Source organism: Lactuca sativa, chromosome 4 (assembly GCF_002870075.4).
Source record: "Lactuca sativa cultivar Salinas chromosome 4, Lsat_Salinas_v11, whole genome shotgun sequence".
Lineage (NCBI taxonomy): Eukaryota > Viridiplantae > Streptophyta > Magnoliopsida > Asterales > Asteraceae > Lactuca > Lactuca sativa.
The window spans coordinates 131,838,965-131,911,053 of record NC_056626.2 but is presented as its reverse complement, the minus strand read 5'-3'; the positions used below and the strand labels follow the sequence as shown (position 1 = coordinate 131,911,053).

At 40.2% G+C, this 72,089-nt stretch overlaps 2 protein-coding genes across 2 annotated transcripts; both read right to left on the bottom strand.

The window, feature by feature from the left end:
- Positions 1-24,378: 24,378 nt before the first annotated feature.
- LOC111904629 (leucine-rich repeat receptor-like serine/threonine/tyrosine-protein kinase SOBIR1) lies at positions 24,379-26,675 on the bottom strand. Its single transcript, XM_023900371.3, has one exon. It carries the CDS (start codon positions 26,456-26,458, stop codon positions 24,557-24,559), a length of 1,902 nt encoding a protein of 633 aa, XP_023756139.1. The 5' UTR covers positions 26,459-26,675; the 3' UTR covers positions 24,379-24,556.
- A 1,121-nt stretch (positions 26,676-27,796) lies between these two features.
- On the bottom strand, positions 27,797-46,045 carry LOC128133520 (uncharacterized). Its single transcript, XM_052770988.1, has 3 exons — positions 45,858-46,045; positions 45,514-45,756; positions 27,797-28,097 (listed from the first exon to the last, which is right to left on the bottom strand). The coding sequence occupies exons 1-3, from the start codon at positions 46,043-46,045 to the stop codon at positions 27,797-27,799; spliced, it is 732 nt and encodes a 243-aa protein (XP_052626948.1).
- Between the last annotated feature and the right edge of the window lie 26,044 nt (positions 46,046-72,089).

The following is a 72,089-nucleotide window of genomic DNA, read 5'->3' as shown; positions in this document are numbered from 1 at the left end:
CAACAATTGTTCAAATCTAAACACAAATTATTCCTAAGCACTAAAGAATACACTCTAATCTTGGTCACAGGCGACGATCTTCTGTTCCCCATGATTAGATTGATCCTTCCTTGCTCCACATCCCTACTTCTTCTTAGTCCCTTCACATTAGAACAAATGTGATAACCACAACCGGTATCAAGAACCCAAGAAATAGCATGATTAGAATCGTTAGATTTAATTGTGTATATACCTGCGGAATATGGCTTGATCTTTCCTTCCTTGATGGCTTGCAGGTACTCTGGGCAGCTTCTCTTCCAATGTCCTATCTTGTGGCAGTGGTGGCACTCTGCCTCCTTAGGGTTAGGGCAGGGCTTAGCGGGATCAACTTTGGTCCCACTAGAAGAGGCACCATCTTGGGCTTTAACCTTGCGATAGTTCTTAGACGAAGCCTTCCTCTTCTTTCCCTTTCCTTGACCAATAGCCAAGACAGGAGTAGCGGGTGGATTGGGAGTTGGTGCAACAGACTTGTCTTTAAAGTTGCTCTCAGCGACCCTCAAGAGACCTTGGAGTTTACTTAGGGTGACCTCCTCTTTGTTCATGTGGTAGGTCATCCTAAATTGATTGTACATTGGAGGCAAAGAGTGAAGCACCATGTCAATCGCCAAGTCTTCCCCAAAGTCAACATTTAACTTGCGAAGGCGGTCGACATACCTTTGCATCTTTTGCAGGTGCACGGTAAGAAATTCTCCATGACCCATCTTAGCGGAAATCATGTTAGTGAAAATCTCATAACGCTCTTGTCTCGCGTTCTGGTGGTATCTCTCCAATAAGTCTTGATGCATCTCGTACGGGTACATGTCCTCGTAGGACTTTTGGAATTCGGAGTTCATGGTGGCTATCATGATGCAATGTACCTTCGTTGCATCTCGCTCATGAGTTTCAAAAGTGGTGATTTCAGCCGGAGTAGCAATTTCAGGGTTGATTTTCTCGAGTTTCTCATCGAGGACATACTCCTTATCCTCATAGCGAGCAATGGTGCGAATGTATCTTATCCATTCGCTAAAGTTCGTTCCATCGAAGGTGACCTTTGGGCAAAGGCTCATCAACGTGAAAGAACTAGCAGCAACGTTGTTAGTGTTCGAAATCTACAAATAGAAAGGACAAAGATAGATTAGAATAAGAATCCCTAATTATCACCCAATAAGAAAAATTAGGGCTAGGATCCAACAATAACATTTACATACTAGAAAAGGGATGTCGTAATTTAACATGCAAATAAATTGAAGGTAAGTGAATGACGATTCACTAATTCTCCACCACCAAACCTAACTATTAGTCCTAAATGTTTTGAGAATTCCTAGGTTCGGATGAGATTCATTGAAACTATTCAATGGCATGTTTAAATCTTGATATGCCCCTCTTGTTTGTGACTGGGATACCGAGGATCACAAAGCGGGTGTGAATTACCATGCAAATTCACATGGTGCCTTCATTGTAATGATCACCTATTCGATATGCCGGTAAACCACACACGCTCCATCGAACTATGATAAACAATGAATCACCCTTTTCCACCTTTGCTTAGAACCAATTAGTGTGCCGGTAAACCACACACGCTCCACTAACTGCTTAGCAAGGGTGCAAAGTGTAATTTCATGGGGTTGCATCAATTCACTTTTCCTAAAGTAACTAAGATTGGGAAATTTTTAAAAAATGTGTAGTTACTTTGTATTACTTATTATACTTTTAATGAGAGGATGAGGTTGCCCTATCCTACCCGTTCGGCTAACGACCCTCCACCAATCAAGCAAGCGGTGGGTGTGAGTGTACACCCATTAAGCGCCATTTTATAGGCCGCAACCTTATACCCACCTTATAGATCGGCTTCGTGAATGAGGCCTACTAACGGTAAGACTAGCATTTAGTTATACATATATATATATATATATATATATATTATTCTAGTAATATCATATTAGTATAGGGTTGTATTTTAAACCTTTTAAAATCTAGGGTTTGAAATTTAAATTGTCTAAATTAAAACTTTTAATCACAAAATATAAATTTCAAAACTTGAGGGCAAGTTTTAAACATTTAAAACATGGAGGATCAAATAACAAATAATTTCAATTAACAAATAATTTCCTAATTATCTATATTTGATTTATTCAAGATTTCTTTCAAGATAATTACCAAAATAATCAAAATAATTAATTAATTATCATATAAAGAAATTAAATATTTTATTAGTTGATAAATATCTTTAATTAGATCAAGATTATAGTCATATATATCAAAAAATCGGATTAGGGTTGATCTAATATGATTAAGGTAAGTTTCCATAAGATAATCATGAAGAAATCCCGAATCTGGCCATTCCTGACGCTTGGACTCGCCGAGTGCACCAAGGGACTCGCCGAGTCAGGCCAACTCGCCGAGTCCACTATGGGACTCGCCGAGTCCATGACTCAGAAACACAAAATTTGAATTTTGCAGTTATGTTTCATACAAACAAACAACAATTTAATGAAAACCAAGCTAGGCTCTGATACCACTGATGGGTTTTAGCCATAAGAACTTTCCTATGTGCGCATGTAAAACCCTAATGCTCGGATCTAGGCTTTCTAATTAAACATGCTTTGAATCCAAGACTTCTAATGACTATTTTGAAGTAAGAACAATGTTAAAACAGATCTAGAATCATACCTTTGAGTTCCTTGTTGATCTTGTTGTCTTGGAGCTTCTAGAGTCACAATTGTCACTCCTCTAATGGCTTACAAACACCAAATAGCAAGGAGGATGATTTGGGAGAGAGGAGAGGGGAGGAAATCGGCCAGGGCTTCTCTACTTTAGGTTAGGTGCCGATTTCCTTATGCCATAGGGTCTATTTATACTTGTAGACTCCTTAAGGGTTACAACCTAAACCCTAATTGGATAATCTTCTCTTAAGGCTATCCAAATCCATTCCTTAGATAACTCTTGGACGATTTGAGCTATCCTTTCGCTTCTAGAATCCGCCTAATCCATATCTATATGGATTTACAGTCTAAAGTTTAACTATCAAACAATTGACAGTTTATACCCTCTTATTTAATTAATCTCTTTAAGTCACCAAATTAATTCCAATTAATTCTATGACTTATATTAATCAAATAACAATATATTATTCTTTATATTATTCTCATAATATACTAATAATATTTACTCTCTCTTAATAAATCATCCTATCAAGTTGCTATGGTGAAGGCAACCCAAAAGGACCATGCACAACCGGGTCAAATACTTGCCTAATATAGTTGCAGCCTTAGACACTATTCCAACAGTTCATACCCCTCTTTTTTCGGTTTTTACAAGTTTTATGGGAGAGAATATAAGTAAAATGTGTAGATCTATGTGTATGTGTGTGCTATGTATGATTTTATGCATGTATGTGTGATTGTAAGTGTTTATGTGGTAAATATGCAACAAAAAGAGAAGAAATCTCGAGATCTATGATATAAGAAGGAAAACAAACATGATCTAAGGTATACCACACTAAACAAGTCAAGAAAAATACCCTATAAGATTTAAAATAAACATATTGTAACATAAAACCAATTTTGGGGCTTAAATTGTCAAATAAACAAAAGTTGGGTGAAAAGTTGCCATTCACGGTTTTCTTGAGGGTAAAAGAGTCAAAACAGTTAAAAGAAATTATGCTCTTCAAAGGACTTGAACTGTAAATAATAGCTCAATGGGCCAATTTTTGGGCTTTTCGACCCATTAAGCCCAAAGTTGCGAAAAATATGATTTTTAAAGGGATAAAATGAAAAATTTCTCAAAACAGGGGATAAAAAGGGTAAACAAAATCATTTCAGGGGTTCAAATGCTTTTCTTTACCAAAAAGGATAAAAAATGTAAAGTTTTTGGATTTTGGGCCAAAATTATAAAAGTTGCAAAAGGTTTGGACTTAAACCGAAAAATACTTTTCTGGAAGGGCTGAAACTGATAAAAGTAAATTTTGAGCTAAAACCATCACTTAAACAAAGTCTATGGGTCAAAAATGACAAGAAAATGGTTTTTAGGGCCTATAATGTTTTTTTATATATATAAGGGGCTAAATTTGTCATTTTTATCAAAGAAGGGCTGAAATGGTAAAACCAATCTTTTGAGTCAATTATTTTATTATTAAGATATTTGGGTCAAAAATACCAAACCACAACGTATGAAAAATGGCAAGATGAATATACATAAATTTCCAAATATCGTTATAAATGACCAACCGGTCTCGTATCGATACAAATTTAACAATTGTTCAATTAAACATTCTGACAACCATACTATACCTAAGACAAGTAAACATTAAATTCTTTGGGCTTGAAAGTTCCAAACATGCTTATTGGGCCTTTGTGACCCATTAACATGATTTTTGGGCCCAAGGGATAATTATAAATGTTATTGGGCCTTCTATGACCCAATTTCATATTTAAGGGACCCTTAATGGCTTTTAAGTGCTATTGGGCCTTAGTGGCCCATTAGCATTGCTAGTAAGGTCCAAGTAATCAAATGAGAAATGGGTCAATGTGTCCTTCGTATACCCAACAGCCTAAAATAACTCACGAAAGTAGCAAGGCTTTGTATTCCTCTTCTCCTCGTTTGTTAGGCTTATGCGTAATCAAAGTAAACAAATACATGTCGATAATCAATAGTAATCAAAGTCAATTGGGATTTAGTGAGTAATAACAGGTGGCACCAACGTGTGCCGGTCGTAGTCTGTAGTTATTATCAAAGTCTCCTGGAGGGAGAGCGAGAGTTTGTGTATATATAGATCTATACGGGGGTGACTCCCCCACACCTCAACTGTTCGCTACAGTTAGACTTGGCCAGTCTAGGGTGAAAAAATCTTAAGATCAATTCCGGCGTTCACCAGAGTGCCAAGACATACGAACTAGTCATTATCATGTATGGTTATAACGACTCACTTAAATAAATCCAATATAAATCAAGTAATCAAGGTAATTCAAAATCATTCATGTGATGGATAACCATTCAAACCGTTATATGATATTTTTATTTTGGAAAACATCGGGTTTTCCGGGGAAGTTCAACATTTTCACTTCTACGTTTAATATGAAGTTTTTCAATCATACATGTTTTGAAATCACCATGCATATATTTACGGATCTTCACACCTTATTATAAACAATGGTCTTTTCAGAAAATATCGGATTTTCTGGGTTGTTTTCGTTCAAACTACACAAAACATTTTCATATCAAACCTACTTATGAACTCACCAGCATTCCATATGTTGACCATTTTTCAAAATAACTTGTATTCTCAGGTAACAGGTAAGTTGAGGAATAAGTACGAAGCACGTTAGTGTGTTTTGCTTTTGAAAACTATCAAACAACTTATGTATGGATTTGTAACGTTAAAACAATGTACTTGATGTGAACAATGTCAGTTGTAATATATTGATGCATGGTGATGTTTATGTTATGTTTCATGTATATTCATTGTGATGATATTCAATTTAAGTCACACGAGCCCTCGGACGTTTCCGCCGTCTGGTTCGGGGGTGTGACACCAAGTAGTAATCAATTGAAATCACTAAGCAAAGGTGGAATCAATGCAAAGTAAATCATGAACAAAACTCATAATAAACCCAATGCACACGATTATATTGATGAAATCGTCTAGTACAATGGAGATCTTCACAACAGTTGGCCTTCACAATAAAATGACCGAAAACTAGCTATGAAGAACCGACCAACCAAGTCTCACTTTATAGGGAACACAATAATACAAGGAAGCCCAATCGAAAACGCCTAAGGACCAAAGTCAATACTGATTTTGGTCCAACCCAACCGGAAACTCATATAAAGACCCAACAATGAATAACAAAACTTAACATGTATTAGCCTAGCACAAACCAAACAAAGTAGGACCTAACAATCTCCCCCTTGGTTTGATGTTGGCTTGATCTCAGGGCTTGTCAACAATCAGCACATCTGAGCTCCCCAAAGCACCTGCCCACATCCTCTTGTTGATGATTTCTGCAACCATACTAGTGAACTCTTTGGCAACAACCTCCAAAATATCATCTTTGACCATGATCTGATGACCTGCAAGAGTATGGATATCACACTCACCAAATTGTAAAAGATCCTTCATTTCAAGAAGACGAATAACACCAATCGGAAGCTTGATGACTGCAGTGGCTGTAGCTTCATCAAAGACTCAATATTCCATATTACACAGAGAATCTTCAGATGTATGCTGAACAGGAATTTGTTTCATTTGCTTGGTGGGAGGCCACATCACATTCTTCAGGGTTCGGTTGGTATTGGAATCAATTACACCTTTGGCTTTCTTTACGAAGGAATCTGTAATCTTCATCCCATCAAAATTTCTCTTCACTTGATTCTCCAAGAAGAGTTTAAATTTAGTTCCACAAGGATCATTCGATGGGTTGTGGAAGGGAGCATTAGCTAATTCTGAAAGATCTACCTTAGTCCAAGAACTAAAGTCACTTTGATGCTCGTCGTACTCCACCTTACCATTGTTTCTTTTGACAGCCCAAATATTCTTTTTATCATGAAATCCCCACACCTTAATACCCATCCGATATCCATACTTAGTAGTGAATCTCCTTTTACCGAGCTTAGTGACACTTAATTGGGGCTGATCTCCATGAACGTTTTGATCAGATTTTTTCAAACAAATGGATTGTGTTGGGTCCTAGCCTTAATATTTCATTTGGGTGTAATATTAAGTATTATCATCTAACCTAAACTTCGTTATTTTTTTAGATGTCTATCCCAAACAATTCTTACAACCCAATCCCTTCAGGCTCTTTCTCCTTCATGAACCTATGTGGGAGGGTCATTTTCGATGGCTCGAACTTCAATGACTGGATTCGAAATATCTGAATGGGTATTTTTTTATGATGACAAAGAATATGTCCTAGATAAAGAGCTCAAGGAGATTGATGTCACCACTGCTACTCCTGAACAAATCGTTGAACATACTACTCATGAGAGGGATGCGACAAAGGTGTTGTGTCTAATGATTGTTACCATGACTATTGAGCTGCAGAAGTCCTATGAGGGCTACTATCCTTTTGAAATGTATCAAGATTTGATGGAAAGATACCATCAGAGTGCTTGGAAGGAGAGGTATGAGATCATTGCCTCCATGATCACAACCAAAATGAAGGATGGTGAACCCATCATGGCCCACTTGCAAAATATGCAAAGATTTGTGGTCCACTTGCTTAAATTGAATGTAAATTTTGATGAAGAGTTGGCCATAGATATTATTCTACACTCTTTAATTTCTTGTTATGATCATTTTCGTATGACCTATCATATGAACAAGCCGGAGGTCACTCTTAGCAAGCTTCAAGGCCTTCTAAGAACTGCAGAAAGCAACTTGAAAGGAAAATCGGTTGTATCTACTCCTACTACTACTTCTGCCCCTGTTCTAGAAATTGGACATGGGAAGGGTATGAAAAGGAAGGATCCCTACAAGATTCGTAAGGGAAAGTCTGTTGATGGATCCTCTTCAATTGGGACCAAAGTTGGTTCTGCTAATCCCTCCTCCAATCCGAATGATGCAGAGTGCTTCCACTATCATGAAAAAGGGCACTGGAAACGAAGCTACCCCAAACACTTGCAGGACATAAAGGATGGAAATATCAAGCCCTCCTTTGCAGGTATTTACACTATTCAATCTAATAACTCATCACATGCTAATTCTTAGGTCCTTGATAAAAGTTGTGGATTTCATGTTTGTTCTGATTTGCAGGGACTAAAAAGAAGTTGGGATGTGGAGCACGGGAAGATAAACTTAATCATGGGAAATAGGAAAGTGTCGCTTGTAACCAAGATTGGACTTTATTCTTTATTGCATATTAATGGTTTAAATTTAGCTTTGAATAATTGTTGTTACTCGGCCGATATGGCGAGAATATTATTTCCTTTCACAGTTTGTATAAACAAGGTTTTACCTTTTCTTTTAATAATGAAATTGGTGGTATTAATGCTTATTACAATGGTGTATTTTAATTTGAAGCATTATCTTGCAACGGTATATATGAAACTGTGAAGGTTTTAGATAACTTAGGAAATAATGTGTTACACATTGATTCTTCCAACGATTTGGACAAGGCATGCTTGTGGCGTTGTCGTCTTGGACATATCAACAAGAAGCGCATAACCCAACTCCAAAAGGGTGGAATCTTGGAGTCATTCGACTTGAAGTCAGACAAAACTTGCGAATCTTGTTTACTTGGAAAGATGACTAATTCACCCTTCACTGGTACTTGTGAAAGGGGTGAAGGTCTATTGGATCTCATACACACTGATGTGTGTGGACCATTCAGAACCGCCACAAGTGATGCTAACTGCTTCTATGTGACTTTCTCTGATGATTATAGTAGATATGGATATATCTACTTAATCAAGCATAAGTCAGAAACCTTTGAAAAGTTAAAAGAGTTTAAGCAAGAAGTGAAGAATCAATTGGGCAGGAAGATAAAGATGTTGCGATCCGATCGAGGAGGAGAGTATCTTAGTATTGTGTTCCTTGACTATCTTAAGGAATGTGGAATTGTTTCACAATTGATGCCACATAGGACACCACAGCTTAATGGTGTGGCTGAGAGGCGCAATAGAACCTTTCTTGACATGGTTCGTTCCATGATGAGTCGAGCTTCCTTACATATCTCATTCTGGGGGTATGCCTTAGAGACTGCTGCCCATATCCTTAATCTAGTTCCTACCAAAAAGGTTTCCAAAACACCTCACGATATGTGGACAGGGAAGTTTCCCTCGTTAGACCACATCAAAGTTTGGGGTTGTGAAGCTTTCGTGAGACGGGAGACTCACAACAAGCTCGAACCTCAAAGTGAGCGATGTATTTTCATTGGCTACCCACAGAAGTCATTTGGATATCTCTTCTATAGACCGAGTGACAATGTTGTCTTCGTCGCGAGGAGAGGAGTCTTTCGGGAAAGAGAACTCATGTGCCAAGGGGACAGTGGGAGGAAAATTGACCTTGTAGAGATTCAAGAGTCAAGCGGTGAAGGAACCTCAAACACTAGCAATCAACCTAAGGAGGAAACTCTGGTTGAGCCAATTGACGAATCCGTACCTCTGAGGCATTCCAGTAGAGTTAGTGTTCCACCTATGCTACATGGTTTTCATATAACAACTGAAGGTGATACATTTATCAGTGATAACACACTGGTAAATCTGGACGAACCTAACAACTACAAGGAAGCCATGGCAGGCCCCGAGTCTGCAAAATGGAAAGAGGCTGTCGACAGCGAGATTTAGTCCATGTATGACAATCAAGTTTGGAACTTGGTTGACAATGTATCAGGCCGTAAGATAGACGGGTGCAAATGAATCTTCAAGAAGAAGACCGACATGGATGGGAATGTACACACATATAAATCGCGACTGGTTGCGAAGGGCTTTACTCAAACTCCGACAGTTGACTATGATGAGACCTTCTCACCAGTAGCGAAAATTAAATCTATAAGGGTTATGTTGGCCATAGTTGCATTTCATGACTATGAAATATGGCAAATGGATGTCAAAACCGTTTTCCTTAATGGAAACTTGGCTAAATATGTTTACATGAGTCAGCCAGAAGGTTTTGTGAATGCAAAGTACCAAAATAGAGTGTGTAAGCTTGAGAAATCCATTTATGGATTGAAACAAGCATCTCGCAGATGAAATCTTTGTTTTGATAAGAAAGTCAAAGAGTTTGGATTTTTGAGAAGCGAGGATGAGTCATGTATGTCAAAGCGAGTGGGAGTATAGTGATCTTTCTAGTATTTTATGTAGACAACATACTTCTCATAGGAAACAACATCCCAACCTTGCAGGAGGTTAATGATGGGTTTTGAGCATTCTAACACTTCCTAAGTGTACATGCAACCCTAATAACCCTTGGATCTATGTTTGTCTAAGATACATGCAAATAATTATTTTTCCAAGGTTTATATCCTAACTAGCATGGCATGGGGAACATGAATCAAATAAAGCTAGTAGAAATACTTACCTTGTAGTAGTAGTTGATTGCTTGGAGTTTTAGAGCCTAGCACCAATAGTGTGGATCCCTCAAATGGAAATCACAAATCACCACAAACTTGGAACTTTGAGAGAATAGTCACTACTATCTTGAAATCGGCCCTCTTGCTTTACTCACCTCAACTTGCATGATTTCAAGAGCCAAAGCCTCCTTTATATAGTGTGGTGGATTAGGGTTACATCCATGTAAACCCTAATACCCATGTCACTTCATTTCCATGAGATCCATGGGTTAAAGCTCCATGGAGTATCCATGGACTTTCCATGAAAGCCTAGCCCATTCCAAATAAGCATTAGCCCACACTATATAAATATAGAACCCCATATTTAATTAGTAATATCTTTGATCTCTAAATTAATCCTAGATTAATTATAGATCAATACTAATTAAATAATATGATCTTATATTAATATATTAGAGCTTATAATATATTAATAAATCATAACTAGTACTATTCTCAAAAGATTATCCATAAATTGTTCGGGTGAAGTGCAACCCAAATGGACCATGCCGGGTCGGGTCAAGTACATACCAAATATAGTTATGGACTTAGACACTATATCCAACAGTCTCCCACTTGGATAAGTCTAATAACTATAGTTGCAAGTATGACTTCAGGAACCGATCAACAATCGTAGCTCTTTAAACTCTGTTGAACTAGAACGCGCCATTTTAGATAAGTGATAATATAATCCTCTGTTCTAGATATCAGCCGGACAAATACATGGAACATGGTCTTACTTATTGTCCAACATTTGTTTCCCGATTTCCGATTTGTTTGACAAAGAACTTAATTGAACACATCAACTTAGTTCTGACCGGGACCGGTACATAGGTCAAACAAAATCATCGAGGGGCCCAGATATCAGCTTCTAATCCAAGAAGGAACAGATAAACTTCGACTCATATGTTTGTTCTACCACTTATTGAATAATACACAAAGGCACGTTTTATAACATCGAGTTACCAATGCGTTTTCGTATAATCAATGCATAACCAACTCGTAAGTAACAAATCATATCTCTAGGTTTGAAGACTTATATGATATTACCGTCTCATGATCACTTGAGATAAATTCCATGAAGTGATTCCAGTGAGCGTGGGTTGAGTCCAATGCTCAGAACTTATGAGCACTCATGATTGTTGTAGCCATGTCCAACACCTTGGACCTTTGCAACCAATCATGACAGTCTTGATTCATACCTACTTTTGACATATGACCGATTGTGGAGGTTTGAATAATATGATACACCAAACATAATTATTCTGGAAGTCAAAACATGCAAAAGAAATATAGTAAACGATCGACAAGAGATAACAACACTTTGCTCATAAATAAAACACCTTTTATTCATCATCTAATGTCAATTACACTTTATAAATTTCGAGATTATCTAACTACTAAAACTAATATCATCCTACAGCCGTATGCTCCAAGCATGCTAGAGATGCTTGGCCCGAGTCAGTCCCTTCGTGAGGGGATCTGTTGGGTTCTCATCCGATGATACCCTCTTTGCCACGAGGATTCCTTCTTCTATTCGATGTCTGATGAAGTGATATTTTCTGTCAATGTGTCTAGATCTTCCATGATCTCTTGGTTCCTTGGCTAAGGCAACCGCACTATTGCTGTCACAGAAAATCTCCATTGGCTCCTTTATAGCTGGTACAACTCCAAGATCTCCGATGAAGTTCTTTAGCCATATAGCCTCCTTTGCAGCCTCGCTTGCTGCTATATACTCTGATTCACAAGTGGAATCAGCCACTGTCTCCTGCTTAGAACTTTTCCAAGTAATTGCCCCTCCGTTTAGGGTAAAGACCTAGCCCGACTGAGAGCGGAAATTATCCCTGTCAGTCTGAAAGCTAGCATCACTGTACCCTACAACTCTCAAGTCATCACTCCCACCAAGGGTAAGGACCCAGTCCTTAGTCCTTTGCAGGTATTTGAGGATATTCTTTACCGCAGTCCAGTGTGCCTTTCCAAGGTTCCCCTGATACCTGCTAACCATGCTCAAAGCAAAGGCTACATCAGGTCGAGTACACGTCATAGCATACATGATCGATCCTACAGCTGAAGTATAAGGTAGTCAACTCATTTCTGCTATCTCAGCCTCAGTACTAGGGCTTTGTGTCTTACTCAATCTGGCATTACTCTGAATGGGTAACTCACCTTTCTTGGAGTTATGCATGTTGAATCTTTCAACACTTTGTCCACATAGGTGCTTTGACTAAGTCCAATTAGTCTTTTACTCCTGTTTCTCAAAATCCTTATCCCTAGGATATAGGCAGCTTCACCAAGGACCTTCATAGCAAAACACTTCCCAAGCCAGGACTTTACTTCCTGCAGGGTTGGGATGTCATTTCCTATGAGTAGTATGTCATCCACATATAGTACCAAAAAGCTGAATATGCTCCCACTAGCCTTGATATAGACACAAGATTCATCTTCACTCCTTGAAAAGCCAAATTCCTTGACTTTCTCATCAAAGTAAAGATTCCATCTGCAAGGTGCCTGTTTCAATCCATAAATGGATTTCTCGAGTTTACACACTCTATTGGGGTACTTTGTACTGACAAAACCCTCTGGCTGAACCATGTAAACATCTTCAACCAACTTTCCATTAAGGAAAGCGGTTTTGACATCCATTTGCCATATTTCATAGTCATGAAACGCAACAATGGCTAACAGAACCCTAATAGACTTAATCTTGGCTACTGGTGAAAAGGTCTCATCATAATCAAATCCTAGAGTTTGAGAATAACCCTTTGCAACCAGTCGTGCCTTATAAGTGTGTACATTACCATCCATGTCGGTCTTCTTCTTGAAGATCCATTTGCACCCAACTACCTTTCGATCAGGTACATTGTCAACCAAGTTCCAAACTTGATTGTCATACATGGACTGTATCTCGCTATCCATAGCCTATTTCCATTTAGCAGCCTCAGGGACTGCCATGGCTTCCGTGTAGCTGTTAGGCTCATCCAGAGTTACTAGTGTGTTATCACTGATAAGTGTCTCACCTTCTGCAGTAATATGGAAACCATAATAATGCTCAGGTGCATTCCTAACTCTGGTGGAACGCCTCAGAGGTATAGATTCTTCAGTTGACTCAACAGGAGTTTCCTCCTCAGGTTGAGGGCTAGGGTTTGAGGTTCCTTCATCACTTGACTCTTGAAGTTCCTCAAGGTCAATTTGCCTCCCACTGTCTCCTTGACTCATGAATTCTCTCTCTCGAAAGAATCCTCTTCTTGCTACAAAGACCACATTATCACTTGGTCTGTAGAAGATGTAGCCAAAGGATTTCTGTGGATAGCCGATGAAAATACGCCTTTCGCTTCGGGGTTCGAGCTTATCGTGAGTCTCGCGTCTCACGAAAGCCTCACAACCCCAAATCTTGATGTGGTCTAGATTGGGAACTTTTCCAGTCCACATCTCGTGAGGTGTTTTGGCAACCTTCATTGTAGGGACTACATTAAGGATATGGGTGGCAGTCTCTAAGGCATACCCCCAAAATGAGATTGGTAGCGAAGCTCGACTCATCATGGAACGAACCATGTCCAACAAGGTCTGATTGCGCCTCTTAGCTACACCATTCAACTGTGGTGTCCTAGGAGGTGTCAGTTGTGAGATAATCCCCCATTCCTTAAGATAGTCAAGGAACTTAGTACTAAGATACTCACCACCACGATCGGATCGAAGCATCTTAATGTTCCTGCCCAACTGATTCTTCACTTCTTGCTTAAACTCTTTGAATTTCTCAAAGGTTTATGACTTAAAATCATCAGTGAAAGTCACATAAAACCGATTAGCATCTCTTGTGGCAGTTCTGAAGGGTCCACACACATCCGTGTGTATGAGGTCCAACAAACCTTCACCCCTAGAAAAAGTGCCAGTAAAAGGTGACTTTGTCATTTTACCAAGCAAACAAGATTCACAACTATCATCTGACTTTAGGTCAACTGACTTCAAGACTCCATCCTTTTGGAGTTGGCCTATGTGTTTCTTGCTTACATGTTCAAAACGACAATGCCATAAAGATGATTTATCTAAGCTAGTGGAAGAGTCAATATACAATACATTATTTCCTCGATTATCTACAACAGATACAGTTTCATACACGCCATCACAAGGTTATGCTTTAAAATAATGAACATTATTAAAGAAAGCATCAATACTACCATTATTATTATCAAAATAAAAGGTAAAACCTTGTTTATACAATGCATGAAAGGAAATAAAATTTCTTGCCATTTCTGGCGAATAATAACACTTATTCAAATCTAATGTAAACTCAATATCTAGCACTAAGGAATAAACTCCTATCTTGGTGACAGGATAAGCTTTCCTGTTTCCCATGATCAAGTTTATCTTTCCTTGCTCCACATTCTCACTTCTTCTTAGTCCCTGCAAATCACAACATATGTGAATACCACAACCGGTATCAAGGACCCAAGACTTAGAATGAGGTGATTTATTAGACAATATAGTGTATATACCTGCATGGTTGGGTTTTACTTTCCCATCCTTCACATCTTGCTGGTACTTTGGGCAGTTTCGCTTCCAGTGCGACTTTTCATGACAATAGAAACATTCAGTCTCATTAGGGTTAGCAGAAGGAGTGACAAAACCTTTCTTGGTTTTGCTTGAAGAGGAGCCTTCAAGGGTCTTACCCTTGGTACCCTTAGAAGGGTTCTTTTTCTTCTTCCCTTTGCCATGCCCGATTGCCAAGACATTGGCCGTAGTAGGAGTAGGAGTAGGAGTAGTAACAACCGACTTACCCTTTAGACCACTTTCCGCAGTCTTCAAGAGTCCCTGAAGTTTATTGAGGGTGACTTCTTCCTTGTTCATGTGATATGTCACGCGGAATTGATCATAACACGATGGTAAGGAGTGCAACATGATGTCTATTGCTAACTCCTCGGGAAAGTTCACATTCAGCTTCAGTAAACGGTCCACATACCTTTGCATTTTCTGCAAGTGGCCCGTGATGGGTTCACCATCCTTCATTCGGGTTGTTATCATGGAGGAGATTATTTCATATCGCTCTTGATGAACACTTTGATGGTAGCGGTCCATCAAGTCCTGGTGCATCTCAAAAGGATAATAGTCCTCATAGGACTTTTGGAGCTCGGCTGTCATGGTGGCCATCATGATGCATGCTACTTTTGTAGCATCCCTTTCATGTACCTCATAATCAGCAAGCTCTTCAGGTGTAGCAGTTAGCTCGGGTACCTGTAGCTCCTTGTCGAGAACATATTCTTTGTTCTCATACCGAGTGACCATCCTGATGTTCCTGATCCAATCAGTAAAGTTGGATCCATCGAAGATGACTCTCCCACAAAGATTCATGAGAGAGAAAGAGCTAGTAGGGTTAGAACCAGAAGCATTGTTATTGGAAGACATCTGAAAGGAAGAGGGAATAAATTAGATTAGATTTAGAGATGGTCCTTAATAAAACACCCAAATGTAGTATTAAGGCTAGGACCCAACACAATATTTTATAACTTAGAAGAGGGATGCCGTAATCTAAGCTATAAGATATTTGAAGGTAGGTGAATGACGATTCACCAATTTTCACCATGAAAAACGAAATTTTAATTATGTTTTAATTGGTTTAGAAACTCCTAGATTCTTTGAGATTCATTGAACTTTCTTCAATGGCATGTTTCAATCTCGAATGTGCCCTTCAGGTTTTGTGACTGGGATGCCGAGGATCACAAAACAAGGTGTGAAGTAACCATGCAAATTACTTGGTACCCTTAATGTACTACCCCTCAATCTATGTGCTGGTTAACCACACACGTTCCATCGATACTATGATAAACATTAAGTCACCCTTTACCTACCTTGTTAAGTTCAAGTTAGTGTGCCGGTTAACCACACACGCTCCACTAACGACTTAAACAAAGTGTAAAGTGTAATTCCATGGATTAGCACCTTATTCACATTTTCCTAAAGTAACTAAGATTGGGAATTTAATAAAACATTTAGTTACTTTATAATTATCATTATACTTTTAATGAGAATTTATAAGTCCTTGTCCTACCCGTTCGGCTAACGACCCTCCACCAGTCAAGCAAGCGGTGGGTGAGAGTGGACACCCATTAAGTTGTCATTTTATAGGCAACAACCTTATACCCACCTTATAGACTAGCTTCGTGAATGAGGCGTACTAGCGGTAAGACGACTTTGATCTTATACATACATATATATATATATATATATATATATATATATATATATATATATATATATATATATTATTAACTTATAATATTATAAGTATAAGGGTTGAATTTTAACTATTAAAATTCTAACGGTTGGAACTAAAGTTTTTAATATGACTTTACTTGTTCCAAAACTTGAGGGCAAGTTTTGTAAACTTTCAAAACTTTTCATTTCTTGTAACTTATGAGTTAAATAGAGTAATAAAAATGAAGACTCTTCATTTTTCTAACTCTTGTGTTCTTTTAATGGTTTTAATTCAAATGTGACTCTTGGTTTTCCATAACTTGAGGACAAGTTATGGACTCCATTAAAACACATTATGATCAAGAATTAAACTACCAAGTAGGTTACAAGTAACTCCTATGATCATCTAAATTCATAAGATCAAGAACATGAATACCCATATCATAGTTTCAAGACCATATGAACACATATAATCATGAAAAATTGATATTAGCCATTGTAAATGGATTAGAACAAACATTACACCATCTAAAACAAGTTTTATAACACCAAAACAGTTTAGGGTAATGTTTCTAGTCCATTTCCAGCAGCAAAAGTCGAAAATCTGCACTCTGTGGTTCCTACTCGTCGAGTGCACGAACCTACTCGCCGAGTAGGATGAAGATACACATGAACTCGGCGAGTCCCCCCATGGACTCGGCGAGTTCATCAGGCAGACAACAAGTTTTTTCGACTTTTTCCAATATTTTGCATCAAGTATCAAACAAACAAGCCTAGGCTCTGATACCACTGATGGGTTTTGAGCATTCTAACACTTCCTAAGTGTACATGCAACCCTAATAAACCTTGGATCTATGTTTGCCTAAGATACATGCAAATAATTATTTTTCCAAGGTTTATATCCTAACTAGCATGGCATGGGCAACATGAATCAAATAAAGCTAGTAGAAATACTTACCTTGTAGTAGTAGTTGATTGCTTGGAGTTTTAGAGCCTAGCACCAATAGCGTGGATGCCTCAAATGGAAATCACAAATCACCACAAACTTGGAACTTTGAGAGAATAGTCACTACTATCTTGAAATCGGCCCTCTTGCTTTACTCACCTCAACTCGCATGATTTCAAGAGCCAACGCCTCCTTTATATAGTGTGGTGGATTAGGGTTACATCCATGTAAACCCTAATACCCATGTCACTTCATTTGCATGAGATTCATGGGCAAAAGCTCCATGGAGTATCCATGGACTTTCCATGCAAGCCTAGCCCATTCCAAATAAGCATTAGCCCACACTATATAAATATAGAAGCCCATATTTAATTAGTAATATCTTTGATCTCTAAATTAATCCTTGATTAATTATAGATCATTACTAATTAAATAATATGATCTTATATTAATATATTAGAACTTATAATATATTAATAAATCATAACTAGTACTATTCTCAAAAGATTATCCATAAATTGTTCGGGTGAAGTGCAACCCAAATGGACCATGCCGGGTCGGGTCAAGTATATACCAAATATAGTTATGGACTTAGACACTATATCCAACAGTTAAGTCCTGGCTTGGGAAGTGTTTCGCTATGAAGGACCTTGGGGAAGCTACTTACATCCTTGGGATAAGGATATTGAGAAACAGGAGTAAAAGACTAATAGGACTTATTCAAACTACCTACTTGGACAAGGTGTTGAAACGCTTCAGCATTGAGGAGTCCAAGAAAGGCGACTTACCTATCCAAAGCAATAGCAAACTGAGGAAGACTCAGAGTCCAAGTACAGAGGCTGAGATAGTAGAGATGAGTCGAATACCATGTGCTTCCGCAGTTGGCTCGATCATGTATGCTATGACTTGTACTCGCCCTGATGTGGCCTTTTCTTTGAGCATGGTCAGCAGATTTCAAGGGAATCCTAGTAAATCTCATTGGAATGCGGTTAAGAACATTCTTAAGTATGTTCAGAGAACTAAGGATTGGATCCTTATCCTCTGTGGGAGTGATAACTTGAGAGTGACAAGGTATAATGACACCAACTTTCAAACCGAAAGAGATAATTTCCGCTCTCAGTCGGGCTGGGTGTTTACCCTGAATGGAGAAGCAGTGACATGGAAAAGTTTCAACCAGGAGACTGTTTTTGATTCAACGTGCGAATCAGAGTACATAGCAGCAAGAGAAGCATCGAAGGAGGCGATATGGTTGAAAAACTTCATCGGAGACCTTGGAGTCATACCATCCATAAAGGAGCCTATGGGGATTTTCTACGATAATAAAGGGGCGGTTGTCTTAGCCAAGGAACTGAGAGCGGTTAAGAACATTTTTAAGTACCTACGGAGAACTAAGGATTAGATCCTTATCCTCGGTGGCAGTGATGACTTGAGAGTGACAGGGTATAATCACGCCAACTTTCAAACCGAAAAAGATAATTTTCGCTCTCAGTCGGGCTGGATGTTTACCCTAAATGGAGGAGCGGTGACATGGAAAAGTTGCAAGTAGGAGACTATAGCTGATTCAATGTACGAATCAGAGTACATAGCATCAAGCGAATCATCAAAGGAGGTGATATGGTTGAAAAACTTCATCGGAGACCTTGGAGTCATACCATCCATAAAGGAGCCTATGGGGATTTTCTGCGATAATGAAGGGGTGGTTGCCTTAGCGAAGGAACCGAGAGATCATGGTAGATCCAGGCATATCGAGAGAAAGTACCACTTCATAAGACATCAAGTAGAAGAAGGACACCTCGTGGTTAAGGGAATATCGTCAGAGGACAACCCAACAGATCCCCTTACAAAGGGACTGACTAGGGTTAAGCACTTGCAACATGCAAAGGGCATTGGGCTAATAGAAGATATTAGTTTTAGTGGTTAGATAAATAGAAACTTATAATAGCTAAATTGTAATTGAAATTTGATGATTAAATAAAAGGAGTTTCATTTATAAGCAAAGTTACTGTCTTGTGTCAGTTATTTATTATTGTTTCACTTTGCATGTTTTGAATTCCAGAATAATAAAATTATTCAGAACATCCACAATCAATCATACTTTGGAAGTAGGTAATGAAAGTAGACTGTCATGAGTTGGCTTGTAGATTGCCTAAGGTGTTAGACATAGCAAAAGTTTGTTACACAATTCATGAGTGCTCTTGAAATAAGATTTGAGTATCAGATTCAACCCGTGCTCACCTGAATTACTTTATGGAATTTATCAGGAGTAATTGTGAGACGATAATATCATATAATTTTCAAACCAAGATATATAAGTTTTTGACTACGAGTTGGTTGTGCATTGATGACATGAAAACGCATCAGTAACTTGATGTTATAAAATGTGTCGTTGTGCATGATTTGATGAGTAGTTAGTACAAGCATATAATGTTGAATTTTATATGTTCCTTTTATCCTAAGAGGATTAAAAGCGATATCTTAGGCCCCTTGATGATTCTGTTCTGACTATGTGTCGGGCCCGGTCAGAACTAAATTGATGTGTTCAGTTATGTTCTATGTTAGACGAATCGGAAATCTGGAAACAAATTGCAGGACAATAAGTATGACTATGTTCCATGTGTTTGTCCGCATAGATATCTTGAGAACAGAAGGATGTGTCACTGACTAGGTCAGTGTTCGACAACGAATTTTGAAAGCTTACGATTGCTAAGTCGGATCCTGAAGTCACATTGGCAGTTATAGTTATTACACTTATCCAAGTGGGAGACTGTTGGATTTGGTGTCTAAGCCTATAACTATAACTGGGATGTACTTGACCCGATTGTAGCATGGTCCTTTTGGGTTGCCTTCACCAGTGCAATTTGATAGGATGGACTTTTGAGAATAAGTTTATTTATAATTTATTAATACATTATAAGTATAATATATTAATAGGAAATCATATAATTTAATTAGTATTGATTAAGAACTAATTTGGAGTTAATTTTTGTGGTCAAAAGAGACTAATTAAATGTATGGGGATTGATTATGTAAATCAATGATTCTTATAGTGTGGGTCAATGATCCGTGATTGTTTAGATGGGCTAAACCAGCCAATGAGATAATCCATGGAGGTTAAACCCATGGAGCATAAGAATGTGAAAGGTCATGGAGCATTAGGGTTTGCATGAATGTAACCCTAACTTAGCAACACTATAAAAACACACCCCTAAAACAAAAATCGCTGACACCATCATTCTAAGAAGTTTGATATTGATTTTGTGCCAAGTAACTTATTCTCTCAAGCCTCCTCTTGCATATTGGTGTTTGTGAACCATTAGAGGCATCATACTTAGGGTGCTCAAGCTTTCAAAGGTCAAGAACTACAAGTCTTTCTAAGAGGTAAGTCATCTAACTAGTTGTATTGTTCAACTGTTCAATTGTTCAATTGTATGCTAGTTAGGGAGAATGCTTTAGAAAAATTGAAAATGCATGTATAATTAGAGAAAACATAGATCCAAAGCATTTAGGGTTGCATGTGCACCATAGGAGTGTTATAGTGCTCAAAACCCAACAATATCCTCCTCTCATGGCTACTCTAGTTTATTTTGATAATGTTAGCATTGTATACATATCCTCTAACTGGGTTCAACATCAACGTTCGAAGCACATCGATAATGACATTCACTTCGTCTGAGATAAAGTTGCCATGGGTCAGGTTTAGGTTCTACATGTTCCATCTTCGTCCTAGTATGTGAATATCTCCACCAAAGGACTACCCTTATCGTTGTTTCTTGACTTCAGATCCAACCGTCCGTTCTCATCCTCCCGTACCGACTGGGGAGAGGGGGTTGTTAGACGTATTTATATGTGTATGTGTTATATTTATGTGGCCCATTGTGTTTAGCTCACTTAGGTTTAACTCATGTCTTTATATGTATTGTATATATCCGTATATTGTATCACTTTGAAGGTAATGAGAATTACACATTGTAACACTTATCTCCCTATTCTAATAAAAGAATAGGTTTATTTTCTTTTTGTCATGTGTCATCCTATTAGGTCCCCTAATTAATGTCATGTCACTTGTCAATCTATTAATTCTCCATTTCAAATTTTAAATATTAAAATTTTCACTCTAATTACATTAAATTAAAACATCATAGTAAAAGTTAAATTAAAGTTAAAACATATTATAAGATTATATAATTTCATGTATTTATTTAAATCAAAGATTATAATTTTATATAATAAAAAATATCTCTTAAATTACAATTTATTTAAAAGAATTGATTAATATTTTTGAGTTTTTAATATGAAAGTTTAATTAATATTGTAATAATTTATTTAATTAAATTTGTAACCGTAGTTCACACGTGTTATAAATTAGTGTGTTATAAAATGATTTGGAGAAAAATCGCAATGGTAATTCATTCCCTTTTCTAACTCATTTTCAATCCACTTCACAATCAATTTCCCTTCTCATCTGCCATTCTTTTAGTTTGCTTTCGAATTTTTTAATTTTTTTTAATCGACAAATATATATTAAAGGAACTCATGTCTAGCAAGAAACTAGACGGAGCGTAGAAGGCGCAAAGTACAAATAGAGTACGAACTTACATAAAAAAAAATTAGGAGTAAAATCACCGACAAATGCTAGGGCATACACACTAATCAACCCATTTATACTGACAATGAGTTCTCCTATGTTTTATCCAAGTGAAGGATAAAGATTTAACATTATCCGCAACCTTGACCGGGGAGATCCATCTCTGTTTGAAGATCCTATCACATCTCGCCTTCCAAATAAGCCATATGGTTCCATAGCAAATTGTAATTAAGTCCTTCTTCTATTTAGGATTCCCACTCCAGCTACCAACGGAGGAGATAAGTTCAACCATCGAAATAACCTGGGGGATGTCCACTTTGCACCACCGAAGGGTCCATTCCCACACTTCTTTCGCAAACACGCACGTCACCAGAATATGATCAGCATCTTCTGCCTCACTGGAGCAAAAACTGCACACAGAAGAACCTAGGTTCACTCCCCTGCTTAGGAGAGCACAGGCGAACGGAATTCTACTAAGGTGAGCACGCCAAACAAAACATAGTACTTTTGTTGGAACTTCATGTATCCAGTCTATGCAGCGAATACTAGGTGGAGTAGAGGTCATGTCAATCGCATGCCACAACATATTCACATAATATTCACCATCGGTGGATATCCTGCATTTCCAATGATCACGCAAGGCAGAGGGTTGAAAGTAATTAATCCTAGACAACAAGGATGCCAGCTCATGGGCCTGAGCATCACTGAAATGTATTGTGGACCAATTCCATGAGAATCCGCCGAGCATTATTCTGTCAGCCACTTTGCACTTCTTGTTCCGATCCAGGTCATATAAACGAGGGAAGGATGATATCAGGGTTTTAGAACCGCACCACAGGTCTAACCAGAAAAGAGTGTCATTACCATATCTACTAGCAATTTCAATGACCTCACCATATCTACTAGCAATTTCAGAGAAATTCTTCTCCCCCAGAGATTGTGGGGGAGCCCAACAATTCTAATCCATGCCACCCTATCCATGCTAAGGCCCGACTTGTCTCTCCACCTGACCCACTTCAGATTGTCTTTCCATCTATCCTCGTTTTCCATGAACTGTCTAGCAGAATTTGAGCACCCAAAGTCAAGGAGAACATTAAGTCCCCCGATATACTTAACCTCAAAGCTAGGCTCATCTTTGATAAGCAATAGTTTCGGGAGATGCCTAAGATGGGAAAGAGACCTAGCTTCACAAATCAACGATGTCTTCCTCCACAAGTTGTACTCACCCAGGTCTGGACGCAAAACAATGGGAGGAGGGGGAGGAGAGAGGAGATCATGGCTTCCAAGGGTTGCTTGATGTCGGGATTTGTCCGGGTTTGTGACCTCAGCGAAGGATTTGTGGTCCCGATAACCCCAGTTCGATGTCGGCGGTTGGGGATGCATTGGCCCCAAGCCACCCTTCCAGTATCTCGTTTCCTACCCGTCGGGTGATTGTGAGGGACTTCCTTTCTGTCATATCTTGCCAGATTAACCTCTAATAACATTCCATTCAGAGCTTTGCCGACAAGTCTCATTTCCAGTTCGGTATTCACAACATCCAAGAACCGGATGAAAGCATAGTTTTTGTCATTCTTACCTTTCTGCTGTCCCGTGAGTATGTCGGATAATCTCCCGTAACTTGAAAAGATCCTTCTTAGCTCACATTTTCACGTGTTATCTGGAACGGTTGACACGAAATAAGTAGTCTCCACCGCTCTTTTGCACTCTTGGGTTTTCCTTCTTCGAACCTCCATCCATGCAAACGCGCCTCCGCTCATGGCTTATGGTGTGAAAATCAGCTATTTTAACATAAAATTGCACCGGAAATTAGTTTATGCAAAAAATTTGCTACCCGATTTAGGTTTCTAATTATTGTCAAAAGTTCATAAGCATCTTTCATGTGTCAGTTTGTGATATATTATGACTAGGTGTGAGACCCGTGTATTACACGGGTTTATTTAAAAAAAAATTAAATATTAAATTAAAGTGTAAACATAACATATTTTGTAATGTACAACTTTTAAAATAAGAAAGGAATAAAACATATTTATTGCAATTTAATATATATATATATATATATATATATATATATATATATATATATATATATATATATATATATATATATATATGATATTTAATACTTTAAATATATAAGTATATGATTTTAATTTTAAAAACTGAAGCAAATAAAAAATTGACAAGTGGATAATATTTATTTCAAAAATACCACAAAATAACAAATGTCAAAACTCATGAGAAATTAACATATGGCAAAAAAAACCTTCTTTTATTAAGGAGGATTTTGATATTAAATTGCTTCCCTTTCCAAATATTTTCCACTAATGCGAGGAAACGGAACGGATTATGAGATGATTGTTAATCAGCAAGTGGTGTGTTTTCACTTCGTTGTTGTGGGTCAACGGTGGCCTTACAATTAATATCCTCATAATTATGATAGAATGACTTTAGAAGAAAGACGACTTTTACCAAGTCTTCCTTGCTTTGTTTACCAAAGAAAACAAAATCTTTATGAGAAAAAAGATCGATTTGATATAAATCTTTTTAAGGATTCATACATACATATTTGAGATCCATTTTAGATATCAAACTTTTAGAGAAAATTATTCATTTGATATAAAACTTGTTACATATTTCCTCACATGGAAATATTTAAAACATTTACTATAAAAATTAATACAATTTTTGGTACATGAAACAACTATATATAATTATAAACACTTGATATAAAAACTAACACATGTTGATGCTAATTTCCACACTGGTTACTTAATGATTAATCTGAGCCAACATCAACCTGGCATCTTTACTGTTGGGCCTTTCTTTCGGATTATCCATGGTACAGAAGCAAGCAATCTTAAGAACAAGAAGCATCTGTTCCTCATAACCATTCCCCAAAAGCTTCGAATCAATCGCTTGTTTTGGATCCTCAGAAGTAATCACATTTCTCATCCATTTCACCAAACTCATCTCAGATGTCCGCTGGAAAAACTCATCCGAAGGAAGCTTCCCCATCACCAGAACTGCCAACAATATCCCAAAACTGTAGATATCACATTTATCGGTAAATTTCATAGTCTGGTGATACTCCGGCGCGATGTATCCTAAAGTTCCGGCGACATTTGAGCTCGTCATGTGAGTATCGGCATCTGGGATTGATTTCGCAAGCCCAAAATCAGCTATCCGAGCTTCCATGTCGTCGTCAAGAAGGACATTGGCTGGTTTTAAATCTCTGTGAACTATACGAGGAGTGTGACTCATGTGAAGATACTCCAGTCCGGCAGCTACTCCGAGCGCCACCCTGTGTCTCGCGGGCCAATCGAGTTCCCGGCTACCTTCTTTGACTTGTTGTAAAATGTCTTGTAAACTGCCGTTCTTCATGAATTCGTACACTAGGTAGTGACAATTTGGCCGGGAAACATGAGCTAATAATGGAAGTAAATTCCGGTGTCTGATTTGGCCGACGGTTTGGATTTCTGATTTGATTTGTCGCATTTTCTTGTTGAGAAGCTTTGTGTCTTCTTCGGCGAGCTCTGTGGCATCCTTTGGAGGTTGTATGATCTTCTTAATGGCAATTGTTTTGACTTTGCTTTCTGGCAATTCGCACTTGTATACTTCTCCACAACCACCTTTTCCGATGATTTGTAGGGATGCAACTCCGTCGTCTTTCTCAAGAAAAGCGAGTTCTTCGGCTTTAATAAGTTGACTGAAAATGGCAGGCCCGGAATCATTCGGTGTGCCTTTGATCTTATTCAGAATCATTTTAAAGAGTATTGACACGATGGTTCCGCATATAATTCCTGCTATGACTCCTGCTAAAAACCCAAGTGCCCAACGTATGATTTTCTTCGTCTTGCTCTTATGTTTTTTGCTTGGCTCATATGTCGGAGCTGGCGCCGGAGCTTGGAGATCATCAAATCTAGAACCGCTGTTTGTCGTTTGATTTCTTACCGGTGAAGAAGTGTTGTTTGATTCCGCAAAGACATAACGTCTAGGAACGAGGTTCTTGTTTCCGTTTTGTAACTCCTCCGATGGAGATTCGAATTGCTTCATTGTCGGCATTGGGCCTTCCAAGAAACTATTGCCGGAGATGTTGAAGAATCGGAGGTTTCTGAAAGACCTCAAGGAGGCTGGTACTTTTCCGACGAACATGTTATTGGCAAGGGAAAGCTTTTCAAGATTGGGGAAATACTTCAAGAAATCCAGATCGCCGGAGAACTTATTAGAGGACAGATCTAGAACCCGGAGACGGACTAGGGAAGACAACCCGGCGGGGACTTTCCCTGACAGCCTATTGCTATGAAGGTCGAGAACTTCCAGTTTCCGGCAATCGGTGATTTGAGTTGGGATTTGGTCCACAAGATGGTTGTTTGGTATAGAGAGCTCTTTAAGCTCCGAGAGCTTCCCAATTGCCGGAGAAATAGAGCCTCTCAAGCGGCGAGGCTTGAAAACAATACGGGTTACCCGGAGGACATATGAGTTGTTGGAGATCCTCCGCTCGCAGAATACTCCGGCGGCGTTGCAAATGTTGTCTGTGCCGCTTGAAACACCCAAATCTTTGTAGACTTCCAACAGAGCTTCATGGTCAGTTGGGTGGAGATTTAATCTGGCATGAACCAATAGGATTAGAGTGAAAAAAGAGAGGATAGAGAGGTGGCGAGTGGTGGCCATTGCCGGTGGTCGCCGGCGGTGATTGAATAAGGAAGAGATATGATTATAATGAAGAAAATAGAATCTCCTCCAGCCCTCATATAAGATAGTATTCGTCGGACTCGTGGAAATTGGAAGTCTGGTCAGTAGCCGTGTGGAATAGGGTGGGGTGAATGATGGATCTCTTTTTGACTATTTGACTATTTGACTTGGTATTTTCCTGTAATTTTCTGCAATCAAAATTTCCAGATTACCCTTGCCTCCATAACAAGTATTCCCATTCAGTGATCCCTAAACTTACGAGGGTTCTTTAGACATTTTATACTCATAGTTTATCTTTTTCTTGATTTATTGAAAAAGAAAATGTGAAATGGCCGCGTCATAACAATACAATTTTTATATACTATTTTTTGTCCATATTAAAATTTTATGTAACCTTTTTAGCCCATGAATTACACGTTCATTAAAAATAAACTTTAAATTCATGTAAAATAACAATTTCTCATCCATTTTCGTGGTATATTTCTTCAATCACAAAACACCAACACCAATGATTTTTAAGACAAAACAAACATACGAAGTGGGGAGAAGGCTTCCAAAACTCGTCCTAATATTTTCTGGTTCGGTCTTAACCGCTGAATTCAAGTATTTTTGTTATTCATAACTTTTCCCCACCTCATATTTTAACGGTTTATCTATCAACCTAGCTACTTTCTTAATTTTTTTTATACAAAATTGCAAAAATGGTCCCTATGATATGCATTTTTTGGGGTTTTAGTTCAAAACATGACATTTTGGATTGATGGTCATTTTGAAGTAGTTTCGTTGAGTTTTTTGGTCCCACTGAACAGTGAAATCACTGTAATGTCCTTTTGATATATATATATATATATATATATATATATATATATATATATATATATATATATATATATTGTTTTTCTATTTAATTTAATGTTTTATTAATTAAAAATATGGGGTCTACCTGCTCTCTCTCTCTCTCTCTCTCTCTCTCTCTCTCTCTCTCTCTCTCTCTCTCTCTCTCTCTCTCTCTCTCTCTCTCTCTCTCTCTCTCTCTCTCTCTCTCCTCCAAAAACGAAATCAGCCCTTGTCATTACCTAATCCTCCAAAAACGAAATCAACATTCTTCGTCTTCTCTATCTCTCGTTCATCAGAAAGGTGTCGACTTCAACGATTCTTCTTCAGATGATCTAATCCGGTGGGAAACTCCAACAACAGCTTCATCATCGTTGACTCTTTAGCTTTCTCCTTTGCTATCTAAGTTTGTGGGTAAAGGTAGAAGTTGATATGAGTCCATCAGCCGACAAGAGGAAAGGGGGCAGAGTCGAGCGGTAGGTGTCAATTGCTTGCGATGATGAATGTTTTCTTCTTATTCTTCCAGATGTTATTGTACATTGCCATGGCTTCTGCAGCTATTGTTCCTTCATCAAGTAATGAAGCATTTACCATGGGTAAACCAGTAAGATCTGTTACCATGGTTTGGAAATTAAGCAGGGATTCGAGCCTTCCCTGTGCAATTTTAGCCTGGTAGGGAGTGTATAGGGTGTACCAACCAGGGTTTTTTTCCATAATATTCCTCAAAATCACAGGAGGAATAGAGGTGTTGTAATAACTCATACCAATAAACGACTTATAAACCCTGTTTGTTGGAAACAAACCCATGAAAGTTTCTTTTTGATCTAACAATTCTGTCACGAGAAAGGTATGGAGATAACGAGGAAACATACCTCGAAGATGAATACAACCCATGGGATGGTGAACTTCGCTTGGTTTGTGAAACCAGGCGCTTGAGAATGGCTTTGTTTGCTAGCAGAGATTATTTGGGGAAGAAGATGGATCGTGTGTTTTTTTGACTTTTTGGAGAGAGAGAGATAGAGGGGAGGGAGAGAGAGAGAGAGAGAGAGAGAGAGAGAGAGAGAGAGAGAGAGAGAGAGAGAGAGAGAGAGAGAGAGAGAGAGAGAGAGAGAGAGAGAGAGAGAGACCCTTTTTATTTTTTTAATTATTAAAATAAATCAATTAGTATTAGATTTAAAAATAAATGAAAGAAAAATGGAAAATAAATAACTCAATGGCATTACAGTCATTTCACTATTTAAAATGACCAAAAACGCAACAAAATTAGCTCAAAATGACCACCAATCCAAAAAAGTCGTGGTTTGAACTAAAACCCCAAAAAAAATACATATTACAGGGACCATTTTTGCAAATTTTTTTTTGAGGTTATAGAAGAAATGACTCGCCTTAGGCTAAGTCGTCCTTTTGGGACTCCGCTACTAGGGGTGCAAACGAGCCAAGCTACTCGCGAGCTACTCGGGATCGGCTCGCTAAAAGCTCGACTCGAAACCGGTTTTAAACGAGCCCGAGCCGAGCTCGAGCTTAATATTAAGCTCGTTTATTAAACGAGCTCGAGCTCGAGCCTATGTCACTAAGCTCGATAAGGCTCACGAGCCAAAACGAGCCTTTATATAATATAACTTATTATTATTTTCTTATATTAAAATAAAAACATATTTAGGAAATTATGGATTTCGGGTATTAGTAAACGAGCTTCTTAACGAGCTTGAGCCGAGCTTAAGTTTATTTAGGCACATCAAACGACAAACGAGTCGAGCCCGAGCCCGAGACGAGCTTATATAATTCTTTACGAGCTCGAGCCGAGCTCAGTAAAAGAAAGTTCGAATCGAGCCGAGCTCGAGCTCGAGCCTAGTATAACTTAAACGAGCCCGAGCCGAGCCTGACCAGGCTCGGACTCGGCTCAGCTCGTTTTCACCCCTATCCGCTACCCATCCTACTCAAGAATCTAACCGTAAAAACTGCACATAAAAGTTGTAGGACTAGTATTGGCCATAGAAAATGGTAATGAGACGGGATTTAAGATTTGCTTTAAAAAATTGTTAGTATTTTATGTTTATGGTATATGTGTTACATAGGCCCACTTAACCGATTGGAGAACCATTTAAATTTTTTTTAATATTTATATTCTAATCATTAATAGACAAAACTACAAAATTAGTCCATGTGGTCTCACAAAAAGTGTGGATATGGTCCAAAAAAATTTCGATTTGAATTGAAGGTCCAAAATCAGGAATTTACTTTGATTTTAGTCCTGAAAATGTTGAAATGTCTATTTACCCTTATTATTTTTTTCTATTTTTTTATTTAGTTTAGTATTTAAAAATTATTATTATTATTATTATTATTATTATTATTATTATTATTATTATTATTATTATTATATATCACACTACCCCTCTCTATGACTCCACCCACTGTACCCCTTCTCCCTTCTTCTTCTTCTTCTTCTTCTTCTTCTTCTTCTTATTCTTTTGATTCTTCTTCTTCGCCTGCAAATCAAAAAGAAAAAAAAACTCGATTTTTTGCTACAGATTACACGCATAAGGAAACCCCCCAAATATATGGTTCTCCAATTTCTTTTGCCCACCTTCAAGAACCAACTCCTATTCTTCAGTGATCAAACACAAACACCCCAGTTTTTAATATATATATATATATATATATATATATATATATATATATATATATATATATATATATATATATATCATGTGTTTCTCCCAAGCCCTAGATTAGTTTTCCCTCTTCCCTGTTATTGCAATTAAAGGTGGTGGTGTTCCCTCATTTTGAGTTTCAATTCACCGATACGTATTCATCCCTAAATCTCCGCTTATAAATCCACCATACAAAATCTATATCCTAAAACTCACAACACAAACGATTTTTTCACACCAATGGTAATGTCGACTGCATCTGTATCTTTCTTATTTACTTCCCTTAATTTTTCCCAAAATAGAGAGTTGAGCAGGGAGTTCGTCTCCGGTGAGATTTTCCGACGAATACAGGAGGAAGAGAATGCAGTTTGATGTTGAATATGGAGGAAACATGAGGGTGGACATGTATTGGGCGGTATTGTACCTCTCGATTTAGAAGAGCTGAGAAATCAAACCCAAACAAGACCCTATCTCCCTTATTTGGTGTATGCAAATCTATAACCCTATATCTTCATGTACCATTAATCTGGAACACATCAATTCTTCATCATCCGGATGATTAGCGTCGTCCGAGAAGTCCACTGTGAACCGCCTCCATCTACCACCGGAGACTACCTCCCTCATCTTCGTCTCTCGTCCAGTCAAATCAATTATGGTTTCCGATCGATTTATCTATTTTCTAAAATGAACTAGAAACAATTGACTTTCAAAGTATTTGGGAACAATCGATATTCTCAAAATCAAAATGATAAACTTTAGGTGTGTCTCTATTTATTTGGATTCAGGTGAAATGGAGGGTGGGTTCTTGTGATGCATACAACACTCTGTATATATGTGTGTGTGCGTGTGAGAAAGGGGGTAAGGAAGAAGAAGATGGGGGGACCAGGGGTGTAGTTATGGGGTGGGTCTTTTTTTATTAATATTTACAAACAGAAAATGTAAACAAAAATACAAAAAACAAATTTAAAGGGCAAAACAGTCAATTCAAGTGCGTCATGGACCAAAACCACAAAAGTTTCTTAATTTTAAGACCAAAACTAAAGGAAAACCTTGATTTTGGACCATCCATGCAAGTTGAAAACTTTTTGGACTGTAACAACCCGTTATTTCCAGGCATTATAAACCGAGTCTTGTAAACCCTTTTGAATGTAATGGGCATTTTATCGATAAATGAATTATTCAAAAGCTCTGATTTGGTATACGCTATGTGGTAGATATCGTCTTAAAGGTTCCAAATAAATAAAGAAACACTAAAATCTGAGTTATGGCGAAGAAGCTATGACCATTCTAAGATTTCTGTCAAAACCGACAACACCGATCAAACGAAAAACGCAAAGTTTCAATACGATAACATTTAGCCTTAGGTATCTAAATGAAAGTCGTAGATAACATTAAACCGTGAGCGTACACAAAAAGAACGTCCGAATCTGACTTCGCATGAGGAAGTTATGATTTTTCAAAGAAATTCCTTAAAAACGATTAGTTATAAAATAAATAATAAAAATAATTTTGGAATTTGCCAACGGAGTCTAAACGAAAGTTGTAGATCGTAGTCTCACCTACGCGTGGATATAAAGACCATCGAAAACGGAGTTCGTATGAAGAAGATATGGATTTTTGAAGTTTATTAAATAAATTAATTAATTATTTAATTCAAAATTCGGATATTATCCGAAGAGGAGTCAGCGTCCTTCTCCGAAGTACGCGCTGCGTACTCCTGTACGCCCCGCGTAACCGAGAGGATTGGCCTCGGATCGTCCACGTCGCCATATCCGAGGAAGCCGACCCGTCCGACCCGTCCGACCCGTCCGATCCGACGTCCCATCCGACCCGACGTCCCATCCGACCCACCTCCCCAGCAACCCGTCCCATCCGACCCGATAACCCAAGAACCCGTCCCATCCGAACCGAGGCAGTCGAGGCTTCGGTCATGCATGACGTACGCGTACGCAGCGCGTACGAGCGTACGCCCCGCGTACCGAGGCAGACTTGCCTTCCTATAAATAGAATGCGAGGGTTTCCAAAGAAGGGGTTCATTTCTCTTCTCTCTCTCTCAGCATTTCCTCGTTTTCCGTGTCCATTCAAACCCGAAGCTCTGGTCTTTTTGGCTCAAGTCCCGAAGGCCGATTCTACTCCCGAGATTCCCGAGAATCCCAAGAAAAATCAGTTTCCCGAGACGAAACTCTGCTCGGTTTTCCACCTCACAATCTTCAAACTATCAAGTGAGTTCATATCCCCTTCGAACACTCTTTAAATACATTTTAAATGTTTTATACTCTTTTTGGGGAGGAATACAAGTAAACACACGACTAAAATCGTGTGAAACACCGATCTTTTGCTATACTTTTCATACTGTTGTTTTAACTATCTTATGAAGTTATTATGATGCAAAACACCTCACAACACAGCTTTACCCTCTTGGGATACAATATGTTTATATATAGAAATATGTTTTATCTATACTATTACATACAAATACATCATATCAAGGGTAACATTCTTTACTAAATCATTTTCTGCATTCAAAGAATTTATGATTTATGCTTTGTCAAACATTGTGAAAGAAGTTAAACTTTGCATACAAACTACTACTTTAATACAGACTTAGTTGAGAATCCATGAGTCGTGTATATCTTCAAACGTTACTTTCTTTATTAGAAAATAATGCTGCAAGTCCTGTCTATAACCAGAGTCTCCCGTTCGGAGAACGTGTCAAATGTGTATAGATCTATACGGGAAGTCATGATCCCGCGCCCTGACTGTTAGCTACAGTCCGTCTTTTGGGGTGACAGTTGTCATAACGCTACGACGCCTGAAGAACGTCGCTACAGGCATATTATGTTTAGTATGGTTATAAAACTCATCGGATATACAATTATTATGGTATTATGCTTTTATGAAAGAGTAGCTTTTAAAACTATTCTTCATCTAACAAATGCGATCTTCGTATAGCTTTATTATATAAAACTATGCCACACCTTTCGAGCACGTCGGTTGCTTGCGATTTTCGGTCTTAGAGACTGCCAGTTATGTCAAGAAAATAAGGGTTTTTCCTGTATACAAACCAAACAACTAATAGGAAAATAAGGGATTTTCTCGGTACAATTAGTTGCAATTTACATCACGAACATTCATATGCATTGCATACTTTTATAAGAAAATAAGGGTTTTTCTGGAAAACATGCAAACACTTTCGAATGGCATACATCTTCTCAAAACACTACTTATGAACTCACCAACTTAAATGTTGACACTTTTTCTTTGAAATAACTTGTATTCACAGGAAACCGCTAGCCAGGTAGCAACTACTTCTGAAGACTAACGCATTGGCGTTAGTAACATATTTTGGATCACCATTTTATATTTGATTTCTTTTGCAAACATGTAACACCTACGATTATGTAAACATTTTGGAAACTTTAATATATATATGGTGGTGTGTACTTTCCTTTCTATGAACTGTTATGATACTGAATATGACGTCCTCCGCCCCCGAACGTTTCCGCCGTTCAGGTTTGGGGGTGTGACAGATTGGTATCAGAGCTTCGTTTATAGTGAATTAAGTATATCAAAACCATTTTTATACAACTATAAACTCAACTGGGCAAAAACACTCTGAGAAGAGTCATACTTTTGAAATTAAATCTATTTAGTTTTTGTAAGTAAGCATGCATTCATTTAGTAATAAATAACAGTTCCACATCGTACCATATTAGAAGTATTATTAATGAGTTGTGCAGTACAGGTACGCCTTGGGACACGTAATCGGAACTGGGAAGGATATAGCCTGATCAACTATATTTGTCCGAGAGCCGACTAACGTGTGCCGAGGGGTGTCTGCAGTGGACAACAAATTTTAAAAACTTACCAAACCGTTATTAGAATCAAACACAATAATTTAAATACTATAGGAGTAATTGCTATTTAAACTAACTTACATGTTTTGCATGTTCCGACTTTATTCAATTCTTATGACCCTATTTCTCGTACAGTCAAATGGCTGGATTTCACCACCCCAATGACCCCTACTTTCCCAACCAAGGCAACGGAGGATGGATCGAAGATGATCCAGAAGAGGATGAGGAACCCATAGAATTAGGTGATGACTCCGGTACTGACTCAGAACCTGAAGTGATCGATCCACCACCCATTCAACCTCCTGTCCATGTGAGGAACTTCCAAGGACCCACTCCCGTCTGGGGAAGTCACCTACATCATTGGAGCCAACAACAAGGCATACGCCCTCCCTACGGCATGTGTCGGGACTTCTACGATGTCCGCGGTGGCAGTTCGGCTGATCGAGCACTCCCGGTAATGGTTGGTAAGTTAGCCAATCAGTCCTATCAGTCCGGAGTACAAGCAAGCCGACTCCGGGATATCAACGTGGAAGTGCAGGTTCACACCTCCGATATCCGTAGACTGGACAAGATACAAGATAATGTCCAACTCCAGTCTGAGGCATTTCAGGCACAGATAATTGCAGCCCTAGCCGAGTTAAGGGAGCAACAAGCCGCTTTTGATCGACGCCTAATGGGATCGAAGAAATCTGATGCGGAGTCAAGCTCCAAGCGCAACCTACGTCGCAAGTAGTGCCTGCCAGGATTTCAAATTTTGTTATAAATTAGGACTTCGGATAAGAATTTCCTTTTCGTTAAAACTTTCTGTAATCGGAGACCTTTAGAAAGGTCAAAAAGTTTTGTCTAAACTCGGATGTAACACGACTATATGTTTTATATATATGGGGCATACCCCCCCCTTCTCTGATTTTGAATATGTGTATTCCGTTCAACTCATAAGTGCATCCATTCAAACGTTATTAATAAATCAAGCTCAAAACCCATTGTTGATCAAACCAAATTCTTAATCTATTTAAGGCAGTTAACTCAATGTCATTCAACTTTGAACTGCCAAAACTTATAATTTCCTTCCATATTTTTCTTTTGGCAGCAAGATGCCTCCTCGTCCAAACTTAAGGCCCAGGCCGGGCACGGCACCACCACCTCCACCACCAGCTTATGATCCGGCAATGGTTCAGGCTGCTATCACAGCAGCGGTAACCGCAGCCCTCTCGCAAATAAACTCCCAAGGGAATGGAGGGGCGGGAAGCAGCACGAATCATCCAAATCATGGCACTGGTCATGGCCAAGGAAGAGAATGTACCTACAAGGAGTTCTCTAACGCTAAACCAAAAACTTTTAATGGAACAGGAGGAGTCATTGCACTAATGCAATGGTTCGAAAAGACCGAAACTGTCTTCGAGATCTGCTCGTGCCAAGAAACAAGCAAGGTTAAGTTCGCTGCTTGCACCTTCATAGATCGAGCCCTCACTTGGTGGAAAAGCCATGTGAACTCAGTGACGCTCACTGTCGCTAACGCCATGAGTTGGGAAGAACTGAAGGTACTACTCCTGGAAGAATACTGCCCAAGAGGTGAAGTGCAAAAGCTTGAGCAGGAACTCTGGAATTTGAAAATGGTCGGGTCTGACCTAGTCGCTTACACAGCTAGGTTCAACGATCTCGCTGCTTTGTGCCCTACCATGGTCAACCCAGAATCAAAGAAGGTCGAAAGGTACATTTGGGGGTTGTCACCCCAGATTCAAGGGCATGTCCTAGCCTCCAACCCTATCACCTACAACAGCGCTAAACGCCTGGCACAACGACTCATCGATCACGGAGCAAAACAGAGTACCATCACGACAGCCGCAAATCCACCTAGGGAGGCTCAGGGACAGAGTAGGACTTGGAACAAGAGGAGGGGACAAATCCTCCAGGAGAACCCCAAGAAACAACAAGTGATAGCGACCCACGCTATTACTGTACCTACCAACTCTGCCCCCACAAGTTCATACAATGGAAAGCTACCGAAATGTAACCAGTGCAACTTCCACCATCACGGTCTCTGTAATGGCCTTCAATGCACCAGGTGCAATAAGAAGGGTCATACAGCCCGCTATTGCAAGGAGCCAACCCAACAATCCGCCCCCACTGCTAATGCCGGAGTAAGCCGCGCATGCTTTGAGTGCGGAAGCACAGGGCACTACCGCAAGGACTGCCCGAAGGCAAACAACAGGAATATCGGCGGGAGAGGCCGAGTTTTCGCAATGGGACAAGATGAAGCCATTGCGGACCCTACTGTTGTTACGGGTACGTTTCTTCTCGATAACTCGTATGCATGCATTTTGTTTGATAGTGGAGCGGAAAGGAGTTTTGTGAGTCACGACTTTAAAAGCATGCTAAAACCATTACCACAATCATTAAGTGAACCGTTCATAGTAGAAATGGCCAACGGGAAAACTGAAAGCACTAAAGAGATATACTTAAACTGCACCCTAACTCTAAACGATAATCCCTTTCAAATCAACCTCATGCCAGTCTCGATTAAGAGTTTCGATGTCATCATTGGCATGGATTGGCTGAGTTCACATCGTGCGGACATTCTATGTTACGATAAGGCCGTTCGCCTTAATCTGCCAACCGGCGAAACTTTCCTCGTCTTGGGCGACAAACCTAATACCACTCTTAGAATCATCTCAAGTATCCAAGCTCAGAAGCACTTACGAAAGGAGGGTCACGCATTTCTTGCACATGTTGTAGACGTGGAACGCGAAGTCCGGGACATCAAGGATGTGCCCGACGTATGCGATTTTCCCGATGTGTTTCCCGAGGACCTTCCAGGGATACCACCTGTAAGACAAGTCGAATTCAGAATCGATCTGATTCCCGGAGCTACCCCAGTGGCCAAGGCACCCTATCGATTAGCCCCGGCAGAGATGCAGGAGCTATCCAGTCAACTGAATGAACTACTGGGAAAAGGATTCATCAGACCGAGCTTCTCACCATGGGGAGCACCCGTGTTGTTTGTGAAAAAGAAAGATGGATCGTTCAGAATGTGCATCGACTACAGAGAACTCAACAAACTAACGGTCAAGAATCGTTATCCTCTACCGCGCATAGATGATCTATTCGACCAACTGCAAGGGGCGAACTATTTTTCTAAGATTGATCTGAGGTCCGGGTACCACCAGTTACGAGTGCTAGAGGAGGATGTGCCGAAGACCGCCTTCCGAACTCGTTACGGACATTACGAGTTCGTGGTGATGCCATTCGGATTGACCAATGCGCCCGCAGTCTTCATGGATCTGATGAATAGAGTATGCCGACCTTACTTGGATCAGTTCGTCATCGTTTTCATTGACGACATCCTGATCTACTCCCGAAGTAAGAAAGAGCATGGCGATCATCTGCGACAAGTTCTAGGGATATTACGAAAAGAGAAACTTTATGCGAAGTTCTCGAAATGTGAATTTTGGATCCGAAGAGTTGAATTCTTAGGACACGTGGTAAGCGAAGAGGGAATCCACGTGGACCCATCCAAAATTAAGGCCATTGAGAACTGGTCAGCACCGAAGACTCCTACAGAAATTCGCCAATTTCTAGGTCTCGCTGGCTACTACCGCAGGTTCATTCAGAACTTCTCACGAATAGCGAAGCCTCTTACAACCCTAACCCAGAAAGGTGTGGCCTTTGACTGGGAAGAGAAACAAGAAAGAGCGTTCCAAACGCTCAAACGAGCCTTGTGCACCGCACCAATACTATCCCTTCCTGAAGGAATAGAAGACTTCGTAGTTTATTGTGATGCATCAAACCAAGGACTCGGATGTGTTCTGATGCAGCGAGGTAAGGTCATCGCCTACGCCTCGAGACAGTTGAAAACACATGAGGTTAACTACACGACCCACGATCTTGAACTAGGAGCAGTAGTGTTTGCCCTGAAGATCTGGAGACATTACTTGTATGGAACGAAGAGCACTATCTTTACCGACCACAAGAGCTTACAACACATTTTCGATCAGAAGGAGCTCAACATGAGACAACGGCGATGGGTCGAGCTACTCAGTGATTACGAATGCGATATTCGCTATCATCCGGGAAAGGCAAACGTCGTAGCCGATGCCCTTAGTCGAAAGGAGTACTCAGGCCGGAGAGTGAAGTCATTAGCTATGTCGATCCATTCGCACCTATCAACGCAAGTCAAGGAAGCTCAATTAGAGGCCTTGAAACCCGAAAACGTGGCAGGTGAGGCCCTTAGAGGAATGGACAAGAACTTAGAAATCAAGAGTGACGGAGCACGCTACCTCATGAACCGGATCTGGACACCAAAGTTTGGGGGATTCAGAGAGGTAGTTATGAACGAGGCACACAGGACCCCATACTCCGTACACCCAGGGTCAGACAAGATGTATCTAGATCTCAAGCAACTCTACTGGTGGCCAAACATGAAAGCGGAGATCGCTACGTACGTGGGCAAGTGTTTAACTTGCGCCAAAATAAAAATAGAACACCAAAAACCCTCAGGCCTACTCCAACAACCTGATATACCTGAGTGGAAATGGGAGCAGATTTCCATGGACTTCATAACCAAACTGCCCAAAACTCAGAGTGGCCAAGATACTATTTGGGTAATCGTCGACAGATTAACCAAATCAGCCCATTTCTTACCTATCAAGGAAACTGATAGGATGGAAAAACTATCAAGAACCTACATCCGGGAGATCGTACGACTTCATGGAGTACCAATGTCCATCATCTCAGATAGAGACAGCAGGTTCACTTCCAGATTTTGGCAATCACTGCAAAAATCCATGGGAACAAGGTTGGACATGAGTACAGCATACCACCCTCAAACTGACGGACAGAGTGAGAGGACGATCCAAACCTTGGAAGACATGTTGCGAGCATGTGTAATCGACTTTGGCAAGGCATGGGATATTCACTTGCCTTTGGTCGAGTTCTCTTATAACAATAGTTATCATACTAGTATCAAGACCGCTCCGTTCGAAGCCCTTTACGGCCGTAAGTGCAGATCACCCCTGTGCTGGACGGAAGTGGGCGACACCCAATTGGCAAAAGGTCTAGTCACTAAGAGCACCCTTACTGGCCCAGAGATCATCAGGGAGACAACCGAAAAGATCGTGCAAATACGAGAACGACTGAAGTCCTCAAGGGATAGACAAAAGAGCTATGCCGACAGGAGACGTAAACCCTTGGAATTCCAGATTGGCGACCGTGTGCTACTGAAGGTCTCACCCTGGAAAGGCATGATACGCTTTGGGAAGCGTGGAAAGCTAAACCCCAGGTACATTGGACCCTTCGAAATCATTTCGAGAGTTGGTCCAGTGGCCTATAAACTCCAACTTCCAATCGAGCTTAACAAAGTACATCCAGTATTCCACGTGTCGAACCTGAAAAAGTGTTTGTCCGACGAAACACTTGTAATCCCACTCGATGAAATCGCGTTAAACGAAAATCTCAACTTTGTGGAAGAACCCGTCGAGATCATGGATAGGGAAGTTAAAAGGACCAAACAGAGTCGCATCCCAATAGTAAAAGTTCGATGGAATGCTAAGAGAGGACCCGAATTCACATGGGAACGGGAAGACCAAATGCTACAGAAGTATCCGCATCTCTTCCTCAGCCCCTAAAACTCTTACCTTGTATTAAATTTCGGGACGAAATTCCGTTTAACGGGGGGATGATGTAACAACCCGTTATTTCCAGGCATTATAAACCGAGTCTTGTAAACCCTTTTGAATGTAATGGGCATTTTATCGATAAATGAATTATTCAAAAGCTCTGATTTGGTATACGCTATGTGGTAGATATCGTCTTAAAGGTTCCAAATAAATAAAGAAACACTAAAATCTGAGTTATGGCGAAGAAGCTATGACCATTCTAAGATTTCTGTCAAAACCGACAACACCGATCAAACGAAAAACGCAAAGTTTCAATACGATAACATTTAGCCTTAGGTATCTAAATGAAAGTCGTAGATAACATTAAACCGTGAGCGTACACAAAAAGAACGTCCGAATCTGACTTCGCATGAGGAAGTTATGATTTTTCAAAGAAATTCCTTAAAAACGATTAGTTATAAAATAAATAATAAAAATAATTTTGGAATTTGCCAACGGAGTCTAAACGAAAGTTGTAGATCGTAGTCTCACCTACGCGTGGATATAAAGACCATCGAAAACGGAGTTCGTATGAAGAAGATATGGATTTTTGAAGTTTATTAAATAAATTAATTAATTATTTAATTCAAAATTCGGATATTATCCGAAGAGGAGTCAGCGTCCTTCTCCGAAGTACGCGCTGCGTACTCCTGTACGCCCCGCGTAACCGAGAGGATTGGCCTCGGATCGTCCACGTCGCCATATCCGAGGAAGCCGACCCGTCCGACCCGTCCGACCCGTCCGATCCGACGTCCCATCCGACCCGACGTCCCATCCGACCCACCTCCCCAGCAACCCGTCCCATCCGACCCGATAACCCAAGAACCCGTCCCATCCGAACCGAGGCAGTCGAGGCTTCGGTCATGCATGACGTACGCGTACGCAGCGCGTACGAGCGTACGCCCCGCGTACCGAGGCAGACTTGCCTTCCTATAAATAGAATGCGAGGGTTTCCAAAGAAGGGGTTCATTTCTCTTCTCTCTCTCTCAGCATTTCCTCGTTTTCCGTGTCCATTCAAACCCGAAGCTCTGGTCTTTTTGGCTCAAGTCCCGAAGGCCGATTCTACTCCCGAGATTCCCGAGAATCCCAAGAAAAATCAGTTTCCCGAGACGAAACTCTGCTCGGTTTTCCACCTCACAATCTTCAAACTATCAAGTGAGTTCATATCCCCTTCGAACACTCTTTAAATACATTTTAAATGTTTTATACTCTTTTTGGGGAGGAATACAAGTAAACACACGACTAAAATCGTGTGAAACACCGATCTTTTGCTATACTTTTCATACTGTTGTTTTAACTATCTTATGAAGTTATTATGATGCAAAACACCTCACAACACAGCTTTACCCTCTTGGGATACAATATGTTTATATATAGAAATATGTTTTATCTATACTATTACATACAAATACATCATATCAAGGGTAACATTCTTTACTAAATCATTTTCTGCATTCAAAGAATTTATGATTTATGCTTTGTCAAACATTGTGAAAGAAGTTAAACTTTGCATACAAACTACTACTTTAATACAGACTTAGTTGAGAATCCATGAGTCGTGTATATCTTCAAACGTTACTTTCTTTATTAGAAAATAATGCTGCAAGTCCTGTCTATAACCAGAGTCTCCCGTTCGGAGAACGTGTCAAATGTGTATAGATCTATACGGGAAGTCATGATCCCGCGCCCTGACTGTTAGCTACAGTCCGTCTTTTGGGGTGACAGTTGTCATAACGCTACGACGCCTGAAGAACGTCGCTACAGGCATATTATGTTTAGTATGGTTATAAAACTCATCGGATATACAATTATTATGGTATTATGCTTTTATGAAAGAGTAGCTTTTAAAACTATTCTTCATCTAACAAATGCGATCTTCGTATAGCTTTATTATATAAAACTATGCCACACCTTTCGAGCACGTCGGTTGCTTGCGATTTTCGGTCTTAGAGACTGCCAGTTATGTCAGGAAAATAAGGGTTTTTCCTGTATACAAACCAAACAACTAATAGGAAAATAAGGGATTTTCTCGGTACAATTAGTTGCAATTTACATCACGAACATTCATATGCATTGCATACTTTTATAAGAAAATAAGGGTTTTTCTGGAAAACATGCAAACACTTTCGAATGGCATACATCTTCTCAAAACACTACTTATGAACTCACCAACTTAAATGTTGACACTTTTTCTTTGAAATAACTTGTATTCACAGGAAACCGCTAGCCAGGTAGCAACTACTTCTGAAGACTAACGCATTGGCGTTAGTAACATATTTTGGATCACCATTTTATATTTGATTTCTTTTGCAAACATGTAACACCTACGATTATGTAAACATTTTGGAAACTTTAATATATATATGGTGGTGTGTACTTTCCTTTCTATGAACTGTTATGATACTGAATATGACGTCCTCCGCCCCCGAACGTTTCCGCCGTTCAGGTTTGGGGGTGTGACATGGACCCTATCAGATAGACCAATTTTATAGTTTTGTCTTATTAATATTATATGATTTTGAAATTATATTAGAATATTATATTTTACTTCAAATAGAAAGTTTGTTATAAAATTATTGTTTACATCTTAAAATAAGATTACAAATATATATACTTTTCTAATTATTTATGTTATGATATAGATTAGTTTATTAGGTATTTTAAAATTTGTATTGTGATGATTATATTTATGTAATATTTGTGAGATATTAAATTTGTTAATGTTGTTAAAAGTTGTCAAAACAAATGCAAACACATCAACAAAAAAGATTTGCACAACTTCAACTGTTCTTTTCATTAAGAACTAGTTGGTTTTCATAAATACTTACATCGTAAACCTCACTATATAAACACTCTTCTCTAAACAACGATCCTCATTACAACTCATCTAGCCTACACTCAAAAGAAAGTAGATTAACAACAATAAAGAAAACCTAAAACGACGAAGAACCCTAATCTATCTATACAAAAGACAAGATAGAATGAGAGCTTAGTATGTGTAAAGTGTGTATTATTACTTTAGGAACACATACATAAGACTATATATACAACTGGGTTACAGAATGGATCAATCACGGATAAAACCAGACTTAAACCAAATCGGGTATGACCCACATGTTCCTTCTAAAATTTGGACATAAGTGTGCCGCAACCCACTTAAAACAACATCTTTATAGATTTAGTCCTCCTGCACAAAAACTTAACATAAACACAAATAAAAAAAAAAAAATCCAAAACAACCCCATAAATTAAAATAAATACAATAAAAGGATATAGAATTATAAATTTGATTATTGATATTAAACCACATAATTCAACAGTTGAAAATATTAAACTAGTTTAAGTCCTTTTTTGAGATTAGATTGTGATTAGCTTTTATGTAATCGGAATTTCAATGATAATGATGTGTCTCTAGGTTCACCTCCCATGGGTTATAGTAGAGAGCTGATCTTCAGAGATAACGAAACCCGGAGACACAAACAAGTCATGAGCCAATGACCACGAGGAGCTCCCTGGCCAACACTCCAATGATAAAGTCATAGATATATTTGAGGAACATATCGTAATTCTTAATGCATTTCTTTGGGTGATATCGTAGCTTGTTAAATGGTCTGGATGACGATTTATATTCGATGTGAGGGTGGTAGGTTCTTCCTCTACCAAGCAGGTCGAATTTCATATCGCATTAATGGTTTTGGATACTGAAAGTACATTAATATGTCCTTTATAACCGTTTGCCAGCTGTTTCTCGTGTATCTAAGGATTTGTCAAGTATCAATCATTATAAAGACTATATTGTGAGTTTCAATGCTCCTTGGTACTTGTTTACGATGACATTTTGTACCTTAGTCGTTATCTTCAATGTTCAAGATAGATGTGTGGTTTGAAATATGGACATTGTTCGGTGTATTCGTATGGTTTGGTATATCCATATGGTTCGATCTAGTGAGGGTATAAACCTAAGTTTGAGTTGTATACCCTATTAAGCCCCCCATTTGGATTATTACTATATTCGAAAGTAATAATTTAAAATTTTCATCTCAACGACGTAACCGTTAAGTGGATAAGGATAGCCACCTAAATTTTGAATTTGATATAACGATTCGACGACTATAACGTTCATCATTACCTATATAACCATATCTTCAGATCTTTTTAATTTAAGAGTGCAATAGTATATAACCGTTGTTTTCTCTATTCTATAAATGAACCCTTTATCTACTTCAATACGCATTGCCTCTTCTTCTACTATTTCTTTCATTTCTCTCTCTTGGATTAACCTTTCTCCCTTATTTTTTGCTAGCGATTAAATCTACTTATGGCCAACAAAGGCATTTCTAGCATCCATATTGTGATGTCCAAACTCACCCTCAAAAGTTTCGCTGACATAACGAAGAAGTACGATGCCGATCCTCAATTTCAACATTGCTTTTCGGAACTAGGAATTACCATTTCTAGCATCCATATTGGGAACATGTGTTTCCTTTATTCAAGTCTGGTCTTCGGTTGCTAATCTTCGATTTCCTAAGGGTGGTGTTAGATTATTACTGCCTTCACATCACACAAATTACTCCGCATGGATTCCGAAAGATGATATGTTTTGTCATGATATGTTCTACTCTAGATATCATTCCTACCCTCATGGTATTTTCTCATTTTTATGTGACCATGTCCACTGATAATTGGTTGTCTTTGTCTCTCCGCCATGTTTTAGTAAAAATTTGCGATGTTCTTCTAACTTCTATCAAATATTGGTAGGATGAGTTCTTTTTTATCCGTTCATCTTCTTTTCCTGGGCCCATGACTTACGAAATTTCTTATGATATGGCTCATGATCCCACTATGGAGTTAACGCTCGAAGAATGAATCATCACTAATCTCTTATCTAAGAATTTTATGAAATGGTTAGATCCTGAAGAGACCATGCTGGGTTGGCAGTTGAGTTCTCATTGGAACAAATTAAGGGAACGACCTTTGGAAAACCTAGGAGGTAAAACGGTTACTCTTCTGGAGCATTTGCACATGAAATAGCTTGCAAGCACTAGCTTGGTGACAAAGGAAACACATGTTCCCGATTCGCCTTCTCGCTCGGAATCTAGCATTGTAACACCTGTTCCAAGAAGGTACACTTTTTACCCTAAATTTTAATAAAGGGGTGGCATTTTGGTCCATACGCCATGTGTACTCGGGGTGTACGCATGGCGTACTCATGCATGAGGAGGCGGTCTAGGACACGTATGTCAGGCGTACTTGGCAAGGTACGCCGTGTGTACGCTGTTCAGACCAAAACCCTAGTTTAAGCGTTTTGCACCCTATATAATCCCCTTTATGGCCCATGACCTTCACCTCATCATCCTCCACCTGAGAAAATGTCCCTCTAGCTAACCCTAAGTGAGAAGAGTGCATATGGAGCTCATTTTTGTGTTTTGGTGGTATTCTTGAAGAAGAAGAAGAAGGTGGTGGGAAGACCTTGGAGCTTGGAAGAAACTTGGATCTGGGATTCTCTCCTTGCTAGCAACATCTAGGAGGTAAAAAGCTCATAGTGTGATCATCTTATCTTATAGTGTAACATCCCATTTAAATAAAGTAATTAAATAATAAATCGGGAACCCCAGGGAGTAATTATTATGATTATTTTATATTATTATAGCCCAAGATCGAATAATAATTAGTGGGGTGTTGGTTTCGGGGTGCCAAATGATATACTTTTGATTTTTGAGGGTTAAAGAGTAAGTATCGGACTTATTCTGGGAAAGATTCTTGAAGCCAGGGTGGAAATGGTAATTTTTGGATCTTAATTGAGAATCCTTTGTAGAGGAGGGATTGTTTTGTAACTCTTGGATTTATATTGAAAAGAATTATGAGAGCAATGGCCAAATGGTAAATGTTGGGATTTGAATTGAAAAGAATAAATGAGGAGGGACTGAAAGTTACAATATGGGCCAATGTTTGAGAAGTGTGCGGGACTTATAACCCGTCACTCCCCTTGTCCTAACCCTAAACCTAGCAACATACTATAGCCGCCACCCTTATACCTCCCTCTCATTTTCAACAGCCGCCACTTCCATTGCTGCCATGTCCGGCAGCCTCCCTGCCAACCGGTGTCGCCGATCGAAGCCAACATTCGGGGAAGCCATGACAGCGGCGAGGAAGTCAAGTGACGTCGGTTTAGTGGGTCGTCGAACCACTTAGTGCTGCTGCTATCGAATTTGTACTCCGGTGGAGGCGCAGCCTCCATTCTCCATTGCAACTGCCTTCTTCTACGACTTCTGCCGCCACTGTGAAGCCATAAAAATCACCAAGAAGTCATCGTGTTGTCTCACCGCATCACCATGGTCGCCACTGCTGCCATCATTTCACACCACCATCGTTGTTTTACGCCACTAGATGGGATGGCTGGGCTCGTGTTCGATCAAAAGAGTGCACATGTATGTTCTGGTTGTTGGTCTGTGTAGCTGCGTGTTTGGAAACCAAAAGAGACCACTGCCACCACCGTGAGGTGGTGGCTGCCATTGTGAGACAGCCGCTGTCGCCGCCAAATGCCACCAGGAAGGTGGCTGAATCCATTGCAAGCAAGAAATGTGTGGGTGTTTGTTTCTGATGTAGTGTGTGTTGTGTGTGTAGTTTATTTGGCTGGAAAACCAAGAACCGCCACCACCACCACCGTGAGGTGGTGGCTGCCACCATGCACCATCGTGTGTATGTGTGTGTTAGTAGGTGTGTGTGTTTATTTGAGTTTTGGCATTGTAAAGTGTAATTACAAACTGGAATAATGAAAGGAAAACTAAAAACCACCACCGTGAGGTGGTGGTTGCCGCCACCAACCGCCGTGTTGGGTGGCGGTGTGCTTTGATTGTGTTTTGACTCGTTTGGATGTTTCGACAAGGGACTAAGAAACCCTAATGGGCCCAATGAGGCTTAATGGGATTAATAAACCCTAATGGGCCCAATGAGGCTTAATGGGCTTAATAAACCCTAATGGGCCCAATGAAGCTTAATGTAGCACTTGGTTCTTGGTATGTATTCTGTTATTAAATCTCCATTTATTTTTGCATTTTTGGCCTTGGACTCGGTGAGTCGAAGGACTGACTCGCCGAGTAGAAGCGGGATGAGGCGCGGGGTTTAAGCTGCGGACTCGGCGAGTAGCCGCTGTTTGGACAAAAACCCTAATCCAGAGGTTTGCACCCTATTTAAACGACCTTATGCAGCCTCCTTTCCCTCTTTATGCTCCCAAACACTCCTCATAGCAAACCCTAGCCGTTTTGTGAAGATCTAAGGCCTTTTGAGTGATTCTTGTGAGTTTTGATCTCAAGGAAGAAGGAAGAGCATAGAAGGATCAAGAGGGGACTGAAGGATTCGAGTTTGGTTCACCTTTTGCAGTCTTTGGAAGGTATAAAGTCTGAACCTTGTTCATTCTTTTGTTAGATCCCTCTTTGGGGTGATTTAGGGCTTTTATAAGCCATTTTTGGTGGCCAACCATGTTTGCAAACATGGTTGGGGGTTTGGACTTCTGTATCATGTCATTTTATGAGCCACAAGTCAGATTTAGGTTGCTTTTTGCACCAAGGAAGGCCCCATGCAACAAAAGAACCATTTTAGAGCCTTTTTAGCTCTATTGTCCCATGCATGCACGTAAAGTTTGTAACTTTACGTGCTAGATCGAGTTTGGGGGCCAAGATCTATCATTTGGTTAAGTGTTGTACATCAGAAATCGAAGTTCTTAGTAAGGAATGTGATAGAATCAACGAGTCCATTCCTGGACTCGGCGAGTCCAAGGGTTTTGGTCCCATATCAGTGAGGGTCATAAGGACCAGTTGAGTGTGGAAGGGTTTTAGGAGTCCCGGGGAGTGACCCAACGTTCTGGACTAAGCAAAGTGTTATGGGAATTCATGGTACTCGGCGAGTGCATGAACGGACTCGGCGAGTCCAAGACAATCTTCATGGAACTCGGCGAGTTGTTCATCAACTCGGCGAGTCGAGGATAGAACGTGTTCATAAGATGAAGAGTAACTCGACGAGTTGTTCATACAACTCGGCGAGTCAAGTCAGGACATGAGTATCAGTTGATGATGAACTCGACGAGTTGTTCATACAACTCGGCGAGTCGGATGGGGATTCAGTCGGTGTTCATTTATAAGGAAAACTCGTTGAGTCATCGCCTAACTCGACGAGTAGAGACGGGTATGAGGTCCGATGGAAGGATAGGGACTCGCCGAGTTGACGAGTCAACTCGGCGAGTCAGGTCAACTGGAAGTTGACTTTGACTTTGACTTTGATTTGGTCAAGGGGTAAAATGGTCATTTTACCCTAAGGGTAGATGTCAGTTTCTGACTAAGTTTTTTGTGGGAATTTTAGCCAGTGGATATCTGGAGCAGCAGTGGCAGCAGTCAGAGGATTCCCGCACAGTTCAGCAGATACGAGGTGAGTTACCTTCTAGTAGGGGTGGGTCTAAGGCCACAATGCTGGCCCACCATTGAGGAGTACTTAGAAGATAATTGTCTTTGTGATAATTTATCTTGGCCTGGTTTGCATTTAGTTATGAGCTATATATGTATGATATGTTACATGATAGGGATAGTTTCCCTGATAGTGGTCCTTAGGACCAAGGGGTAGGTCAGTACCCGAATATGTCTGAATGTGTGATTATATCTTGCTATTGTATGCTAGTAGTAGGGGGTGGAACAGTCCCCAATTATCGGTTGAAAGATACCGATGACGATTACCGGTTGAAAGATACCGATGGCGATTATCGGTTGAAAGATACCGATGATGTTTACCGGTTGAAAGATACCGATGATGATTACCGGTTGAAAGATACCTATGATATTGTATGGTATGTGGTATGATGGGGAAACTCACTAAGCTTTGTGCTTACGGTTTCAGTTTTTGGTTTCAGGTACCTCTTAATCCAAGGGGAAGGAGCCAGCGGCGTAGAATGGCATCACACACACTCACATATGATTTCCGCACGGTGTTTTTCTAGGATTGTACTATGATATGACATTTGTTCATGGTTGTGGGTTTCAAACATGATAATTGGTTTTGAGATGACGTCTTTATATAATATTTCCTAATGAATGTTTTACGAATTAATTAATCAAAAATGAAAATTTTGGGCTTGAATTTTGGGATGTTACACTTAATGGACCTAAAAGCCCAAACATATGACTAATGGGCCTAGTGAAACCCTAATGAGTATAATGAACCTTAATTGATCAAAAGACATATCAATTGGGCCTATTGGGCTAAGATGGGGTTGGAAACCCTAATTAGGGTTTAGAAAACCCTAATATTGGATTTATGGGCTTGGACTTATTGGGACCCACTTTTGGGCCATTGGAATGGAATTGTGTGATTAAGCCCAATCACCCCATATGACTTATTTAGATGAATGATGGACTTAATGGATTAAGTCTTAAATGGGTTAAGTGAGAAACATTTAACCCTAATCGTCATTTCATGTGAAAACCCTAATTTCACTTGCGTTTATTGTAGGGCCTTTCTATTAGGGCTTGATGATTGGATTATTAATGGGCTATCCAAGAATAATCATATGGACTTGAATATGTTGATGGGCTTAGGGTAAGGCCCATATGAGGGTTTGGGCCCAATTTGAAAAATTAGGCCATATATGGGCTATAGTTTGGGCCTTTATGATTATGTGATATTGGACCGTTAGAATGTTGAATGTTGGAATGGACTAAATGGTTGGGCCTTATGGTAAGACCTTATAAAGGTTTGGGCCCAATTTGGAAAATTGGGCCATATGTTGGGCTTTGGCCCATTACTTGACTTTTGGGTCTTTGGAGTGTCATTTGGACCTGGGGCTTGGAACCCGATTATTAATTGGGTATTGTTTGATGTTGATAGTTCGAGAATCTGTCAGCCAGCAGCTGGAGTTTTATCTACGGGACTTCAACAATGCCAGGTGAGTTATCCTTACTATATCAACAGGGTCTAAGGCACCAAGGTCGGCCCTTTATGGATTCGTATCCTGATAATTACATGATATGTTTATTGTGTTGCATCCTGGTAGTTAGGATGGTGATATGCTTATGCTTAGTGACCTGGTTTGGTCGGTATCCTAGTTATAGGATTATGTTATGTTAGTGACCTGGAGAGGTCGATGTCCTGGTTATAGGATGTTGCTATGCTATTTGGTCTGCTATATCGATTTGACTGTTATTATGATAGCATATGATATGTATGTGCACATGTTTGTTTGATCGGGGGTTGGGTTGAGGCGGTCCTGCTTTGTGCTGAAGGCCAACATACCCAGGGCGGTCCGGATATACTACAGACCCAAGAGGGTATGCTAGTTAGACCGAAGTCTCGACGAGCGTTTCGGATAGGCTGTAGGCCCTGCGAGGCAGTTAGACATGCCGAAGGCGCGGAGAGCGGTCCAGATAGATTGAAGGCCTACGAGGCAGTCCAGTCAGGCTGAAGGCTCATTATGCATGATGTTTGCTTATATGATTATATGATATGGTTATGAGGTTGGTATTTTGGGGGTAGCTCACTAAGCTTTCAGGCTTACAGTTTCAGTTGTTGTTTCAGGTACCTCTGGTGATCATGGGAGGGCGAAGGCATAATCGTACCGCTCCTCCTACTGTTATGACTTTTATGATTTGATACTGGGATACTCTGGTAATTAGTATTTTGAAAACAAACTATGTAATGTTAAATGGTTTTAAGTTTTTTGGAATAGTTTAAATTTGGCTTGAATTTTTGGGTGTTACATATAGATCTAGGTATTTATTTTTCATTTTGGGCATTTTGGGTCCCAACTATGATGATTCTTGAGCATGGCATGCTCTTAATCAAATAAGTCATCCTTTCAGACCCAATGAGGAGTATCGAGTCATAAAAATGTGGTCTTGATGCTTATTTCTTCCCCATGCATGCTCTAGAAGGTTTGAAGGTGTTAAGAAGTTGGTATTTGTGTATTAAGCACTTAATGGGGATGCGAAGTCATAAAGTTGGAAAATTTATGACTCTTAGTGGTATTTTGGCCTTGGATATGAAATTTGGACATGAGAGCTTAATGCATTAAGCTCTTATTGAGGAAAAAGGATTTTATGTGTATGTCGTGCGTAACCCAGTGTACGCCGTACGTATGGGGTCAACTACCCGACTCCAGTCAAAGCCTGAGTACGCCCAGCGTAGGAGCTGAGTACTCCCTGCGTACTCAGCTGAGTGGATCAAGTTGACTCGTTGACACTGACCTTTGACGAGAGTTTTGAAAAAGTTCACCTAGGGGTATTTTAGGTATTTTGAGTTGCTTAATTGAGATTAGGTCCTTGGTTTTGGTTAGGTGATTGTTGAGCCGATTTTCAGGACCGAGATATAGTCATCTTGCATTCAAACTGAGATGTGAGTTTTCCTCACTGTACCCCTGGGTCGAAGGCACTAATGTCGACCCATGAGATTATTTATCATGGTCAAGATAGTCATATGATAATTTGTAGTTCTTCAATAGATATGTATGATTATATGTATTTGTTGACTTTGTATTTTTGTTTATTTGTTGCATATGTCGATATGTTGTGTTGGGTTGAGGCGGTCATGCTTTGTTCTATAGGCCAAGATACCCAGGGACGAACGGATAGGCTGTAGGCCCTACGAGGCGACCCATGGAGCAGTCCGGATAGGCCGTAGGCCCTGCAAGGCGGTCCAATCATGTCGAAGGCGTGTAGAGTGGTCAAGATAGGTTATAGGACCTACTAGGCGTCCAATTAGGATGCCTGCTTATTTTTGTATGCTTGTCTATTATGTGATGTGCTCGTACTTTTAAGGAACTCACTGAGATTTGGCTTATAATTTTAGTTTATCATTTTAGGTACTTCTGAGGATCGTAAGAAGACAAAGGCGTGATTATACACAACTTCCTGTTTTATGTTATCAGGTCTTGGAAAAAACTCTAATTTGAAATAATGCTTTTGACAGAATGACTCATTTTGTAAACAATGTTGATTAATGGTTGATTTTGAAAATTTTAAACTAATTATGATTTTTGGAGTGTTACAAGTTGGTATCAAAGTCTTGGTTTGACAAAATTGGATAAACATTCATGTGAATCCAAACTCAAACTAGGGAACTGCAAGAGTTTCTAAACTGTTTTTCAAAATTGTTTTCAAGTGTAAATAAGGAAGGATGTGATGTGTACTATCAACTAGAGCAATAAATTCTACCCCAGGTTACCCATACTATTATTGATATTATGTTTATGTTAGAACAACATGCTAGTGGTAGGCTAGGGATCTTCAGGAATTGCATGATAGAATTGCCTGATAATTGATGCCTAATAGTGTAGGATTCTTTATTGTATGAATTGACATCATTATTGTAGTTGCTTAGAGATGCATCATAGTTGTACATAACTAAGATTCTATAGCCTGAGAATGTTTGGTTTAGCCTTATTTCATGTTCTTGTTTGAAGAAGGGATTAGGGTAGAATCAAGTATTCAACTGTCTATATGATCCAGTGTTATGTATGATTAGCATACACAAGTGCTGTAGGGTTGGTGGAAGTTTCATGGATGAGTTATGTGTGGGCAGTCGGCCAGCTGAGGAATGTTTAGACTTTCTTTATGGAGTGAGAATAGGATGTATGCATATTCTAGTGTGTGTTGATAAAGTCATTATGATGATCTTCTACGACAAATACGGGTAGGTGCGGAAGGTAGTATGGGTTGGTACTACTGGAAGCACGGGACTCGTATGTGTAGCAGGTAAGTCACAACCGCTAAGGTTTGTTGTTTAGAATAGATCATATGGTATGAAATGTGCCTCATCTGATATTTTATGATTTATTTTCAGTATGGTGGTAACGAGGAGATTCGAGACAGGATCTAGGTTGAGTGGCTAGGATAGGACGGGGTTGTTTGATGATGAGATTAGGGCATTGATTTCTTCTGAGGTTGTGACTGCTATCTAAGCGAAGATACCTAATCTATTTGGGTTTATCAAGGCCGCCATGATTAAGTACTTGGACAACCAATATGATACTCCTACTAAGGCTTGTTTTTGCTGCAGCTACCACGACCGTTGTGGCCGCTGAGGTTCGTGGAGAGAGAGCTTTCCGGTATCGGGACATCAAAAATACAAAGCCCCCGGTGTTTGATGGGGTTCAAGATCCGATCATTTCTATGAGGTGGTTGTCCGATGTTGAGGGATGTTTCTTTACTTGCTCCTACTAGCTCTTACACTCCGGAGCAGAGGGCTGTTGTTTCATGGGGGCAGTTCTCTAAGATGTTCCACATGAGATATGTTCCATTGGTTGAGAGGGAGAGACTAGCCCAGGAGTATTTGGATCTAAGGCAAGGGACGGAGTCAGTGACTGAGATTACCAAGATATTTACTGAGAGAGCACTGTTTTGTCCTGATTTTGCTATTTCTAAGCAAGCTTAGATTACCCGGTACTTAAGCATGCTCAAGACAAACATCCACCAGTTTGTGTCTACTCAGCATGATGGTACAATTGTGGAGTTACAGGAGGCGGGAGATCAAGTTGGAGCTCCAGACGAGGGAGGGGAGGCAGGCTCCAGTGTAGTCATAGGCTGAAGTGAAGCAATTCAAGGCTACTGATGTGAAATATGGGAGTCAGAGGGGCCGCACTTGTGGTAAGTGCGGCAAAGTTCATGAGGTTTCTTGTCGATCTTTGTTTAGGTGCCACAAATTTGGCAAGGATGGGCATTATGCCAAGGATTATCGCCAGCAGGTCCCTGCACTGAACACCAGGATATGTTAGCACTATGAGTAGGTTGGCCATATTAAGGCCAACTGTCCTTTTCTCACTGTGGGTCTGGCGTAGGATCCAACGCCAACTACTTTGAGGATCACCGATGGGGTCTAGGGTAGGGTGGAGCCCCCGAGGGCTCGAGGACGTGCTTTTCAGCTCACAGCAGAAGAGGTAAGGGCGACGCCTGAAGTCATTACTAGTATGTTTCTATTTATCATCTTGCCAGTTATTTTATGGTATGCTTATGTTTATGTTGCTGATAGGTACATTCTTAATGAATTATTTTCCTGCTCTTTTGTTATTCAACTCGGACGCGAGTTGGTCCTTTATAGCCCATTCTTTTAGTAGGGATTTGGATATGACCCTTGTCAAGCTGGAGTGTCCATTGTGGGTTTCTATTGCCAACGAACATGGGATTTCTACATCCAAAGTGTATCAGGGTTGTGTACTAGAGATCTTTGGGGTGCCTTATCTGATTGATTTGATCACCATCCCCATGGGGGATGTATGCAGGGTAGTAAGGATGGATTGGCTGAGCAAGTTTGGTGATATGATTGACTACGAGGGTCAATGAGTGGTAGTACGAACCCAAGTCGGGGAGAACTGGTTATCTATGGAGAAGGTACCAGGGTTGGATTAGGGTTTTGTTTGGTGGCCAAAGCTCGGCAGTATATTCAACATGGTTGTAAGGGTTATTTCGCCTATGTGGTTGATATACAGGTGGATGAGAAGGCATCGGTTTCATATGTGACAGTGGTTATTGAGTTTGTTGATGTGTTTCTAGAGGAGTTACCTGGTGTGCCTCCCGAGAGACAGGTTGAGTTCAGGATTGACCTAGTGCCAGGTGCAGCTCTGATTGCCAAGTCGTCGTACCATTTTGCACCAACTGAGATGCAGGAGTTATACTCTCAGCTTCAGGAGTTGTTAGGCAAGCAGTTCATCAGACCTGGCAGTTCATTGTGGGGAGCACCGATATTGTTCGTTAAGAAGAAGGATGATTCACACCGGATGTGCATTAATTACCGGGATTTGAACAAGTTGAAGGTGAAGAATGGTTATCCACTTTCACGGATTGAAGACCTTTTTGATCAGTTGCAGGGTGCATCTTGGTTCTCCAAGATCAATCTGAGGTCAGGGGTATCATCAGGTGAGGGTTAAAGAGTTCGTGGGCATTACGAGTTCGTGGTGATGCCATTTGGGCTCACCAATACGATTGCGGTGTTTATGTGCTTGATGAATCGAGTATGTAGGCCAATGCTCGATCGATCAGTTATTGTTGACATTTTGGTGTATTCCAAGACCAAAGAGCAGTGTGAGGAGCACCTTCGAGAACTTTTCGGAGTGTTGAGGCGAGAACGGATCTATGCAAAGTTCTCAAAGTGTGAGTTGTGGTATATAAAGTATACTATATAGAAACCCCATTTTAAAGACATCACGAAATCTAGCCTATACATCACCCTCGTGATTAGATCAATCAGTATGATGACATGGAATCACTGATCAATCAGTATTAAGTTACACTTAAAGAATAATAAGTATGTCTTAACTTACAGAGATTTCTAACAAAATCTCGGGTACTTCACAGGCTGAACTTCCACCCAAACACTTTTATCTTTTTGATGACTTAGGTCTTAGCTAAAAACTTCTAAGATCTAGGGGAAATCGGACCAAAGAACGAAAATTTCAGAGAGAATGATGCTGAAAGGTTTGAGAAAGAATGAAGAGGGTTGCATTTATTTATAGGGCAGATTTCGATAGGCGCACGCCACACCCTCCAACCATGCTGCTCCTTTCATTTCATGACACGTGTCGAAAGGGTGATGGTCCACACCCCACCTTCTAGAAGTGTGCGGTGCACAACCTAAGTGTCTGTGGTGCTTTTCAAAAAACTTCATAAAATCGTATATTTCTCATACGAGCTCTGTTTTTGACATTCTCTATATTCGCTTGTATCTGTCGACGAGTACAACAACTTTTATTTATACTTTGTCAGCTAATTCTTGCTTTATTTTTAAAATTATATTTTTATAGGCTTAGACTGTTAAAGTCCTTGCAAAAATCATAACTCTTTCATACGACATCCATTCTCGTTTTTCTTTATATTGATTGATTCCTATTTATGAGATCTTCAACTCTCGTTTAGATTGTTTTGGCTAACACTGAATTGATCGGAATTTCGATTTCTGTGTCACATTCTATCATACTGAAACTTTGAAAAATCATAACTTCCTCATACAGAGTCCGAATTAGCCATTCTTTATATGCACGTCCTCTTTTTAACGATTACTATGACTTTCATATAGATTACTTCGGCTAATAAGAAACTTATCTCTGATTTGTATTTTATGATGTGCATAATTGTGTTAGCTTGATCACGAAACTCTGAAAAAACATAACTTCTTCGTCCGATATCAGATTTAAGCGCTCCTTGTCTCCACGAGATAGTCATTATAACTACTACATCTATAACTAAGACTATTCATATATCTTAAATATCTAGCCCAGATTCACGGGCATTGTAAGAGATGAAGGGTTTTTATGGAATTCTAAGTATTTAAAATCTTTTTCAATGAATGGATTTAGTTATGGATAAATATTGAATGTGATTCTCATCATAACTATTATTTCTTTAAATATGATGCCCAAGAATCATTATTACCTTAATACAATAGTAATGATATCAAAATAACCTAACACACACACACACACACACACATATATATATATATATATATATATATATGTGTGTGTGTGTGTGTGTGTGTGTGTGTGTGTGAAGTGTATCCAGTCAATACAAACCTTCCAAGAAAAGCAAGCTTATTTTTTATCTGAATGTTTTAGCTGAAGTATGGGATATAAGTGTTGATGAAGTAAGAGAAATCATGATAGAGAATAATACTGCTATTCGAGAAAGAAATGAAGCCAGAAAAAGAGAACGTCTATCTGCCAAACTTACTCAAGCTCTTGCTTCCGCTGATGAAAGTGTTGATGTTCAAATCACTAATGATCAAGTCAAGAAAAATCAACTCTTCAATAATATTGTGGAGAAACAACATAGGGTTGCAGAGCTGAATGATGGGATCCATCAAAAGAAATTTGGAGATGTTCTAACTCGAACAAAAAACCTTGATCCCATTGTCAAAGTGAGATACACCAAACCAAGGAACAAGTCTCTAAAGTTTCACTTGGTTAGGAAGAACACTGAGTATGAATACACTAAGGTTGTATTTTCTCGGGAGTTAGTCAAATTTGGCTATAGCGAGTGGATACAAATTAATGAAATCATTAACATGCACAATGGTATTCATGCTCAAAAAGTGAACTTGGCAATTCAGAAGCTACTCAACAAAGTCAAGAAGTTGAATCTTGTGTCATCATTTGGTCCTTCTAGACCATCCACCTCAGGAAGAATAGGCACCCCCAGACAGCCCAAGAATAATAAGTTTCTTCTTCCTTATGGCACCCGATACATCAACACGAACTACCAGCAGGTTTTGAACCAGTTCAGTACATTTTCATTAACCATAGCATGTCATTTTCTAGCTTGACAGTCAAAATCACATGTGCTTTCAACTCATTGATGATCTTCATTCTGCTACCACTAAACTTTTATTTCATCTTCGCATGGAAGGACTCAGACATTTTGAATTGGAAAGAGGATATTGTGTGCTGATCTCTCTGGGGCTTAGTGAAAGATTGGAAGAGCTTAAAATTGATGAATTCAGCTGGGTTAAGCTTGAGATTTTAAAAGAAGCTGATAAGTTCTACAACAGTTCTGATGACTTTGAAGAAGAAGATTAGTTTTGACATCATCTGATATGGGAGATTGTAAGGTCACACCTTATGACCTGATGAGTCAAACACTCTATACGCTAACTGCCAGCGTCAGCGTCTACAACACCATCAGTGCCAACATCTCAAGTCTATCAGCATCAGCATGTAGTGATATTATCATATGTAACCTTTGTATATTAGGTAATGATACAAATAAGTATAGATTATATAGCAGATTCGATGTCTTTGTTATGAAGATCGGTTCTTGTTATAGATTAGATACAATCCATTTAATTAAGGGATATACTTGTATCGATTAGTAAATAATCAACATCAGGGTACACCCTAATGTTGTTAAGTCTTGGTGACCATCTTTGTGACAACTTGTTTTCTTGGTGAAAACAACTCCTTTCTTAGGTAAAGAAAATTTGGTGAATTATCTGTGGTATTTACTTTTATATTCTTTATTTGCTTAGTAATTTTGGTTCTGATTTGTTATACTTGAAGTGTATCCGATCGACAAAAACCTTCAACCGGTATATTACGCTGAATCATAAGGCTTTAAAGAAGAAAGTAAGGAGAGAAGTGATTGTTTCAATCATGCTGAGGTGGAATCAGCATGGATCATCAACATTGATAACCTGTCAACAAGAAATGGCTTAATCCTTGCATCATAGAGTTAGTTTCAGTCTAGAACTAAATATTCACCATTAATTCATTATGGTACCATCTCATACCTTAGAATAGGAGTGTAATAGTCCGAAATTCAGGTGCATCTCTTAAACCCTTCTGCTTTATCAAGTTGTCAAGTTTAGCCCCTAAAGGAAAATGTATTGCAATTGAGTACGATGGGCGTACTGAGGAGTACGCTGCGCGTACTCATGCGCTTAGTTTGGACGCAGACTTGCCCAGGTACGCTGGGCGTACCCAGGGTTACACTGGGCGTAGCGGGCCCAGATGAGATCCCCCGCGAGGTAAAGATATAGCTTGAACGGGTCGTCAATGGGGACTGAGATGGTCAAGGACCAGGATACACCCTAATTGAGTATAGTAGGGCATGTGTTAGTTGCGGCGTCGGACGATCAAGAGAAGTATATCAGGGCGGTGGCCCTTATTATCTTTGATGGGTATTAAGAGTGGAAATATGGTTTCTGCTCTTATGATAAGTGACGTGATGGAACGTTGGTTGAGGAGTCGATGATGAGGAGTACGGTAGACCATTACCTCCAGACTAAGAGTCAGGGTTAATACTGGACTGTTGGGAGGTCCAGTGATGGAATGGTGTGAAATTCTGAATTACTAGAGGCAGTCATGGTGGGAAGTTCTGAGGATTTCATTTGAGTTTCGGGGCATTTGGAGTTACTCGATCTCTGTCAAGAGATCATCGAGCATAGTGTAGCACCTTCCAAGAGTAGGTGCGATGTTACTGGTGGAAACAGTCTGTGGGATAGATTGCTGGTGCGCCGATTGGGGGTGGTTCGAACCCTAAGTGGGGGAGAACCGGGTATTTTATTTAGAGGATCAAAGATATGATCGAGAATGGTTAGAGATCTGGATATAGAGACCAATAGTGTGAATTCATGAGCCAGGGTTATTGGTGATTGAGACGAGGTGTAGAGCAAGATAATGAATGTGTTATGTTTGAAAAGGGTGAGTGCCTTCACATCAGGAGGCCATTGGTTAGAGACCTTGGGGTGAATGGAAATTCTTCGAGGTCATAATGGTGAATTCGAGATGGTTGGGTCGTAGGGTGTTGTTATGCTACGGGGAGCCGTAGTACTCACTAGTTAGATAGAGGGTGTTGTGATGCTACGGGTAGCCGTAGTACTCACTAGGCAGATAGAGAGTGTCGTGACGCCACGGGGAGTCGTAGTAATCACTAGTCAGATAGAGGGTGTTGTGATGCTACGGGGAGCCGTAGTACTCACTAGTCAGATAGAGGGTGTTGTGATGCTACGGGGAGCCATATTAGTCACTAGGCAGATAGGGGTGTTGTGATGCTACGGGGAGCCGTAGTACTCACTAGTCAGATAGAGGATGTTGTGGTGCTACGGGGAGCCGTAGTTCTCACTAGTCAGATAGAGGGTGTTGTAATGCTACGGGGAGCCGTAGCACTCGCTAGTCAGATAGAGGGTGTTGTGATGCTACGGGGAGCCGTAGCACTCGCTAGTCAGATAGAGGGTGTTGTGATGCTACGGGGAGCCGTAGCACTCGCTAGTCAGATAGAGGGTGTTGTGATGCTATGGGGAGCCGTAGTACTCACTGGTCAGATAGAGGGTGTTGTGTTGCTACGTGGAGCCGTACTACTAACTAGTCAGAGAGAGGGTGTTGTGATGCTACGGGGAGCCGTAGTACTCACTACTCAGTGAGAGGTTGTTATGAGGAAGTACTCTTTGATCAGATGTCACACCCCAAAACCGATAACGGCGGAATACATTCCAGGGTGGAGGACGTCATCTACAGTATCATAAAAATTGCATAATAGTAAAAACAAGAAACAACAACCATTTCAATTACAAAGTGAGTTTAATTACAAGCATGTTCTGTAAAGTTTCAATAGCCACCAAAAATATATCAAAAATAAGAGATGGATCTTGTATGCTCCATCTTCTCCAAAAAGCTTCACTTGTACCTGTCTATCTTTGACCTGAGGATACAAGTTATTTTGAAAACGAGTATCAGCATAAAGCTGGTGAGTTCATAAGTATTTAGTGCCGTTGTTGTATAAGAGTGTTTAAAAACTTATAGTATAAAAACTGAAGTTGTTGTTTGTAAGTAGTGGAAATCCCTAGAAAATCCTATATTTTCCAGAAAAAGTACATTGTAAATGAAAACCTTTGAGTTGCGTGTAAGTATTATCATTGAAAATCCTTAGTTGCGAATGTGCAGTAGTAAATCCCATGTAAGTAATATAGATAAGGAGAAGTTATGCCTGTTGACAGTAGTAGTGGTGCAAACTTCAAATAGTAATAGTTACGTACTTACTTCGGGATGTTAGCTTAGACTTTAGTATTAGTGTATAAATTTGTATATAGGTGTAACCCTTCCTGTGACCAATTGTATAGTAGTAGAGAACCCGATGACCTTCCCAGTCATACGACCCTGGGCCTGGTCGGCTCGGACTGAAATTAATAGTCGGGATGTAGTAGTGTCTGCCCCGTATAGATCTATACGTGTAGTATTGCCTTCCTTCCAGAAAGCCTTGGTCACATGGTAATAGCGCAGTAGGGTGTCTTATAGAGAGATAGTGTGTTATAATCTGGGTTAGTGTATTCTCTTGTATTATAGTATAGTAGCCTTTTGTATAGTTCATAGAGTGTTCTGGGTATTAACTTGTAATGATAGCCGTTATAGTGTAGTAGTAGTAGAGGTAATGAGTAGTAGTCTTAACTATACCTATTATAGTTAACTAGAGTGTGTGGTTTCCGGCCTTTGTATCCCAAAGGTATTGTATAAGATGAAGACTTTCATATCTAACACTAATATATAGGATATATAACTAAGAAATCAACGACAGTCGGACGGATAACAGGTACCCTAAGACCACATCAAACAAGAACAGGAAGTAAGGCGAGCTATCGGTCCTAAGTCCTTCAAGTCTTACTTATATAAATAAATTAATGTAGATATATTTTTATAAGAAAAGTAGTTTAAACATAACTTGAAAATAATTTAACAACAATTTAATCTTTAAATGCATTTGATTATCAAATAAAACAGTTTTATTGGAAGCAGCTAAAAGTGTGGAAAAATCCCTTTTTGATGATAACTTGTAAATCACATATGATTCAATGGTAAAAACTTATAGAGTTTAAACTTGTATCCCCCCCCCTCTAAAACATGTAAAAACAGTTGAAAAGGTTCATTAAGGGGTATGAACTCACCTGAAATGAGTAGATCGTGTGAAAGTGTCGGATGAGCGTTTAGTGTCAAGTAAAGACTTGTACACCCTTTATGACCCTAGTAACATATGAAGACATATGTTTACAAGTAATTAGTGGTTTAGTCCCTAATTAAACACATATATGCATCCTAGTGTGAATAAAGGTCTTATGGTTTAGTGCTAGAGGGCTAATGAGTTGTAAGGAACGAGTGTAAGTCCTCACCATGGAGTTTACTCTCCTAAAACTCACCTTAACTGATTTTACTGTTGGGAGACCACATCCCCCATGAGTTTACGGCCGTAAACTCATGGGAGGGGTGTTTTTGAGTGCTTTCAAGTCTCATGTGGTTCTATAAGTGGTTCTAAGGTAGTATACTAGACAATAGGGGTGATTAGGGTTCCAAGAGTGTACTCCCTTGGAGTTTACGGTCCAATGATCACTCCTTGGGAGTTTACGGCCATAAACCCCACGGTTTACGGTAGTAAACTCTTGTGCACCTCCAAACTTTGATTACAAGGTCCTTGGCTCAATCCTAACATGTTCTAGTGAGGGTATAAGGCTCTTTAGGGGACTTAAACTCTCATTTGACATGGTTTCGGGGAGTTTACGGTCTAAGCATATGCTTGGGCCGTAAACTCTAGTTTGCCCCTCAAATGTTGATGTTTAGGTGTTCCAAGTCCGAAATATCAAGTCCCTAAGCCATATCTTAAGCCTAAATATGATTTGGAAGTGTTTTGGGCTTGGTTTGCAAGGCTAGAGGGTGCTTACGGTCTAAGCATGTGCTTGGACCGTAAACTCTCTTTTAAGCCCTAAAACTTGATGTTTTGTGGTTCAAACACTTATAGGTTAAGTCCAAAACTAGTCTCTAATCTTAAAGGGAAGAAAACTTGAACTTTTGGCCTCTTTTTAGGGGTTTATGGCCTAAGCATGTTCTTAGGACGTAAACTCCTTCTTTTCAGCTTTCATCCACAAATTTTGAGTTAAATCACTAAGCATTGATGTTTAAAACAAGTTAGGGTGAGAGATCTTACGTTTTGGAGGCGGAAACTTGCGGTTTTGAGGCGTAATCGAACTTGAAGAGAGAGAGAGAGAGAGAGAGAGAGAGTAAAGAGAGAAAGTGAGTCTAGTGTGGTAAAAGGTTTCTAAGGATGCCCATCCTCCTTTATATAAGGCTTGGGTGTTGTACCCGGTATACGTCTACCCGATACTAATATTTAACGGGGTTTAAACTTTCTACCCGGTTAAATGGTCGTAATAAAATAACTTTTTCCAATTAATGGAAATATAAATTACGTGTTTTTATTTATTTTATCACGACGATAACAATCATAAACTATAAATAAATTAATAAAACATTTATTTATTTAACGACCCCAAATTAACGGAACTTGTATAAAATAACGTATTCCGTTAGCGGAAACAGTTTAATATGACGGAATAAACTTTGGGTTGTCATATCATCCCCCCGTTAAGGAAATTTCGTCCCGAAATTTAGAATTCACATAGTTTAGTTATTATAGTACTACTACGCAAAGAGGTGGGGATATTTGAGTCTCATTTGATCCTCGCGCTCCCAAGTGAATTCCGGTCCTTGTTTGGCGTTCCATCGAACCTTCACAATTGGGATGCGGCTTTGTTTCGTTCGTTTTACTTCTCGGTCCATAATCTCCGCAGGCTCTTCCATGAAGTTGAAGCTCTCGTTGACTTCGATCTCTTCAAATGGAATTACGAGAGTCTTGTCGGACAGGCATTTCTTCAGGTTTGAGACGTGGAAGGTAGGATGTATGTTACTTAGCTCATGGGGTAGGTTAAGTTTGTAAGCTACAGGGCCAATTCTAGCAAGAATCTCAAAAGGCCCTATGTACCTTGGGTTCAGCTTTCCACGCTTTCCGAAGTGTATCGATCCCTTCCAGGGTGAGACTTTCAAAAGGACGCGGTCTCCCACCTGGAATTCCAAAGATTTTCTTCGTTTATCTGCGTAGCTCTTCTGTCGATCCCTAGCGGCTTTTAATCGTTCACGAATCTATACAATCTTCTCGGTCGTTTCTCGAATGATTTCTGGACCCATGAGAGCACTGTCAGGAACTCGTCCTTTAGCTAACTGAGTGTCACCTACCTCAGCCCAGCACAGAGGGGATCTGCACTTTCGACCGTAGAGGGCTTCAAATGGGGCTGCCTTGACGCTCGTATGATAACTGTTGTTGTAGGAAAACTCAACAAGGGGTAAGTGTGTATCCCACGCTCTACCAAAGTCAATCACACAGGCTCGCAGCATATCCTCTAGGGTTTGGATCGTTCTCTCATTTTGTCCGTCAGTCTGCGGGTGATAGGCTGTACTCATGTCCAACCTTGTCCCTAACGCTTTTTGCAGTGATTGCCAAAATCTTGAAGTAAACCTACTATCTCTATCAGAGATAATAGATACAGGGACACCATGCAAACGTACTATCTCCTTAATGTATGTTCTTGTGAGTTTCTCCATTTTGTCTGTTTCTTTGATGGGTAGGAAGTGCGCGGACTTGGTCAATCTGTCGACGATGACCCATATGGTATCCAACCCACCCATTGTCTTGGGTAGCTTGGTTATGAAATCCATCGTGATCCGCTCCCACTTCCATTCCGGTATCTCCGGTTGTTGGAGAAGACCTGATGGCTTCTGGTATTCAACCTTGACCTTTGCGCAAGTAAGGAATTTACTCACGAAGGTAGCAATCTCTGCTTTCATATTAGGCCACCAGTATAGCTTTTTGAGATCCAGATACATCTTATCTGAACCTGGGTGAATGGAGTATCGAGTGTTGTGTGCTTCCTTCATGACCAAGTCTCTGAAACCTCCTTGGCACGGAGTCCAGATTCGGTCCATCAGATAATAGGCTCCGTCACCCTTGACCTCCAAGTTCTTATCCATTCCACTCAGGGATTCTCCCATCACATTCTCAGGCTTTAAGGCTTCGAACTGAGCCTCCTTAATCTGTGTGTATAGATGCGAATGGATAGTCATTGTTAATGACTTGGCTCTTCGACCAGAATACTCTTTTCTACTTAGGGCGTCTGCTACCACGTTGGCTTTCCCCGGGTGATAACGAATCTCATAGTCATAATCATTGAGTAGTTCGACCCATCGTCGCTGTCTCATGTTGAGCTCTTTCTGGTTCAGTATGTGTTGGAGGCTTTTATCATCAGTGTATATTATGCTCTTCGTTCCATACAAGTAATGCCTCTAGATCTTTAGAGCGAAGATGACCGCCCCTAACTCCAGGTCATGAGTGGTGTAGTTAACCTCATGTGTCTTCAGTTGTCTTGAGGCATAGGCGATGACCTTACCTCGTTGCATCAAGACACAACCGAGCCCTTGGTTCGATGCATCGCAGTATACCACAAAGTCTTATGTCCCTTCGGGAAGGGATAATACCGGTGCGGTGCATAGAGCTCGCTTTAGGGTCTGGAATGACTTCTCCTGTTTCTCTTCCCAGTCAAATGTTACGCCCTTCTGTGTCAACACAGTGAGAGGTTTTGCAATCCGAGAGAAGTTCTGAATAAATCTACGGTAGTAGTCAACGAGGCCTAGAAATTGATGAATTTTTGTAGGCGTCTTTGGTGCTGACCAGTTCTCAATAGCTTTAATCTTGGAGGGATCTACTTGGATTCCTTCTTCACTAACTACGTGTCCTAAGAATTCAACTCTTCGGATCCAAAATTCACACTTAGAGAACTTCGCGTATAACTTCTCCGATCGCAAGGTTTCTAGGACTCGTCGCAGATGATTCCTGTGTTCTTCCTCGCTTCGAGAGTAGACGAGTATATCATCAATAAAGATGATGACGAACTGATCTAAGTATGGACGACACACCCTATTCATCAAGTCCATGAATACTGCAGGTGCGTTAGTCAGTCCAAAGGGCATCACTACAAACTCGTAATATCCGTAACGAGTTCGGAAGGCTGTCTTCGGAACATCCTCCTCAAGCACTTGTAACTGGTGATACCCGGACCTAAGATCAATCTTGGAGAAGTAACTCGCCCTTTGCAGTTGGTCGAATAGGTCGTCGATACGGGGAAGAGGGTAGCGATTTTTGACCGTGAGTTTGTTGAGTTCCCTATAATCGATGCACATACGGAACGATCCGTCTTTCTTCTTCACGAACAAAATCGGAGCTCCCCAGGGTGAGAAGCTTGGTCTTATAAAGCCCTTGCTGAGCAGCTCGTTAAGTTGACCGGATAGTTCCTGCATCTCTACAGGCGCTAAACGATAGGGCGACTTAGCTACGGGGGTTGCTCCCGGGACTAGGTCCTCTGGGAAGATGTCAGGGAAATCACATACAACGGGGATGTCTTTTGGATCTCTCGCTTTCTGATTTGTGTCAACGACGCATGCAAGGAAAGCACACTATTCTTTACGCAAGTATTTATGGGCTTGAATACTTGAGATGATACGAAGGCTTGTGCCGGGTTTGTCTCCATAGATCAACAGATTCTCGTGATTCGGTGGATTTAGGCGAATGGCTTTGTCGAAGCACAGAATATCGGTGCGATGAAGACTCAACCAGTCCATGCCAACAATGACATCGAAACTCTTGACCGAGACTAGTATGAGATCGATTGGGAATGAATGGTCGTCTAACGTGAGGGTACAATCTATGTAAATTTCGTTAGAGCTTTCGGTCTTTCCGTTAGCCATTTCTACGATGAATGTTTCTTTTAGTGGTTGCGAGGATTGTTTAAGTAAGTGTTTAAAGTTTTGGTTTATGAAGCTTCTTTCTGCACCACTATCGAATAAGACACAGGCATAAGAGTTGTTGAGAAGGAACGTACCCGTGACTACTGCGGGATCTGCTACCGCTTCGTTGTGGCCAATAGCAAGTAGTCTTCCTGTTCCTCCCGCATTCCCAGCCTTTGGGCAGTTTTTCTTGAAATGGCCTGCTTCACCGCAGCCATAACAGGTCTGGGTCACTCCCGAACTAGGGACGTGCGAGATAGGTTTGGGTGGGGCTCTGCAAAACCGAACAGTATGGCCCTTCCGGTCGCAGTTGGAGCATCGCAAATCACGGTAGGGGCCGTTGTGGTGGAAGGGGCACTTGGGACACTTAGGCAGGTTCCCAACATAAGCTTTTGTCAGTACAGGAGTAGCACGAGTGGTGGCAGCATGGACAGCCACAATTTGTTGATCATTGGAGGAGGTTTGAGTTTTCTTGCCTTTCTTCTTATCCCAATGCTTCCTCTTTTTGTTAGTTGATTTAGGTGGTGTAGTGGCAGTTGTGGTTGCTGTTGCTGGAGTGGAAGAAACCTCATGATTGATTAAACTCTGGGCCAATTCCTTGGCGCTGTCAAAGGTCGTAGGGTGTGAGGCTAGAACGTTTCCTCGATACGGGGGCATTAAACCCCATCGTTCAATCTTCTTGTTCTCCAAAGGGATCATGTTGGGACACATAGCCGCCAAGTCACAAAACCTGGCGGTGTAAGTTGTTATGTCGGTTCCTTTCATCTTGAGGTTCTAGAGTTCCTCCTTAAGTTTCTGAATTTCGCCCCTAGGGTAGTACTCCGTTCCTCCTCAAGTTTATGAATTTCGCCCCTAGGGCAGTACTCCGCCTTCATGAGGTCCTTCAGTGTGTCCCAGCCCATGGCGTTGGCTGTTACCAAAGAGAGTGCATTGACATGGCCGTTCCACCATGCCAGGGCCCTGTTAGTGAGGGCGGAAGTAGCGTACTTAATTTTGCTCTCCTCCGGACAAGAGCACATTTCAAAGACAGCCTCAGTTCTTTCGAACCACTGAGACAATGCTAGGATTCATCCGGTACCGTCGAAGAAGGTAGGTTTGCAGTTCATGAAGTCCTTATAAGTGCATCCCTGCACTCTTTGATGGACTTCACCAAATCTAGAGTTGCCACCGATTGCATCACCAGAGTTCATTTGAGCCATGGTTGCCGTCACAGCTGCAGTCACAGCTGTTTGAAACAACACTGGATCGAACTGCGGAGGAGGAGGTGGTGGAGGAGGGGTTTGGGTTGCTGGTCTGCCTCTGTTTGGACGCTTGCAAGGAGGCATCTTTTACTGGAAGTTCATAGAAATGATAGCAATAGCAAGAGTCTATTGCTAATATGATAAGAGTGTTTTATGGACTAAATCAACATAGTCCTAAGATCAGAAAGAGAGTCATAGCAATAGAGTAGTTAACTGCCAATTTACTGGTATTAATGATGTAATACAAGTTCGTGAAAAGTGACCTATCAGTAGGTCTTACATCAAACCATGAGGAAAATGTTGGCAGTCTAGAGGGCTAATTAGAGTACTTTCAAAGTTAGGAATGTTTACAGACAAGTGTCCTACAGAGCATAGAAAGGAAAGGCTAGTCCTTAGACAAAAGAGTGAGATGATTAGACATCTTCTACGGGCGACGGGAACTCGTTGGGCGAACCCTCAGATCAGCTAGTTGATGCACAACTTCCTGAAGATGTCGTTCATGAGCCCTTTGACGTGCTCGGAGTTCCCTAACTTCGGCTCGGGATGCAGCTAGCTGTTGCTGCAGAGCCTCATTGGTCCTCTTTGTCCTATCCATAGCTTCTTTAAGTTGGCGGATGCGAACAATGTTGAGATTTGAGTTGGCATCCACTTCTACAACTCGGCCAATGGCTGCTTGACCCTGCTCGACATTCCTGGCAATCCTTCGTACCATGATGGGCAGAACTCGGTCCGCTGATCCTCCCTCGCTTATGTTGTAGAAGCTTCAGTCTCCATCGTAAGGTAAAGGTTGACCCTGCTGCTTGCTCCATCGGTTCAAGGATATTGCCCACATGGGAGTGGGACCCTGAAATGCCGGACGGGGGTTGGGGTTTGGAGCTTCAGGGGGTAGGTTGTTAACTTCTGGCTTGGAGCTGGAGCTGTCCGAAAAGCCTTCAGCATGATGATCATCCAAAGGGATCGGGTGATCATCGTTTGAATCCTCATCGAGCCATCCTCCATTGCCCTGGTTTGGATAATACGGATCGTCGGGATGGTGGAAGCCAACCATGCTATCTATGCGAGAAAGGGGAAGAGAAAGGTTAATAGGCGTACTAATCTACGATACTTATAAGATGAATCGTTATTAGTCGACCCAATACTTGCGTAGTGCATACCAATTACATGTAACCGAAGCAAGATAGTCCTTCGAATAAGCAACCCTAACTTCAGATCCCCAATCAAACAAGAACAGGAAATGAAGCAAAGGCCACAGATTCTGAGTCTATAGCGCCCTAGTCACATGTAACTGTGGTGTATCCACTTAGCAACTATTGTCCTACCAGTAACGACCCTTTTAGTTATCACTTATGCGGTTAGTGGTATCCAGAATACTCCTATAGTATTCTTGTTCTAACGTTCTTATGGTAGTGTTGGTAAGTTTTTAGACTTGTTGCAACACCACAATCACCCTTAGGCACATGCTAGTCACTCCTGGATAAATGTAGTTGATCAGGCTACATCCCCCCAGATGTGACCATATGTCTCTAAGCTTAATTGTGTTGTTCAACAATCTTAATACTTTTGTTTTGTTCTAGTATGATACTGATCCTTTTGTAGTAGTGAGTGTTTATATATGCTTACTTAAATATTTTAATATTTAAAAGTATAAATTCTTGGTCAAAGTGTTTTAGTCCCGATGTGTTTATAGTTTGTATATCTTTTTATAGGTTGATATACTTGATTCACTATAAACTATGCTCTGATACCAATCTGTCACACCCCAAAACCGATAACGGCGGAATACGTTCCGAGGTGGAGGACGTCATGTACAGTATCATAACAATTGCATAATAGTAAAAACAAGAAACAACAACCATTTCAATTACATAGTGAGTTTAATTACAAGCATGTTCTGTAAAGTTTCAATAGACACCAAAAACATATCAAAAATAAGAGATGGATCTTGTATGCTCCATCTTCTCCAAAAAGCTGCACCTGTACCTGTCTATCTTTGACCTGAGGATACAAGTTATTTTGAAAACGAGTACCAGTATAAATCTGGTGAGTTCATAAGTATTTAGTGTCGTTGTTGTATAAGAGTGTTTACAAACTTATCGTATAAAAACTGAAGTTGCTGTTTGTGAGTAGTGGAAATCCCTAGAAAATCCTATATTTTCCAGAAAAAGTACATTGTAAATGAAAACCTTTGAGTTGCGTGTATGTATTATCATTGAAAATCCTTAGTTGCGAATGTGTAGTAGTAAATCCCATGTAAGTAATATAGATAAGGAGAAGTTATGCCTGTTGACAGTAGTAGTGGTGCAAACTTCCAATAATAATCGTCACATACTTACTTCGGATGTTAGCTTAGACTTTAGTTTTAGTGTATAAATTTGTATAGAGGTGTAACCCTTCCTATAACCAATTGTATAGTAGTAGAGAACTCGATGACCTTCCCAGTCATATGTAGTGTAGTGAAGTAGTGCCACCCCTGGGCCTGGTCGGCTCGGACTGCAATTAATAGTCGGGATGTAGTAGTGTCTGCCCCGTATAGATCTATACGTGTAGTATTGCCTTCCTTCCAGAAAGCCTTGGTCACATGGTAATAGCGCAGTAGGGTGTCTTATAGAGAGATAGTGTGTTATAATCTGGGTTAGTGTATTCTCTTGTATTATAGTATAGTAGCCTTTTGTATAGTTCATAGAGTGTTCTGGGTATTAACTTGTAATGATAGCCGTTATAGTGTAGTAGTAGTAGAGGTAATGAGTAGTAGTCTTAACTATACCTATTATAGTTAACTAGAGTGTGTGGTTTCCGGCCTTTGTATCCCAAAGGTATTGTATAAGATGAAGACTTTCATATCTAACACTAATATATAGGATATATAACTAAGAAATCAACGACAGTCGGACGGATAACAGGTACCCTAAGACCACATCAAACAAGAACAGGAAGTAAGGCGAGCTATCGGTCCTAAGTCCTTCAAGTCTTACTTATATAAATAAATTAATGTAGATATATTTTTATAAGAAAAGTAGTTTAAACATAACTTGAAAATAATTTAACAACAATTTAATCTTTAAATGCATTTGATTATCAAATAAAACAGTTTTATTGGAAGCAGCTAAAAGTGTGGAAAAATCCCTTTTTGATGATAACTTGTAAATCACATATGATTCAATGGTAAAAACTTATAGAGTTTAAACTTGTATCCCCCCCTCTAAAACATGTAAAAACAGTTGAAAAGGTTCATTAAGGGGTATGAACTCACCTGAAATGAGTAGATCGTGTGAAAGTGTCGGATGAGCGTTTAGTGTCAAGTAAAGACTTGTACACCCTTTATGACCCTAGTAACATATGAAGACATATGTTTACAAGTAATTAGTGGTTTAGTCCCTAATTAAACACATATATGCATCCTAGTGTGAATAAAGGTCTTATGGTTTAGTGCTAGAGGGCTAATGAGTTGTAAAGTGGGTCTAGTGTGGTAAAAGGTTTCTAAGGATGCCCATCCTCCTTTATATAAGGATTGGGTGTTGTACCCGGTATACGTCTACCCGATACTAATATTTAACGAGGTTTAAACTTTTTACCAAGTTAAATGGTCGTAATAAAATAACTTTTTCCAATTAATGGAAATATAAATTACGTGTTTTTATTTATTTTATCACGACGATAACAATCATACACTATAAATAAATAAAACATTTATTTATTTAACGACCCCAAATTAACGTAACTTTTACAAAATATCGTATTCCGTTAGCGGAAACAATTTAATATGACGGAATAAACTTTGGGTTGTCACATCAGAGCATGATGCAGAAGAGTTTTAGGCTTGAGTAGCCCTAATCTATGAGTTTTTTGGGAGCCTGGTGGTCGGACCAGGGGCAAGACCGGGGTCTCCTCAATGATCGGGAATCATTATATTCTGAGTGAGGTGTGGACATCGCAACCCGAAGGGATGGGATAAGTGAGATACGCATGAGTTGCGGGAAATGAGTTCTGAGTTGAGTGCTTCGTTGGGACGAGTGGTTCCAATTCTGGGCCGAACCAAACTCTCGAGTTTGAGTTTGGCTCTGGTGGTGCGTTGGATTGGCGAGATGAGATTCTAGATTCTGAGATGGGTTCCATGTTGAGGGGTATTGTTTTTCATCTGATGTCTTAGACCTGTGTGGGTCAGTACTCGGATACGGGAAGTACCACAAGTTGCATGGAACTATGAGTAACAGACGACGGGGGTCGGGGTTGAGTCGATCTTCAGTTGGGAAGGTAGCATTCTCTTAGGGTTAAGCAAACTTCGTTAATTGTGTGTCACATCGGGCCGATGTGTTTATAGTAAGAAGGAAACCTTGGAGGCGGTTGGGATAATGCAACGGATGACCCTGGAGGTTCAACTGTTGGGTCGAGATCAGACCTGATACTTAGTGTTAAAAAGGGATATGAGGAATGGAGCTAAGGATTATGCTTTTTTTAGATGTCCGAGGACACTTCAGAGCGAGCACGATTATTCTTTTGGGTTTGAGGGAAGAGAGTTGGGAATTCTTTGTTCAGTTGGGTTCCGATAGCAGTTCTGTGGATGAGCCCTGGTGGGACGTGAACCCTTCCGTTTCTTGGGTCGAGATTCAGATTGTTGTTATGTTTGGTATGAGGGATCGGTAGCCGATTGGTGGATTATGTCTGGAGAAAATCTGAAGGGTTGGTTTTCCTCCAGGATTGGGAATCCCTGTTGGGATCCAGGTGTCCAGAGATGATGGAAGCTGTGTGGCATGAGATCCTATCGTTGGTGCCAATTCGTTATCGGATTCGATCGGTATGTGGAGGAGCGATTTCGAGGGAGAAATCTAATTTAAAAGAGGGGGGGGAGAATTGTAACATTCCGAAATTCAGGCGCATCTCTTAAACCCTTTTCTTTATCAAGTTGTCAAGTTTAGCCCCTAAAGTAAAATGTATGGCAATTGAGTACGCTCGGCGTACTGAGGAGTACGCTGCGCGTACTCATGCGCTTAGTTTGGACGCAGACTCGCCCAGTTACGCTGGGCGTACCTAGGGTTATGCTGGGCGTAGCGGGCCCAGATGCAAACCCTAATTGTGGCTTGTGGACTATAAAAGGAATGATATAGTCTTGTCCCCAGCCACCATTCCTCAGAGAGAAACCCTAGGAGAGCAACATTATCATTCTAAAGCTAGTGTGTGAGTGTTCTTGAGCTAGAAAGTGCCTTTGTGTGCTAGTGAAGAAGAAGAGGAGGTTCTTGTGGAGGCTAGAAGTTGGAGT

Coding starts and splice junctions, on each gene's coding strand:
- LOC111904629 (XM_023900371.3), bottom strand. CDS start 26,458: ATGGCCACCACTCGCCACCTCTCTATCCTCTCTTTTTTCACTCTAATC.
- LOC128133520 (XM_052770988.1), bottom strand. CDS start 46,045: ATGGATTCAGCCACCTTCCTGGTGGCATTTGGCGGCGACAGCGGCTGT. Junction 45,757..45,857: donor CAGCCATCCCATCTAGTGGC/GTAAAACAACGA, acceptor ATGGCTTCACAG/TGGCGGCAGAAGTCGTAGAA. Junction 28,098..45,513: donor CTGTTGAAAATGAGAGGGAG/GTATAAGGGTGG, acceptor TCCAACAAACAG/GGTTTATAAGTCGTTTATTG.